General features: G+C 36.5%; 4 protein-coding genes, 3 non-coding genes and 1 pseudogene across 8 annotated transcripts; 4 read left to right on the forward strand and 4 right to left on the reverse strand.

Moving 5' to 3' along the window:
• Nucleotides 1-18,797: 18,797 nt before the first annotated feature.
• On the forward strand, nt 18,798-20,292 carry LOC108199168 (epidermis-specific secreted glycoprotein EP1). The gene has a single exon (XM_017366899.2). The coding sequence runs from the start codon at nt 18,853-18,855 to the stop codon at nt 20,164-20,166; it is 1,314 nt and encodes a 437-aa protein (XP_017222388.1). The 5' UTR covers nt 18,798-18,852; the 3' UTR covers nt 20,167-20,292.
• A 5,760-nt stretch (nt 20,293-26,052) lies between these two features.
• Nucleotides 26,053-27,543, forward strand: LOC108198985 (epidermis-specific secreted glycoprotein EP1). Its single transcript, XM_017366756.2, has one exon. It carries the CDS (start codon nt 26,103-26,105, stop codon nt 27,417-27,419), a length of 1,317 nt encoding a protein of 438 aa, XP_017222245.1. The 5' UTR covers nt 26,053-26,102; the 3' UTR covers nt 27,420-27,543.
• A 4,751-nt stretch (nt 27,544-32,294) lies between these two features.
• LOC108197279 (epidermis-specific secreted glycoprotein EP1) lies at nt 32,295-33,873 on the forward strand. The gene has a single exon (XM_017364855.2). The coding sequence runs from the start codon at nt 32,333-32,335 to the stop codon at nt 33,662-33,664; it is 1,332 nt and encodes a 443-aa protein (XP_017220344.1). The 5' UTR covers nt 32,295-32,332; the 3' UTR covers nt 33,665-33,873.
• A 1,955-nt stretch (nt 33,874-35,828) lies between these two features.
• On the reverse strand, nt 35,829-35,946 carry LOC135149007 (5S ribosomal RNA; annotated as a pseudogene).
• Nucleotides 35,947-36,166: 220 nt separating this feature from the next.
• On the reverse strand, nt 36,167-36,284 carry LOC135148996 (5S ribosomal RNA). The gene has a single exon (XR_010287072.1). It is a non-coding gene; the product is annotated as a 5S ribosomal RNA (ribosomal RNA).
• An 8,504-nt stretch (nt 36,285-44,788) lies between these two features.
• LOC108198653 (myb family transcription factor PHL8) lies at nt 44,789-48,591 on the forward strand. Of its 2 annotated transcripts, none has more exons than XM_017366426.2 (7): nt 44,789-44,984; nt 46,170-46,515; nt 46,794-46,870; nt 46,965-47,001; nt 47,100-47,301; nt 47,409-47,712; nt 48,314-48,591. In XM_017366426.2, exons 2-7 carry the CDS (start codon nt 46,173-46,175, stop codon nt 48,482-48,484), a joined length of 1,134 nt encoding a protein of 377 aa, XP_017221915.1. In that variant the 5' UTR covers nt 44,789-44,984; nt 46,170-46,172; the 3' UTR covers nt 48,485-48,591. The 2 variants fall into 2 exon arrangements, with proteins under 2 accessions (XP_017221915.1, XP_017221916.1); XM_017366427.2 differs by having other exon boundaries at nt 44,791-44,984; nt 47,430-47,712.
• Nucleotides 48,592-57,173: 8,582 nt separating this feature from the next.
• On the reverse strand, nt 57,174-57,280 carry LOC135148567 (small nucleolar RNA R71). The gene has a single exon (XR_010286647.1). It is a non-coding gene; the product is annotated as a small nucleolar RNA R71 (small nucleolar RNA).
• A 9,796-nt stretch (nt 57,281-67,076) lies between these two features.
• On the reverse strand, nt 67,077-67,183 carry LOC135148563 (small nucleolar RNA R71). The gene has a single exon (XR_010286643.1). It is a non-coding gene; the product is annotated as a small nucleolar RNA R71 (small nucleolar RNA).
• Nucleotides 67,184-72,089: the final 4,906 nt, after the last annotated feature.

A 72,089-nucleotide genomic window follows, 5' to 3' on the forward strand; every position in this document is an offset into this window, starting at 1 on the left:
AAGAGTGAAAATTTAACATGGATGACCCCAATCTGGAAATACATCAAGGAGGGTACGCTGCCCGAAGATAAAGCTGAAGCCCGAAAGTTAAAATACAAGGCTGCCAGATATGTGGAATATGATGGGAAGTTGTATAAAAGAGGCTTCAATCAGCCCCTCCTCAAATGCATAGACGGGGAGGAGTGCACTTATGTGATGAGGGAGGTCCACGAAGGCATATGTGGGAACCACTCGGGAGGTAACTCATTGGCCATGAAAATTTTGAGGCAGGGGTACTACTGGCCAACCTTGAGGAGTGACGCTTTCAATTTCGCCAGAACATGTGACAAATGCCAACGATTCGCCAACTTCACCAACAGCCCAGCCACGTCCCTCACCACTATGACAAGTCCTTGGCCTTTCGCTATGTGGGGGATAGACCTGATCGGAGAACTCCCTAAAGCCAAGGGAGGAGTGAAGTATGCAGTGGTGGCCGTAGACTACTTCACCAAATGGGCAGAGGCCGCACCCTTGGCCACCATCACAGCCAAGAAAATAACTGATTTTGTTTTTAACTCTATTGTTTGCAGGTTCGGAGTCCCTTACAAGCTGATCTCGGATAATGGAAAGCAGTTCGACAGCAAAGAGCTAAGAGGCCTATGTGAAAATCTCGGAATCAAGAAAGATTTTGCGGCAGTGTACCATCCCCAAAGCAACGGGCAGACGGAGGCGGTCAACAAAATCATCAAGCATACTCTGAAGACAAAGTTGGAAGATAGCAAAGGGAATTGGCCGGAAGAACTCCCAATGGTCCTATGGTCTTACAACACAACCCCTAGGACAACGACCGGGGAGTCGCCCTTCGTCCTGTCTTATGGGTGCGAGGCCATGGTCCCAATCGAGATTGGAGCAGGGTCGTTCAGGAGAGACTACTTCGACCAACTGGATAATGATGCAAGTCAGAGATTATACTTGGATATTATTGAAGAAATCAGAGCTACATCACAACTACGCCTGGCCGCGTATCAACGCAGGACGGCTAAGTATTACAACAACAAAGTAAAGGCTCACCCCTTCCAGGTTGGGGACCTTGTCCTTAGAAAGGTTGTACTCAACAACAAGAATCCCCAACATGGAGTCTTTGGAGCCAACTGGGAAGGCCCTTACAGAGTCAAGGTCATATTATGGAAGGGTACTTACAGATTAGAAGACCTAGAGGGAAAGCCCGTTCCAAGACCTTGGAACGCGGAGCATCTAAAGAAATATTATCAGTAGCCACAGGCTACGTAGACTAGCAATGACTAAACGTCATCCCCAGTCTAGGGGAGTGGTATATATATGCCCCTCTTTAGGCTAAGGCCCTTGCTAGTCCTTTTATGTCCCCTTGGAGTTAACAGCTCCTTGGGACGGGTGCGGTTTCGTACTCGAGCGCATTAGTTATCAGATTTACTATGGGCCAGAGGCCACGTTGTAATTCAGTTTTCCTTAATAAAGGCTTAAAGCCACTCTTTCCCCGCAAAGATGAGTGTGCAATGTGTTCAATATATGCCTACATAAAAGTCGAAGCAAGGTGTTTTAACACTTGTACGAAAGATGGAAGCCGCGCTCTCCCCTCACATAAACAAGTCAAAACACATCGACAATTTATTAAGGGTAATGACTCATAAACATGAAAAGACAGTGAAGAAGGACGAGGCGCGCCCCCAATGAACGAGGAAGGACGCGCCCGCCCCCATCGTCAAAGGGTACTTGTCTCATTAACAACACGAGTTAACGAAAACGACTCCTGTAGTTCACCACCCCCATCAAAAAGAGTAACTCGGGGAGTAGGGTGATCCTCCTTAAGTTGGGGAGTAGGATGATATCCCCGATGAGAGGACGCGCCCTCCTCGAAGGTGGGCACCCAACCTATCTTGATCTAAATGTTGTGTGGAATCTTTTACTTATCTAATATACAAAAAGATAAGTAGAAAACCTCATACATATAGACAAATCCCCGATAAGGGAGGACGCGCCCTCCGCTTGTGATTCACGCCATGATTGTAAATACAAAGAATGAATTAAAATAACTTACCAGAGGACGCGCCCTCTGGCAAGACGAAGTTCGTTCTTTGCTAAGACCCGAGAATTTGAGATCGAGGCGCGGAGGTATGGCAGGACGCGCCAAAAGGTATCTTAAGCAATAATAAACGTTCACACATTGCAAGCAAAAGACAAAGACGGCAAAATTAAATAAAAAGACTGCATGCATTGATGAAGTCGTTTTGGCGCGCCGGCCAACAAGATGTATAAATTACAACTTGCAGGGTTTTACAGAGGACCCGCTCCTCAAAATATTCAAAACATTCAATGTTTGATACAATGTCAGATTAAATAACAATATGATTCACTGGACGGACGCGTCCTCCCCTTGATGGTCACCTTCTTGGCGCGCCGTCCCCTCAGCTGCCTCCTTGGCCAGGGTGGCCTCCAGTTCGGCCCGTTTGGCCGCCATCAATTCAGGGTGCTCCTCAGGAAACTTAGCCATAAAGTCGGCCGCGGTCTTCCCAAACTTGGGCAACCAATCATAATCAGGCTCCCCAGAGAGGAACGTAGCGACATAGCTACACACCCCCTCGAAGAAGGACGCGCCCTCCACTTTGTCCTTTTCCTCCACCAGACTTTGGTTGGTGGATTCAAGGGTGGAGTTCGCCTTCTTGAGATCGGTGATTTCCTTCTCAAGGCGCGCCTTCTCAGTTGCTAGGCTCTCCTCAGCTGTTTTCTTGGAGCTTTCAGCTGCCTGCAGCGCCTTCTCCTGCTTCTTCGCATCCTTCTTTAGCTGGGAGACCTCCTTCTCCAGATTCGTAAGGCGCGTCTCCTGAGCCACTTTAGCATTTTCTCTGTCCATATTGTGGACCAACATCTCACAGCTGGCCTTAAGGATCCATGCATCCTTGTCAGCCTCGGACTTGACGCGCCATGCCCTTAATTCTTCGTCCGAGGCAATGGACGCGCCTATCTCGCCCAGAGCCCTGGTTGAGAGGCCGGTGGAGGACTTTTTCAACACCCTCTGCCTTTTCGAGACCCTAGAGTCCTCCAGCGTGGGATTGACCTTGTCGCCCTGCTTTTGGGTGTCGAGGGCAGGCGCGCCCCGTTTTGATCCTGAGGGTTGAGAGGACGCGCCCTCACCAGTGTTGAGCTTCGTCCGGTTGAAGAAGGCTGGAACGTTTGTCATGTCTGCATTATAACGATAAAAATGTGTTAGTCGCATATAATTGGTAAAATGATAAGCAAGTTAAAGCAAGTATAAGGAAAGAGTAAGATATGCGTTAGAGGAAAATATGTAAGAATAGGACGCGTCCTCAAAATTATAGACTCCCATATGGGGAGGACGCGCCCTGAAATACCTCTGTCAGATAAATCATCAGGGCTTGGCTCCCTGGGGTGTTCCCTAGAAAATCTATGCTTTCTATCTCTGAGAGGACGACCATCTCTGAACACTTTAAACCCCACTTTGGTGCCTATGTTGGGGGAGAGGAATCCAGCCCTAATGAGGTTTGGGGTGGTGACAAGGAGTGTCATATTCTTCCTCTCATGAGGAAGGTTCAGGATGTGCTGCACCCTCTCTAAAGCTTCATCCTCTAGGGAGGGCATCCCACGCTCGACTAAACAAGATAAGAAATTAAATAAGTAAAGAGATAGCTACAACTGTAAGGACGCGTCCTCTAAGAAGATGTGCTAACCTGGAGACACATTGAATTGTGTCCTAACCCTCTTAACGTCATAAACGTAGAAGAAAGGCTCTTTCCACTTTTTGATGTGAGAGGCGCGCCCTTCGCTAAAGCCTTTGTTGTTGTGTTGTTTTCTGACCACAAGAAAGAAATAACCCATGGAACTTCTTGTCAGACGAAAAAAATAACTCAACTCTTCCATGGAGGGCGCGCCGTATCCCTCATCTTTGTAGAGGATAAATAGTCCGGCCGCCAGTTTATAAGAGTTTGGGGATAACTGGATAGGCGCGACATCGAACCATTCGCAAATGGCCTCAAAGTACTCATGGAGAGGCGCGCCCACCCCTAAACTGACATGTCGGGGAGTCAGGACAAGGCGAGGAATCCTGCAGTTTCCTATATCGAAACGATGAGCCCTCATCTCCTCGAGAGGCACCACGGCCGTCCCTTTTTGCTCATAATAGGCCATTGTCCATTCCAACTCCTCCCAAGAGAGAGTTGAGGATTGGTCTACGCAGCTTAGCTTTCCTTTGTTTTTCTTTATCTCCTCGACCATCTTAGAAGAGAGTTCCATATCCTCATAATCAGACCAACTCACGTCCTCTTCCCATTCCTCTATTTTTGGATGAGAATAGGGTTCAGGGGAAGGTGGAGGAGATGGGGGGATCCTGGGGGCTCTGCTTTGGGACGCGCCCTGGGAGGACTCTTCATCAGCTGTGTCCTCACTGGCTTGGTGGGAGGACGCGCCTTCTTCCCCCTTGTCTGAAAGCTCGTAGTTTAAATCATCCTTGTCGCTAGACGAGGAAGAAGAGGTGCCACGCTCCGAGGATGAAATGATTTGATAATATTTTCCCTTCCCCTTACGGGTAGGGACAGACGCGCCCTTAGGTTCCTCCAGCCAGTTCTCGAACGAAGAGTCGTAGTCAGAAGGGCGACCACAGATGGTTTGTGAGATGGTGACTTCGTTTGTAGGAGCATTGGGGGTGATGGCATGAGGAGTTGAAGAGTGGGAAGACTCCATATCTCGTATAAGATTACGAGTGATTCTTTCTTTGTCCTCCTCAGAAAGGATGTAGGATGGACGAGGTGGTGATGGAGAAAACACCTCTGGAGGAGAAATGGAGATGCCTCGTCTTTCTAAGAAATTTCTGAATGGATGGAAGGGTGGAGACGCGCCCTCGCCTGCCAGCTGAAAGAAAAGAAGAAAGGAATCATGGCGCGCCCTCTCGGTAATAAGATTGAGAAAATGGACCAAAGAGGGGTGCAAGAAAGAAGAAGGGTTTGTGATAAAAGGAAAGACGCGTTGTGTGTTCAGGACGCGCCCTCCAATTAGTTGGAAGGATTCTCGAGAAGGGGAGCCACAGGGGAGTGTTCAGTTTAAGAGACATTAGCCTAAACTACAGGAGGCGCGTCCAAAAAGGGAGGACGCGCCTTGAGCCTAGAAATGCGAATTTACATTCTACAAACACTTTTATATAAAACTAGAGCGGATCAAACGGATCCAAGACGAGAAGATACAAACATATATACATATGCACATTTGAAGAACGCGAAGAACATGGAGGTAGTCGAAAGGACATATGCTTAGATCTACTAATTAACTCGGCGAAATCTGACGAAAATGGATGGAAATCGTACCTTGGTAGATGGGGAAGCAATTGGTTGAGTTGAAATCGCAGATAGTGGCCGGAAAATACGATGTCGTGCTCGGAAAGCTTAAATCGCCGGAGAGAGAATGGCAGTTGCGTGAAATGAAGAAGACGAATGTGAGAAGGGGTATTTATAGGGAAGAAAGGGACAGCTGTCAGTTTGAATTTCAAATTAAATAACGGGTGGAATGTTGGACGAGGAAGGACGCGCCCACTAGGAAGGACGCGTCTTGTCAAAGGAAGAAGTGCCAAAGAACTGGATGAACAGCAAAGCGACAGAAGATGTGAAGATTCCCCTAACATTTTAATGATAGGAGAATCTGGGGAGTACTTGTTGTAGCCATTTTTGTATACCAGGTAAAGGAGAGGACGCGCCCTCCCCAGACATGGTCCGGGAGGTGCGGTCTCTTGTCCAGGAAGAAGAACATGAAGACAAGGAAAGGGAAGGACGCGTCCTCCCGAGAGAGGCGCGTCCCTTGACCTAAAAAGGGACATAATTATGAAATACATGATGAGAGAGAGAGGATGAGTGAGTCTCCGTGACGACCCTTCCGAGGGATATGAAGACCAGTTACCAAGCTCATTTGGTAGTTATCAGGCTCATCTGATAGTTATCGGGCTCATCCGGGCATGATCTACAATCCTCAATCCTGCTATCTGCCGAGTTAACCCTCGTGTGGGGGCTTGAGGTGATCATGGTTCTTGAAGGCCCTCCGGGGTAATCTGAAGGCCGATCATATGTCTGAATCCTGTATTCTGGTGAGTTAGCCCTCATTGGGGGATTGAGACGATCGTGTAATTTGACTCCTTGTCTACTTTGCCTGAAGATGAAGACCTCACCGGGAAGTGAGGACATGTCCCTGCACCTTGAGGGGTTGGTCATGGCTTGCCCAGATAACTTCTCCATAAGAGTCGTGGTAGATGCTATCTCTCGTAGTGGAGATATCGTTGAATCCGTGATCTATTTGGATTAGGAGTCTGAGGTGGTCATACTCAAGACTAATTCTAACAGGAGTAGGACTCTCCAGGATGGGCCTTCGGCCTATCTCCGACCTTATCGCCAAGAGGCCTAGTCCTGATCAAACTAGGACTCCTGGTTCCATAGAACTACGTATGGCTTGATCCCCTATATAAAGGGGTACGTAGGCACATTAGGGGGATATATCGAGAGTTGTGAGAACGAGAGCAGAAATATATTCCCTTGATCTCAGCCACCCTCAAACACTCAAAACCACCGCCCACGGCGGATTTCCGTCATATAATCACCGTGAAACACCTTATTCCAGCAACGAACCTCACGTTTGTTGATTCACCAAATTCCTCTATCAACAGAACATATTCTATATTTTTATAGGGCGAAGAAGTATAATTCAACAATAATATTCTCAGTTAAACATAATAATAATAATAAATTAAATCTAGTTAACTAATTATTATTATTATTATGCATAAACATAATAATTTATCAGGATATAATAAATAATAATAATAATAATAATAATAAATATAATAATAAATTATTATTATTATGTGTAAGCATAATAATATATTAGGATATAATAATAAATATAATAACTAAAATTTAACTAATTATAATTATTAAATATATTACTTTATTATTTTAATATAGGATATGCATTTTTACTTGTATATTACATATAAATTAAATCTAAGTGGATGCAGGAAATGTGATTTACCAACGGGGGAGTGGGTAAGTTACTTCCTGTATAACGTAGGTATTAGAACTTCCTGATGAATTGTATTTCACGTGTATTTGGTAAACCAAACAACAAGACAGGTTATCACTTCCCGTATTTTGAATAGCTGCATAAATTTCTGTCAACCAAACGACCCAAGTTAAAAAAAAGTTCTTACACATGGGCTTGCTTGGTTAAGTAAAAAGAGGGAGTTTCAATCCAATAGATTATAATAATAATAATTCATTTATATTGTTTGTATTATAAATTTATATGCTGAAATTCAAAATAGGAAAATTTTAATCTTTGCAGTAAATATATATAATTAGTTTAAAAATAACTTCAATTATTTAATTATTATATTATTAATTATTGTACCTTATAAAGTATAATTCTTAATAATTTTTTTCGACTTCAATTGTAAGTTGGGTCGGATAAATAATGGACAAAGATAGAGCCTAAACTAGAGAAATTTATGAATTGAACATCACTTTTGCATATAAATAAAATCCTTTTTTTAAAACTTAAAAAACAAAAATAAAATAAAAAATAACTTTTTCCGGTTAAAACACTTACACCTCCTTCCCACCCATTTCTTTATAGCTTTATTTTTGAGTGTCACATCCAATTTTTTAAATTTCAAAATTTATCAAAACTAGTAGATGGTCCCATCGTTCCCCACATTTCTTTTCTTTTCACATTACTTTTATTCAACTGTCTCCCTCTTACACCTTAAAAATCAACGGATGCTATCATTTCACTCATTTTTCTTTTTCTTTTTTATTATTTTATACATATTTTTCAATTTTTATATCCAAATTATATGTAAATAAATGACGGGAACGGATGCAGGATAATTTTTGTGATATAACGCCACAGTCAGAACTCACAAAATGTAATATTTAGGACAAGGCTGGAGAGGAGATGAGTAGCAGACTAGCAGGTGTCCTGTACAAAATGTACTGTGTGACGAAAAAAGCTTTTGATGCGGGAGAACAGAGGCTTTGTAGAATTTTTACTGTTTAAATATTTTTAATATCTTAAAAAATATGAACAGGCTTACAACATTTATCAGTCTGAGTTGACTTGCGAGCAAGTGTGATTTTTTTGACTTGATTTAGCCGTTTGGAATCGAATCTTAGTTGGCCTACACGGTTCCCCATGCTAACTTTAAATAAGTCTGTTAATAACGGCCCAGTAAATCTTTCGTAATACTCTCTCCGTTTCAAATTAGATGTTTAACAAAAATGGATGTTCACAAGTTAATTGCATTAGATGATTAAAATATGTGGAGTGAGATTGATCTAGAAAATATAAGTAAGAAATATGTGGAGTAGAATTGACTTTGGAAATATGATTTTGCATTGAAAGTTGAAGTTTTGAAACAATTTTTTTTTGTAAGTGGACATGTAAATTGAAACGGAGGGAGTAGTGTATATATTTCGGACTCAACTAAATTTTGATTAAATTTATGGACTGTTTTGGATTACTTTTTTTTTCCAGATGAATTTAGATTTCATTTCAAATGCTGGATTTGGTCAAATGATGTGTATATACAAGAATTTAAATTTTATTTGAAATCCAAAATAATAACAAAAAGTTTAGAATTTTAAAATGATATCTAAAATCATAATTTTGAAATGGAAAATTTTAAAAGGCATATATGTTTCCAGACCCAATCTTATATATTTTATGTTCGGAAAGTATATAACCTCTCAGAAACCTCAATAAACATACATACTCCAAATATTTAAAAATATTAATTCTGATAAATGATTGTCTGGATCCCTAATTTAATAACTCTTTATTACAAACAAACAACGAACGGTTAAACGCCTATAAGATGACTTTTTCTTTTTTCTAATAGCTTTAGGCGTCATATATATAAACTTCTGTAAGGAAATTATAGAAATAAGTATAACAACGTCGAAATGTAAAGAAAGTGAGTACAATAATGAATCTGTTTGATAAAAATATATACTCCCTCTGTCCCATTTAATTGTATACGTTTCTTTTCAACTGCTCGACACGCATTTCAATACTCTTATAAAACATAGTTCCGTAACTTATTTTTGAGATTTTCTTTTTCTGAATAAAAATATAACATCCAAACTTTGATTCAAAAAAAGAAAATTTTAAAAATAAATTACACAACTACATTTTACAAGAGCATTAAAGTCCGTGCCGCGTCCCCGTCCCCCAATGTATACTACTCAGGGGGACGGAGGGAGTAAGTAAGATAATGAGTGTACTTGATCTTTACTGTATAGATTCTTATTTTATTAATAAAATATAAATAATAAAAATATTGGAATCAACATAGAAAAATGTACCAAAAAATATCGCGTGAATAATATTCATTAAACACCTTTCATGTATCCGCACCCTACTATAAATACTGAAAATCAACGTTTGCCAATAAAAAAACATTTGAAATTTTTCTATTTTTTTCTTAGAATTCTAAAAAGATTGAATTTCCTACGCGAGGGAAATTCTTCTTTCTTCTTTGAACGCATAAGCGTGTTTACATAAAATTTCTTGAATGCGTTTTAGTCAAAAATGCCCATGCTTACTATTTTAATTTTGTAAGTGCATGTTCAAAAAATGTCTTATATGATACCTAAGTTAAATTTAGGATATTTAATAAAAAAAATTGATAAATGTTCTAGTGATATTTTATATCAATAGAACGATATCTTCGAATCTTATTTTTAAGACATCTTTTCTTATACCATCCTATATTTTGTAATTAATTATCGGTTTCTTTTTGGTGTACTTATGGGCACATGCTAAACGCGAAAATTTTGTGTTTAGATGATTTTGATTGGCCCCTACTTCTTGGCAATGATGGACCCCTGCAAATATACCAACCATACCAATCAAAATGATCTGAATGCAAATGCTAGACAAAATCATTAATTATTTTACACATTCTTTTTTTTTTTCAATCTACTTTATGTTATCCTTTAATAATGAAAGAACATCTTTAATACTAAAATATTAAATATATAATTGAGATAAATATAAATAAATTTAAGTAAAATATTGTTAGACTTGCTCCAAATGCTTGCTTGCTGCCTTTAGTTATACTCGTAGTTCATTTCATAGCTTGAGTTCGTTACAGTTACGTCATGATTTCGATTCCTGCTGGATGCATTTAGAACGTTTAGTCCAACGCTCTCTCGTACTTGTACATGGCCCATGAATTCAGGTCATGTAAACTGCAATTATATTTTTCGCTACATCTTTAAAGATAAATGTGCTTTTCTCGAAGGACAAATCCCTCTCCCAGGCAACTTGAGTTTATATTTGTTCCACATTTTTAGTCACCACCGGCTGATTCTTATGGTTAAGAGAGGAATCTGGTGATAACAAAATTCAGGGAGGGTTGCTAGAGTTTTCTTGCAAGATCGAAGGAGTATTTGTTTTTGCAAGGGTTGTAACTTATCCCGAAACAATGTGCCTACGTACCTTATTTATAGGGATCAAGCCAGAAGTAGTTCTTAGGGAACAAGTAACCTAATTAGAATAGGTTTCTCATTCACTGACTCCAGCAATGGGCCACCGTCTTAGATCAGACGGATAAGGGCTTCTCGAGCCCAGCTTCCTACAAGGAGCATGGTACTAGGTGGGTTGACCAGTTCTAGCCCACGTGGACCTCCTCAGAATCGGCTGTATGGGCTAGCCCTCCGTCCTCTCTTACGGCGAGGCTGAAGGTGGGCCTGGGCCCGTTATAAAATAATAACCAGGCCTGATAATCAGGCGTAATTAGTCCTTTCCGCTTCGGGGGAGGAAGATGGGCTCTGGGCGAGGACCCAATCACAGAGGACGAGGACCTGTCGAGGACCTGGGCTGCTAGATACTAGGCCGCGGGTCCTGACCCAAACCAAAGGACGAGGATGATGTATCAGGCGAAGACTCGGCTGAAGACCGGATCTTCCTGACACTGGCCTTATGTCCTAGGCCAGACTGAGGACGAGGACTCAGCTGGAGGCGTTGACCTTGAAAATGGGCCTTCCTGTTTATAAGACGAGATTTGCGCAGTCATCTTCCGAGTTGATATTTGGGCATAACACTTATAATATCCATTTTATTCATATCAACACTATTACTAGAATAAAAAAAAGGAAGCGAATCTTTTTCATATATCACTTTCTCAAAATTTTAATAATAAATAATACACATATTAAATAAGAGATATATATATAAAATTATATAAATACATCTATATTTAGTTACAAAATATTAGATTCTTTTGTTAATTTTTTTAGAATTACTTGATTTTACTTTTTATTATTAAATATCTTACAAATAATTTAAACGCATAAATATTTATTTTGGATTATTAATATTGCTTCGACACATTTATTTAACAGAAATTAATACTATCACATAGTTAAATCAGTAACTTTGATTGGTATAATAAACGACCTAGGGAGGTTGTTAATCGAATTCGGTAATCTTTATTACACTACAAGAAAAATACCGCAACCACCTAAATGTGATTGTTTTTAGCTAAAAGCGAACATAAGGGTCTCTTTTGATTAAAAGCCACCAAAAATAGGTAAATATGGGGTATCTTATAAGAGAGTCGTTTTTATCACTTTCGGTCACTTTTGTATAAAAACTACCGTTTTTTGGTCGTTTTTATTAAATTTTAGATTAATGATTTCACTTCTATTTTTGATGAAAATTTGAATTTTCCGCCTAAAAGTATTAAATTCTACTAATATTGGTAGAATTTAATAAATGATCATGATTTCTTCTGGTCGCTTTTATATGGCTTATATAAAAAAACATCTGCCTATTTTTTTCTACCTCTTTACTGATCATCATACCAATGAAGGAGATTATTAACAAATATCATAAACTTGCCACAACCTTAAACTTAAAATCATTAATCAAAAACTCCCTCCGTCCCATTGGGTTGTTAACGTTCACTGTTTGCACACTTTTGCAGGCTCTTGTAAAGTATAGTTCTACAATGTCTTTTTAATTTAATTATTTTTCTGAATAAAAGTTTAAATATTAAACTTTTATTCAGAGTTTTTTTAAAAAAAAAAAAATCATGAAACTGTATTTTAAAGAGGTTTTAAAAAGCGTGCCAAAAAGTGATGTTAACAATCCAACGGAACGGAGGGAGTGGAACATTCCATAATTTCCAACACAGAATTCCATTACAAACTACAAAAAGGTAAGATAATTCGATATTACTGTTACATCCATACCACAAAAGAAACTACAAGTCTCATTGATAATTTAGAAGTTAAATATCGTACATAAAAGAAAACAAAAGTAACAGAACACATTAACGCAAACAACCACGAATGATTTTGCACCTACACTGTACAAGGCTTGCACTTCAGACCAATGTCTGCGACCATCACATCTGCATGTTATATGATTATTCGATTAAACAAAATCAACTCAATTACGAATATGTATACCATAAACTATGTATATCTTATATTTCTACCTAAAATAAGGATTATGAGGTTGAAATAAAATATATATGCTGAAAAACTAAATGTGATTTGTTTAATTCTAGCCTTATTCAGCCATACAACCCAAATATGTGTTATTTATAACCAAATTTAAGCTTTTTTAGAAATGTTTACAATCAGTTCAACCTAGTTTGCTTCTTTTATAAGTTGAAACACGTTCCTTTCAGACTTATTTTCTACCACATAAAACAACCACAAAATAAATGGAATGTCAAAAGAAGAAAGATAATAAAATTTCAGATAAAAAAGTAAACATCTAGAGTAAGTGCAAAATTCCCTTAATCAGAGCATCATTGAGAATTTGGATTATATGTTAGATCAAGTGTCCGAACAAATACTTACTTGGAAATGACTCTTTACATCATCGTTAGTAAGATCATCAATATGCATAAACTCTTTAATTTTCTTCGTAGTTGCTACTACATGAGAACAAACAAAAAACAATCAGATTAATAATGTATTTTATAAAAAAAGACATATTTACGTTTACCTTTAGCACATACCTCATTTTATAATCTATTTTCTTAAAGTGGTATAATTGTATGTATGCATATTTTTGTTTATTTTATATTTAAATTTAGTCTAATTTATTTATAAGAGAAATTTAAGAATTAAAAAAAATTATTTTACAAGACTAAATTTTTTTTATTGTAAACAGATTTGTAAATAAATATAAATGTTGTTTTGAGAACACTGGAATAAAGAGCAGTACTACGTTTGTATGTCTGCAACTGCTATTTCTTAATTCAACTGAATGTCAAGTACATGAATATAAACTTACAGATAGAAAATGCATGCTAAAAACTAGGAGTGGGCACATGGGCCAAACTGATTCCTACAAAGACTCCACGACTAGAATTATTTGAATGATTCCTAAACAAAGCAACTACTATTCTGACTACGTCTAAACTGCAGACAATATTTAGGACAAGTTTTAAATTAAATATCCAACAATCACTCCCGTAATTTCAAACTTGTCCATTCAGATTCTTCATTCCCAGAAGCTTCCTCATCCTGTCAAACTTCACTGCAAACAGAGCTTTTGTCAACGAGTCGGCTCTTTGATTTTCACTGCTAATATGCTTGACTACAATCTCCCCACGCTCGACACACTCTCTTATAAAATGGTAACGTATATCGATATGTTTGCTGCGTCCATGAAACGTTGGATTCTTAGCCAAGTCAATTGCCGACTTGTTATCTATGTAAATCACCACCGGATCAACATATTCTTCTGCAATTTTCATCAGCACCTTACGCAACCATATGGCCTGACAAGCTGCAGCCGTGGCTGCCATAAACTCAGCCTCGCATGAAGACAAGGCGACGCACCGCTGTTTTTGAGAAACCCAAGTAACCAAACTGTCATTCAGATAAAATGCCATCCCCCCTGTACTTCTCCTGTCATCAATCTGCCCAGCAAGATCACTATCCGAATACCCAGTTAAAACATTGTTGCTGCTGTCTTTCGAATACACTAGTCCATACTCTAGAGTTCCTTGTATATAACGTAGAATCCTCTTAGCTGCAATCAGATGCATTTCAGTCGGGCGTTCCATGTACCTACTAACGATTCCCACTGAATAAGCTATATCAGGTCGCGTGTGCACGAGATACCTTAGGCCACCCACCAAACTTTTAAACTTTGTAGGATCAACTGGGGTTCCCTTTTCATCCTTCGTAATCTGTAACTTTGGATCCATAGGAAATTTCGTTGGATTACAGCCCAACATACTTGCTTTCTCAAGAACCTTTCGAGCATACCCTGACTGTTTTAACTGTATACAATCTTCACCTTGTTTTACCTCAATCCCCAAATAGTAAGACAGCTTCCCCAAGTCGCTCATATCGAATTTACTGTTCATCTGTTCCTTAAATTCTTTAATCAAATTCAAATTCGTTCCAGTGACAAGCAAATCATCGACATATACCCCAACTATTAGTGATTCCTTGCCCACTCGTTTTGTGTACACAGCATGCTCGTACGGGCATCTCACAAAACCCAAGCTTTCAAGACAAGAATTCAACTTTGAATACCAGGCTCGAGGGGCCTGTCTCAAACCGTATAGAGCTTTAAACAATCTATACACCAAATTTTCTTGCCCTTCCTTTACAAACCCTTCCGGTTGCATCACGTACACCTCCTCCTTTATGTCACCATTTAAAAATGCTGTCTTTACATCTAAATGATGAACCTCCCAAGAGTTCTTTGCAGCTAGTGCCAACAACAAACGCACTGTTTCAAGCCTAGTAACCGGGGCGAAAATCTCATCAAAATCTACCCCTTTTTCTTGAACATACCCTTTCGCCACTAGACGCGCTTTGTACTTCACAATGTTTCCGTTAGCATCTCTTTTGATCTTGTAAATCCATTTTAATCCAATCACCTTATGCCCAGTTGGTAGCTGTGTGAGTTTCCAGGTGCCATTTCTTTCAATCGACTCCATCTCTGATTTCATGGCTTGCTTCCAAGCTCGATCCTTTACAACATGCTTGAAGGAACTCGGCTCATCAATTCCCATAAGGAGCAACTCATCCTCCAATTCTATTTCTTCTGTGGCATTGTAAACATCAGTGAGTGACCTGAAGTGTTTAGGAGTAGCACTATCATCATACCTTTCTGCATCAGAATTAAATCCACTCGAGGACGACATGGGCGATCTGGGTGTGGTCATTCCACTGTCATTGACATCACTCTGTTGAGCGTATGATTGTTCCGGATTGTCAGTCTCAGTCCAGGGAGTATCCATCACCACAAACGAATCCAACTGTTGAGTCTCAACTTCCTTCTCAGCATCCCAAGACCAACATTTTGTTTCTTCAAATTGAACGTCTCTACTCACATATATTCTGCCACTGTTGGGGTCATACAACCGATACCCTTTAGTCCCAGCCTCCTTACCAAGATTAATTACTTTAACACTTCTGTCATCAAGTTTCTTCATCTGATTTCCTGGAGTCCTCATGTGAGCCAAACACCCAAAGACACGGATGTGGCCAATGTCAGGCTTCGACCCAGTCCAGGCCTCGAAAGGGGTCTGACCTGTTAAAGCACGAGTAGGTAATCTGTTCAGGACATAAATTGAGTGACGAACTGCCTCAGCCCACAAACCAGGTGGTAACTTCATTTGTTTCAAGTAACTTCTGGCCATCTCCACAACAGTGCGATTCCTCCGTTCCACCACGCCATTTTGTTGAGGCGTGTACGGAGTTGTAAAATGTCTAGTAATGCCAAATTGTTCACAGTATGACTTAAAATCATTAGACATAAATTCTCCTCCTCTGTCTGTCCTAAAAACTCCTATCTTTTCTTCACGACCATTTTCAATCATGACATGAAATTTCTTAAACACATCCAAGGCCTCATCTTTACTTTTAAGAATGTATACCCACATAACTCTACTAAAATCATCAACTAATAAGAAAAAATAGCGATTACCAGCAGAAGTCGTTGGAGAGATCGGCCCACACAAATCACCATGAATTAGTTCCAATTTTCGACTTGCACTGTACTGAGCTCGGGTTGGTATGGACTTTCTTGTTTGTTTGGCCATCAAACACCCACTGCACACCCCTTTTGGCTGATTGAATTTTGGAAAACCAGTCACCATATTATTCCTCGACATCAGACTCATTGCTTGAAAATTTACATGTCCCAACCTCGAATGCCACAACCATGAATTTTCTTCCGACTTTGACAATAAGCACACTTGCTTGCACGTCTTTAGGATGATCCTGTACAGTCTATTTGATGACCGCTTCACTTTCATGAGTAACTTTCCCCGATCATCATGAACCCACAAAAATTCCCCATTAATCGTAACTTGATTTCCTTCTTCAGAGATTTGGCCAAGGCTTATTATATTGTTACACAGTGTTGGTATATAATACACATCTTTAAGCATCCTTTCTTCCCCGTTTTTGCACTTAAATATAATTGAGCCCTTTCCTTCGATTTTGACGGTAGAGCCATCTCCAAAACGCACCTGCCCGGTCACTTGTTCATCAAGAGTACTGAACTTCAACTTTTGTCCAGTCATATGATTGCTTGCACCATTGTCTAAGTACCATAAATCTGAATCACTGTCTTTCTCGTTAATAACATTCACGAGTCTGGGAACAACATTTCCTTCATTTACCTTTAATTGGAATCCTTCATTACTGTCATGCTTTGCCATTAGTAATGCTGGTTCTTCATCATCTATCTGCGATATATTGACCTCCTGCCTTTGCTCCTTTCCTCGACGTGGCTTTCTACACTCCGCAGCAAAGTGCCTGTATCCACCACAACTGAAACATTTTACTCGGCTCTTGTCCCTCACCAAACGACCTTTGAACCCAGTTGAGTTGTCAGATCCTCGACTTGATTTCTTTAGCCATTCCTCTCTAGTTAAAAGAAGCTTTCCTTCTTCACTTTCTCTCTTTTTCCATTCTTCTTCAGTCAGCATCAATTGCTCTCCTGTTCCTGACACAGATCCCTTCTGTTTCTCATCATTCATTGGCCCCCTTATTCTCTCCTCATGTGCCTTAAGAGAGCCGATCACTTCTTCTACAGACATAGTGTTAAGATTACCAAACTGTTCCAAAGCTGACGCTATTTGGAGAAATTTTGGAGGAGCAGCCCGCAAAATTTTCTTTACAACATAAGATTCTGCAATCTCCTCCCCAAGTGCTCGGATGTTAGACACGATTCCATTCACCTTCATGTAGAAGTCATCCAGTTGATCAGTATCCCTCATACACAATGCCTCGAACTCTGCCTTCAGTGTTTGGACCTTTGCTGTCTTCACTTTCTCTGCCCCCTGAGACATGGTTTTAATCGCCTCCCAAGCCTCTTTAGCCGTCTTCTTCTCAGCCAACGACAACAATACATCCTCGGGTATTCCCTGATAAATCATTGCCAATGCAATTTTATCCGTTTTACCCTCAACTGCAGCTTTCGGATCACTGGGCTCAACTGCATCCCAAACTCCATGGGCTTGCATATACACTCTCATTTTCATTGACCAAGCCGTATAGTTTCCCTTTGCCAACAACGGGTAACTCAGGCCTATCGACCCTCCTTTCAGCTTGTTCACGTCCATTGTCGCCTTTGACATAAACCACCACACGCACCGTAGCTCTGATACCAGAATATTGTAAACAGATTTGTAAATAAATATAAATGTTGTTTTGAGAACACTGGAATAAAGAGCAGTACTACGTTTGTATGTCTGCAACTGCTATTTCTTAATTCAACTGAATGTCAAGTACATGAATATAAACTTACAGATAGAAAATGCATGCTAAAAACTAGGAGTGGGCACATGGGCCAAACTGATTCCTACAAAGACTCCACGACTAGAATTATTTGAATGATTCCTAAACAAATCAACTACTATTCTGACTACGTCTAAACTGCAGACAATATTTAGGACAAGTTTTAAATTAAATATCCAACAATTTTTAGGGGTGGACAAATATATTAGTTTAGGGAGGGCAAAATTTTATATTTACATAAATATATAGATAAAATACAAATTTTTTAAAAATTATATAGTACATATTTTAACATTATGACAACCCTAGGGGGCATGGTAGCTTCGTCCTCTATGATATTTTCATGTTCTTTGTGCCTTTGCAACTTCTCCGTTTAAGTCTAACATATATACATGGTGCATATATCTATAGATATGTTAATTAGCTACTGAGAAATACTGAGGAGGTGCAGCTTTCAACTGCAACTTCAAATCTTAACATGATTTTAATTGTCTTCTACGATATCTAAGTTTCGACTATTTCTGCATCTCAGTAAACTACAAGAAATTCTGTACAAGGATATAGTCGTATAGTTAAATTTAAGTCATCATATTGTGAACAAGTGGTATATATACAAGTCTAGTATATTAATATACAAAATGATTCAGTGAAACCACTAGTAACCTTCACCATTTTTACAAGCTAAAGACCGTGTTAAACAATAACGAGTTGTGAGTGTCAAGTTACAAATCAATTGCAACTTCGTTTTTAATAATTTTAAGTCAGTCCGATGCCAACGGCGCTGCGGTCTTAAACTCAACCTTCACACACCGAATGCAAAAAACCACTTCAGAAGACATCATATATACATATATTACCGGCAAATTTACGTGCTGTATTAGAAAAGTCGTAAATTATTTTTTTCGAAGTCAAAAATTGTGTATTGATCAAAAACCAGGAAACATTGTACAAGAATTACGGCAACCACACTGCCACGCTATTATAAATCCTGAAGTCTCTGTACACTTTATTGCCAATCTCAAAATCAAACAAAATAAACAGCTTCTAGTACACAATGCATTCTTCTTATTCACTTCCTGTTTTTCTTACCATCTTCCTCGCTACAATATTAACAGGCCAAGCTGTTGTGCCATTGGACAAAAGATTCAGCTATGTTAACAGTGGGCCGCTAGGCGAGTTCAGCGTTGAATTCGGTGACTACCGTCCTTCAAACATTGCCACCTTTCCGTTCATGCTTTGTTTTCAAAACGCCACTCCTGACGCCTTCACTTTAAGTCTCCGAATGGGCAACCGTCACGACGAGTCGAAGATGCTTTGGGTCTGGACCGCCAATCGGGGAAAGCCGGTTCATGAGAATGCCACACTTGCATTCGGTGCTGATGGGAACCTTGTTTTGACGGACGCTGATGGCTCAATTGCGTGGCAAACAGGTTCGGCAAATAAGGGTGTGGTAGGTTGGGAGTTACTTGACATTGGTAATCTTGTCTTGTATGATGCAAAGGGTGCCTATATTTGGCAAAGTTTCGATCATCCAAGTGATACACTTTTGATAGGCCAAGGACTCCATCTTAATGGAGCCACAAAGTTGGTTAGTAGATTGTCCTATACGGAGGATGCTGATGGTCCTTACACCCTCGTAATGGAGCAAAGGCATTTGGCCATGTATTACAAGAGCCAAAACGCAGCAAATCCATTACTATACTACAAGTATGACGAATTTGGAGATGGCAAGGGCGTTTTAGCAGATGCAGTCTTTGATGTCAACGGTGACGCTTTCTACACAAACGAACTCTTTCTTTTATACGACATGAAAAATTCCCCCGCCTCTGGAACTAGATTATTGGCTAGGCCAAAGTACAATTCTACTTATTCGATGCTTCGTCTTGATATAGACGGAAATTTCAGAATATACACCTACTACCCGATTGTTGATTGGGGTGCATGGGAAGTTACATATAAAGTTCTAAATAGCGAAGATGATGTGGAGAGTACTAGCGAATGCAGATTGCCAAAAAGGTGTGGAGCTTTAGGGGTCTGCGAAGACAATCAGTGTGTGGCTTGTCCAACAGCTGCGGGTCTGCTCGGGTGGAGCAAGAGTTGTGCGCCTCCAGTGTTACCACCGTGCAAAGGATCAAGAGCAAATGTGGACTACTACAAAGTGGTGGGTGTGGAACATTTCTTGAATGGATATACGGAAGGAGGGCGTATGAAAATCGGTGACTGCAGAGAAAAATGCAACAAAGATTGCAAATGCTCAGGCTTTTTCTACAGGGAAGAGTCTTCAAAATGCCTGTTGGTTCCGGAACTTGGTACTTTGATCAAGGTGTCCAATCCTTCTCATGTTGGTTATATCAAGATGTCTAAATAGTTCTTGTACACATTTTTATACCAGTGTCCTTGCGTGTAAATAAATAAATTGGATGAGTGGATTAAGGCGTGAATTGTAATATGTGGTTAATTTAGTAATACATTTCTATAATTTTTCATTCTAAAATGATATTGTACTGCTCATCAGCAGGTTGATTTAGTAATATATTTTCATAATTTCTCATCTTAAATATTAATGCATTTAACATGGCTTGAGTTAAAATTAAAGGACCCAATATATTATCTTATATACTGTAAACTTTTTTCTTTTTCCAGTTTGTATCATTTATGTAATAAATTTATAAGCTAAGACTTGTGCAACTACAAGAAAAGCAGCTTATTTCGACCACCCGAATCCGGTCGAAAATAGCTATTTTTGATCATAAACGGTCGAAACTAATTAACTATTTTCGAACGCAAAAAACCGGCCACATATAACCTAGTCGAAATTAGGATCCCGGTCGAAAATAACTATTTTCGACCGCGTTTCGACATTCGACCAAATACGGTCGAACAAATCCTGACGACAATTTGACTTTGAAAATTTTGAAAATTTGGAATCCCGCTCAAATTTTGAAATTACGGTCGAATTTATAATTTCGACCGCTGTTTAAAACTCCTGCCAATTTCTTGCCGGAATTTTGTGGTCGAAATTAATTGATCATTTAATTTTTCCGGTCGAATTTATTTTGCAATTATAAAAATAATTCAATTTGTGCATACCTAGTTTGTGCATACCTCTGCCTACCTGTACAAATCCAAGAATTGAAATATCCAACAAACAATTATTTTAAACCAAATTCTACATCTAAACCCCTTAGACATAAAATAAAGACTTAAGAGGCACACTGCCTTTGCAATCTAAATACAAGTTATATGTTACTTGTTATTGACAATATATATATAAGTGATATTTCCATCACTGGCATCAACCAAAACATAAGTTAAATATTCGTCAAATTCCAGGAAACTACCTCATTCACAGCTGCCTATACTAAGATAAAAGGTATTATAAATAAGCATTAACATCAAACTCCCCTTCGTCTTCGAACCCAGTAACCTCTAGCATTGAAATCTCCTTCCCCTTCTCTACTGGCTCTAGCTGACTAGGTTCCTACTCCTTCCCCACCGGCTCTAGCTGACTAGACTGTTAAAAGAACATAAATTAGTTAAAACATAGAATACATGTTAAAACTGATTAGTTAAAGAAAATAAGCCAATAGTAGTTAAAACACAAAATAGATATAAGCCGAGCAGCTAACTAATCTCGCAGCAAAATACAAAATACATATAAGTCAAGTAGCTATCTAATCTCACGGCAAATATATAACCACTGCTCAAATAGACAAATACAAAATGTAATTAACTAATCGAGCTCTAGTTCTAGTTATATTATCATCATAATGTTAATTTAATAATATTAAACTAGATTCATCTCACAGACACACACATTGTTTCACACAATCAATGCATAAGCAGAGTAGTTAAATAGCTGCTTTTCTTCTGGTCTACACCTTTTGTATTGACTAAACGAAGAGTTTAAGAACATCTGATAATGCCCATCATTTCTTCAAAAGAGGATCTAAAACATAAACAATAACATGTATTTTGATTAATATACATTAATTTAACTTGTTTGTTTGATTAATTAATCAATTTATTAGAAAAAGCTTATTTAAACAAATCTAAATCAACCTAGCCTATTCTCAACTGTACATGGCCCATTTGGTTTAACTTTTAGTGTTTATTGCTTATTAGTAAAAAGTTATATATAGGTGAAAGGTATACAACTAATTAACTAGATGCCACTGCTAATCCACACTGACTGAGTAAAATCATCATATACTAATCCTGGGACTGGCTCAAATAGACAAATAAAAAATGTAATTAACTAATCCAACTCTAGTCCTAGTTATATTATCTTCATAATGTGAATTTAACAATATTAAACTAGATTCATCTCACAAACAAACACACACACACTGTTTCACACCTTCAATGCGTAAGAAGAGTAGTTAATCTCATATTTATTATGTAAGATGAGGAACGAACAGCAGGTGAACAAGTTGGACAATAGAGCAAGAAACTTAATCTTATATTTATTATATTTACTAATGTACTCAAGTTCACTTGATGAAATGATATATGTTGTACATATATTAAAAGATATAGTTAATTAATAAAAATGTCAATGCACAAGCATGAAGAATTATTTACATATTGAAAAGAAGTACTAGTGCAGAAAGAAAGACAAGGATATGGAAAGCTAGGTTTATTGTCGCTAAGCTGGGGCACATACCTCCATAATGATTTGTAATATTTTATTATTAATTTCGACCACATGTTTTCGACCGGATCTATTTTCGACCGAAAACGGTCGAAAATAGGTTTCGGTCGAGAAAAGCGGTCGAAATAAGTCGCTTTTTCAAGATGATTTTGAATTCATCAATAATTAATTGAATAGAAAATTAGTTAATTCATCAATAATTAATTGAATAGTAAATTAGTTAATTAGGAACGTAATAAGATGATTTTCAAGAATCATTATCACTTATATAACCTAACTCGTGAAGATTGTAAGTTAACAGGCCTGATATTCACAATATACACACGCTTGTTTGCTTTGAAACTGGAAGGAAAAACTGATATGATATAATTGCTATTTCTCTTACTGATAACACATTACATGCAAAGAAACTTTAATAGTAACCTATAATAGAACTAACTCCTACAAATTAACACTCACATAGAACTGCTCCATACCTCCTAACTGCACCATGAGTCTCCTAAAATACCTGAACGTGGCAACATGCGTCTTTTTCAAAACAAAACAATAACAAAATATAACTTTAAAATAAACAAGTTTAGATTAATTTTTCAATGAAGATAAAACTTGACCTCCCAGAAAATCTAAACTTAATCAAAGACTTACTCTGGGTAGCACTGTAAATACACCTTATCACTCATCCCAAAATTACGTCTTATTGATTCTCAACATAAGTTTGAGATACATAGAAATCTCGCATAAAGGCACGATCTTAGCCTAATTGACAAAAATAGTTCTAAATGAATTAATTGCTCCCTAATTCTTCTGCTATTAAAATTAGCACTGTTTGTGAGAATTCGATCAAAATCATGATTGATACACGGAGTCCAAATCATTTTGAAGATTTGAACTTACCCTCCATTCAAAAGAAAAATGAAGAGAAGCAATACTTCGAAGATCATAGCCTTTGCCCCAAGCTTTTCAAATTGGATATATGACCGGACATCATACTTTTCCACTTACCACCTCGGTAATACCCTATACCTATCATTGTTTTTGATAGCACAGTCATTGTGCATAAATTCTTTAAAAGTGAAATATAAAAACAAATATCATTTTTGTTTAAATATATGTTATTATTTTTAAATATGTTTGAGTGTAATTTCTGATGCATTTTAATATAGACACTATAATTTAAGAGTATCGCCAAAAAATTAAAAATATGAATCATAACAAATAGGGAAAATAGATTTTTTTGCCACTCAACTTATAGCGTTTTTAGAAACTTACCACCCAACTAATTTATTTTTTCTTTTAGTCACTAATGTTAGGTTTGGTTTTATTTTTACCCACCAACTTAGGTTCGGATTTGATTACTAGCATTATGATAATTTTTTGTAGCATCATTTATACATAGTGATAGTATGTAATATTTTGATGATGTGTCGTATGTTTATATCTTTATATATAACAATAATTATATAAAATGAGCCGATAAAAATTAAAATCGGGAAAAATCGTAATTAGATTCTAAATATTCAATAAATCATGAATATGAAATTAATTACTTCAAACAATTCACCTCCTCTCATAAGATAAAGTGTAATTGAGTGATATGACACATCATCTTTCGCTATTAAAGTTTCAATCGACTAGCTCAGTCTAAGATCTCTTTTAAATTTATCTTCAAAAATTTTAATAACTTTCTTTTATTACAATTTTCAAGATAAATAAATAGAGAGGAAAACTTAATTTTATATTATTATTATTCCCTCCATCCCTCTCATTACTTTACAGTTTTTTCTGCTGCTTAGCACGTATTTAAGACTCTTATAAAACATAGTTCCATAACTTATTTTTGTGACGTTTGAATTTTCATTCGGAAGAAAAAATAAAGTTATATTTGAAACAACATCTTTTAAAGGCCATAAAATGCGTGTAAAATTCTTATCATCCAAGGTAAACGACCTTGGAGACATAAAAAGTACTATATATAAATATACAAACATATATCAAATCATCAAAATATTACAGACTACCACTATATTTTAATAATGCTACACATAATATGTCATGCTAATAATTAAATCCGAACCTAACTTCAATGATAAAAAAAGCTGAATCCTAGTGAGTAAAATAAAAAAAATTATAGTTGAGTGGTAGGTTTCTAAAGACGCAAAGTTTAGTGACAAAAAACATTATCATAATACTAGTAATCAGATCCGAACCTAAGTTGGTGGCTAAAAAAAAACCAAACCTAACATTAGTGACTAAAAGAAAAAATAAATTAGTTGGGTGAGAAGTTTCTAAAAACGCTATAAGTTGAGTGGCGAAAAAATCTATTTTCCCTAACAAATATGATAATTAAATAAAAATAAAGAGTATTACATAAAATTCAAATATTATTAATTGAAAAGTGCTAAAATATAAGAGTATCCAATTGAGAGCCTATAGCGATATACTCCATGATTTTTGAAAAGCACCGAAACATTGAATAATACGAGAACACTGTTCTCATGGATGTCCCCACCTATAATTATTTTCTTTTCTAAAGATTCATCCCATAAAGATACAAGTATTCCTCCACTTCCATCATATAGCTTAAATCTAGCTCGACATTTCATAGGTAAGGTTTCGATTGGATAATCCTGTAAATTTCCAACAAACCCCTTCACAAAACGTACACGATGTTTAATTTGTTTCCCCGCAGGTTCAAGTTTACCAATTTCGGATATCCACTCACAATTTTTACTTTCATGATCCTAAGGTCTTGCATCACTCATTGGTGTATTATAAATTCTTGCCTTCAATTCTGCTTCTTCACTAGATAGTTGAGAACTTTTATATCAGTGACTTGAAATCACTGATGTCGTATTTATGATTTTTGATAAGGTTGTTGGAAAATTCATTGACGTTGTTGATGCTGTTGGTACGTTGCTGGTTGAGGTAAATTAAATGTACCATTAGTATTCTCATGTCACTAAAGGTGTGAGGGACAGTACTGTGATTTTAGCTTTTAGACAAAACTGAGTACTTGCCGTCACTATTCAGTGACTTGAAATCAAAGTAGTTATTTAATATATTCTTAATTCTTAATTAACTGTCCGGTACTGGTGTACTTCATTTAATGCACATTATCAGTAACTTCAAGTCACGGAATGTGTGCACATACTGTGATTTCATGTGTAATTAGACTATCCAACTGTGTACGTGGTACCGGCCTCATCTATAATAGTATCATTATATAAATAAAGTATTCGTTGGTTAATGCAGGAAAGATAATTCACCATTATGTTGAAGTAAAACCAACGACCTATGTAAGTGGTTAATTGAATTCGATAATCTTTATTAAGCGTGTCTTTCATTTTTAATAATTTTAAGTCTGTCCGATGCCAACGGCGCTGCGGTCTTAAAAACTCAACCTTCACACACCGAATGAAAAAAACCATCTCAGAAGAACATCACATATACATATATTACCGGCAAATATATGTGCTGTATTAGGAAAGACGTACACTGATTTTTTCGAAGTCAAAATTTGTGTATTCAAAAACCAGGAAACATTGTACAAGAATTACGGCAACCACACTGCCACGCTATTATAAATCCTGAACTCTCTTTATACACTTTATTGCCATCATCAAAACAAAATAAACAGCTTCTAGTTCACAATGTATTCTTCTTATTCACCATCTGTTTTTCTAATTACCATCTTCCTCGCTACAATATTAACAGGCCAAGCTGTTGTGCCATTGGACAAAAGATTCAGCTATGTTAACAGTGGGCCGCTAGGCGAGTACAGTGTTGAATACGGTGACTACCGTCCTTTAGAGATTTCCACCTTCCCATTCATGCTTTGTTTTCAAAACGCCACTCCTGATGCCTTTTCTTTAAGTCTCCGAATGGGCAGCCGTCGCTCTGAGTCGATCATGCTTTGGGTTTGGACTGCCAATCGGGGCAAGCCGGTTCGTGAGAATGCGACACTTGCATTCGGTGCTGATGGAAACCTAGTTTTGGCGGATTCGGATGGCTCAATTGCGTGGCAAACAGGTTCGGCAAATAAGGGTGTGGTAGGTTTGGAGTTACTTGAAATTGGTAATCTTGTCCTGTATGATGCAAAGGGTGCTTATATATGGCAAAGTTTCGATCATCCAAGCGATACACTTTTGATAGGCCAAGGACTCCATCTTAATGGAGCCACAAAGTTGGTTAGTAGATTGTCCTATACGGAGGATGCTGATGGTCCTTACACCCTTGTAATGGAACAAAGGCATTTGGCCATGTATTACAAAAGCAAAAACGCGGCAAATCCCCTACTATATTACAAGGACGACGTATTTGGAGATGGTAAGGGCGTTTTGGCAAATGCAGTCTTTGGTGTCAATAGCGATGCTTACTACACAAACGACCTCTTTCTTGCATTTGACATGAAAAATTCCCTGACCTCGGGAACTAGATTATTGGCCAGACCTAAGTACAATGCTACTTATTCGATGCTTCGTCTTGATATAGATGGAAATCTGAGAATACACACCTACTACCCGAATGTTGATTGGGGTGCATGGGAAGTTACATACGAAGTTCTAAATAGGGAAGATGGTGTGGAAAGGACTAGCGAATGCAGATTGCCCAAAAGGTGTGGAGCTTTAGGCGTCTGCGAAGACAATCAGTGTGTGGCTTGTCCAACAGCTGCGGGTCTGCTCGGGTGGAGCAAGAGTTGTGCGCCTCCAGTGTTACCACCGTGCAAAGGATCAAGAGCAAATGTGGACTACTACAAAGTGGTGGGTGTGGAACATTTCTTGAATGGATATACGGAAGGAGGGCGTATGAAAATCGGTGACTGCAGAGACAAATGCAGCAAAGATTGCAAATGCTCAGGCTTTTTCTACAGGGAAGAGTCTTCAAAATGCCTGTTGGCTCCGGAACTTGGTACTTTGATCAAGGTGTCCAATCCTGCTCATGTTGGTTATATCAAGATGTCTAAATAGTTTCTGTACACATTTTTATACCAGTGTCCCTGCGTGTAAATTAATAAAATGGAAGTGGATCAAGGCGTGAATTGTAATATGTGGTTGATTTAGTAATATATTTCTATAATTTTTCATTCTAAAATGATATTGTACTATGCTCAGCTGGTTGATTTAGTAATATATTTTCATAATTTCTGATCTTAAAAATTACTGCATCTAACATGACTTAGAGTTAAAATTAAAGGACCCAGTATATTTTCTTATATACTGGGCTTGTTTATGTAAACTTTTTTCTTTTCCCTGTTTGTATCATTTATGTAATAAATTTATTAGCGCTAAGACTTGTGTTTTGGAATTTAAATAGTTGAAAATTTTGTATTTTTGCGTTGACTTAACATGATTGTTTGAAATTTAATTTCATAAAAAGTATTAATCATTTTAGAGATAATTTGTAATATTTTATTATTATTTATCAATTTTTGTTTCATAATTTAAAAAGTTCTAGTAAATTTATATATGTAAACTGACAAAATTTAAAGTTATTTTCCCCTTTGACATGGGATAAAAAAACACTCTGGATAATAAAATTAATAGGGTAATTTAATAAGATATAGATTGGTCCGAATATAAGCCTGGTTGATTATTTAGGTCCGTCAAGTCATAATTAATTATTAAATTCGTCGATAATTAATTGACTGGTAAAATAACTAATTAGGAATCTAACAGGATGATTTTCAAGATTCATCATAGCTTATAGAAACTCTGTATGTGAAAATAAAACTTGATCTCCAAGAAAATCTAAACCTAATCAAAAGCTAGTTCACCTTATCACTCATCCCAAAACTATGTCTTATCTTGTCAACATATATAAGTTTGAGATACATTGAAATGGAAAATGCTTGGGGCATAAAAAACGTGTACATAATGACATGTGGCGGATTTTAATTGGATGACCCCCTGCATTTACACCAACCACCCCAATTAAAACCCACCACATCACTTGCCACATCATTATGTACAAATTTTCTATACCTAATGGATGAGAGGAGTTCTAAATGCATTAATTGCATCCTCTATAACATTTGGTAATTTATGAGAAGTCGATCAAAATCATGGTCGATACATGGAGTTCAAATCATTTGAAGATCTGAACTTATCCTCCACTCAAGAGAAATTAAGGAAGAGAAACATTCCTTCAAAGATCAGGGCCTCTGCCCCCAAGCTTTTCAAATTGATCTATGGACGGACATCATACTTTTCCACATACCACCTGGGAAATACCCTGTTCCTATCAGTGTTTTTGATAGCACAGTCACTATGCATAAATTCTCTAAAAATGAAAAATAAGAACTACATACCCTTTTTTGTATTAATATATATATATATATATATATATATATATATATATATATATATATATATATATATATATATATATATATGTTATTAATTTAAATATGCTGAGGGTAATTTCTGATGTATTCTAATATAGAGCATACTCCAAAAATTGAAAATATGGATCATAACAAATATGATGATTAAATAAAAGATAAAGAATATTATAATATGAAATATAATATTAAAAAAGAAAAATATATGTGCCAACATATGTGGTCAAGTGACCGAGCAGTTTACACACACAAAACAGTTATAATAGGATTGCATGAAGATGCGACATGTTGTCTAATTAAAGAGAATGAGAAAAGCACCTGTTACAATAAGATTGCATGAGGATGCGATATGTTGTCTAATTAAAAAAAATGAGAATGATTATGAAGTCCGGGGATAAATTCCGAGATTTACGTAGATGTGCTTAATAAAACCGGGTTGAGACGTAGTGTAATCAGTATACGATCACTCTTAAATTGTGTAGAGCCTGTTGAGATCTGTTTAGAGTCTTGATGAGTTTTTAATGAATCCAATATATATTGAACGGCTCGAGGATGAATAATATTATATAAGGAGTGAGAGATGTTAAGTGGTGGATGATGTAATATAATAATCATTTTTTATAATTTGTATTTTATTTTGTGTTTTAGTGACTTGTATTTAAATAATTACATGTATCTGTTATTGATAACCAGTTTTCAGTCTGATATGATCCTAAATTAAAATATTATAGATAGAATATGCCATCGGTGATTCCACAAGTCACTTTCTTCCATGTGTTCGGTGGCATCTGATTTTAGCCTAAAATGTGTTTTAATTTTTAGATTAAAATTAAAATACTTTCGTACAGTTTCGAAAGAGACACGATTTTAACAAACCTCCTGATCGACGGTGCCAGCGATAATTTTTCTATGGCTCTCCTTTGCCCAACTAGTTGACAAGCTGCCAGCATATATAAAACAATAATAAAATAGCTGATGGCTTTCTTTTAGGCGGAAAATTGGTTGTCACCAACTTGATATCTCCATTATTTGTCAACTTGCGCACTAGTGATGTCCATGTTATACACCTGCAATTACATCCGGTCAAATACAGGAACACTAGAATAGTTGAATAGAATAGTCTTCCTCCTGGTCCACTTATCAACTTCATATATTTTGCGTAGAGAAGTATAATCTTTCTCTATTATCCTAACCTATTTATCTACTCCTATAATATAATTAGAACTCCAATAAAAATGTCAAAAAAGTGTTAAAGTGCCATATGTCAAGATGTGACATGACATTCTTTAGGGGTGAGCAAAAAAAACCGAAAAACCAAAACCGAGCCGAAAAACCGAAAAACCGAACCGAAAAAAACCGTAACCGACAAAAACCGAAAAAAACCGTAACCGAACCGAACCGACATAACGGTTTGGTTACGGTTACGGTTTTACCCCTAAAACCGAACCGAAAAACCGAACCGCTTATATAATATATAATAAAAATATAATATTTATTATATATTATTATATATTATTATATATAACATATTATATATATGTGTGTGATACAATTTATTATTTATATAGTTTAATAAGAGAAATTGATATTATAAGTATATAAATATTTTTCTAAAATTAAAAATAGTATTAAATTGGGAAAATAGATTTTTTTGCCACTCAACTTATAGTGTTTTTAGAAACTTGCCACCCAACTAATTTTTTTTTCATTTTAGTCACTTATGTTAGGTTTGGATCTTTTTTTAGCCACCAACTTAGGTTTGGATTTGATTACTAGCATTATGATAATCTTTGTAGCATCATTTATACACAGTGATAGTATGTAATATTTTGATAATGTGTCGCATGTTTATATCATTATATATAACAATAATAATATAAAATGAGCCGATGAAAAATTAAAATCAGGAAAAATCGTAATTAAAATTCTAAAAATTCAATAAATTATGAATATGAATTATGAAATCAATGACTTCAAACAATTCACCCTCCTTGATAAGATAAAGTGTAATTGATTGATATGATGCATCATCTTTCGCTATTTAAGTTTCAATCGACTAGCTCAGTCTAAAATCTCTCTCAAATTTATCTTCATAAATTTTAATAACTTTATCTTATTACAATTTTCAAGATAAATAAATAGAGAAGTTAACTTAATTTTCGATGATTGCCCTCCATAATGCATCATTTTATTATTATTACTCCCTCCGTCTCTCTCATCAGTTTACAATTTTTTCTACTGCTTAGCACGTATTTTAAGACTCTTATATAATATAGTTTCATAACTTATTTTTGTGATTTTTTCGTGTGTAGAATTTCAAGCGCTGAATTTTTATTCGAAAGACAAAAGTAAAATTATTTATGAAAGTAGTCTTTTAAAAGCCATAAAATGCGTGTAAAATTCTTATCGCCCAAGGTAAACGATGTTGGAGACATAAAAGTACTATATATAAAGATACAGACATATACTAAATCATCAAAATATTATTACAGACTACCACTGTATTTTAATAATGCTAGACAGAATTAATGTAATGCTAATAATCAAATCCAAACCTAACTTTAGTGACAAAAAAAATGAACCTAACAGTAGTGAGTAAAATAAAAAAAATTATAGTTGAGTAGTTAATTTCTAAAGAAGCAATAAGTTTAGTGACAAATAAAATTATCATAATGCTAGTAATCAAATCCGAACCTAAGTTGGTGGCTAAAAAAAGATCCAAACCTAACATTAGTATTTCTAATCATATAAAAACCGGAAAAAACCGAAACCGACCAACGGTTAACCGAACCGAAAAAAACCGTTTCATACGGTTCGGTTACGGTTTCTACCTAAAAACCGAACCGAACCGAAATACACGGTTCGGTAACGGTTTTAGATAGAAACCGAACCGAACCGACCCGTGCACACCCCTAACATTCTTATTAGCTCTTTATTGGAGTGAAAGGAGTAGTGGAAGGAGTGCCAATCAAAATTGCCAACTTTTGGCACTCCGCTAAAATAGAAACAAGTGTATAAATCATGCTAAAGTCATTTGTTTTCCTTTCTCGTTATAATTATACTTCTACAAATATGTGGCAACTTTGGATGCCAAACATTGGAACAAATTTTAATGTAAAAGTTGTCGAAAAAAAATAAAATAAAATAGTAATATTTTTGATGATTTGTCATTTTAACCAACTATAGTTAGCAGCCCATTGGAGATGCTCTTGCGACTTTCTTAAGTGACTTAATCTTATCTACTTCAATACCCTGATTTGCAAGACCAAATCTTTACAAGTATGCCAACAATTTTACGTAACCTTTATTAGATAACATTTTTAAGTACTTAAATATTGATAATAGTTGACTAGTAAAGTCCTTTAAACAAATTATACAATGACATTAATTACAGTTACTTTAATATATCAACGCGTTACTCTTTAGCCATCGGATTTGAATGCCCCTCCTAGCCCTCCCTTATCTTAACTACTAAACTTCCTATAAATAGAACAGATTGCCATATTCTTTTAACAACATAACTTCACTAGAACACAAACAATGACTTCATCAATACTTTCCTTTCCTATTCTCATTTCAGTTATCTTTGTGATTTCAATATCCTCAGCACAAGCAGTTGTGCCTGCTAATGCGACGTTTAAGTACACCAACGAAGGTGAACTAGGCGAGTACATTGTCGAATACGATGCCAGCTACCGCACTTTGCCGATTGCGAGATTCCCATTCCAATTCTGTTTTTACAACACCACCCCTACCGCCTTCATCCTCGGACTCCGCATGGGGAACCGTCGTTCCGAATCAACCATGCGGTGGGTTTGGGACGCCAATCGCGCCAAGCCGGTCCGAGAGAAGGCCACATTGACATTCGGCACTGATGGAAACCTCGTCCTAGCCGATGTCGATGGCACCGTGGCGTGGGAAACTGGCACCGCAAACAAAGACGTCGTAAGATTGGAGCTGCTTACGAATGGTAATTTGGTGTTGATTGACTCGAAGGGGAAATTTGTTTGGCAAAGCTTTGATCACCCTACTGACACTCTCTTGGTGGGACAATCTCTCGTATCGAGCGGGGCGAATAAAATCGTGAGCAGACTATCCGATGTCGAGGCCTCGAACGGGCCGTACTCGTACGTGATGGAGAAGAGTCAGCTGTCTTTGTACTACAAGCCTGCGAATGTCAAAACTCCCATACTCTATGACCAAACTGTGTTCGGCACTGGCAAAGACACATTGACGAAAATCCAGTTTACAATCGACCCGTTCACGAATATAGAGAGCGACACCGTTTGGGCTAATGAGTTCCACCTCGAGTCCTTCATGAACAACTCGACCGAATCCAGTGGCTCGGCTGTATTGTCGAGAGCAAAGTACAACACTACTTACTCAATGCTCCGTGTTGATAGCGATGGTAATTTGAGAGTTTATACGTACGAAGAGCACGTTGATTACGGTGCATGGGAGGTCACGTACGTGCTCTTCGACAGAGACCAAGGGCGAGAGAGCGAGTGTAAATTGCCGCAAAGATGCGGAGCTCTTGGAGTATGCAGTGATGATCAATGCGTGGCTTGCCCGACAGCCAATGGTCTGGCAGGATGGAGCAAGAGTTGTGCACCACCGGTTTTGCCTGCGTGCGGCAAGGGGGCTATCGACTACTACAAAGTTGCGGGTGTTGAGCATTTTACGAATGGTGTTACGAGTGGAACTCCACGAAGCACACTGGCGGATTGCCGGAAGAAATGTGACTCGGATTGCAAGTGTGTGGGATTTTTCTACAGGGAAGAATCGTCGACGTGCTTGTTGGCTTCTGTTCTAGGCGCTTTGAACCAAGTGGCTAATGCATCTCACGTTGCTTATATTAAGATGTCCAAGTAGAGGATTGACCAAAATCGTTTTCTGTTCTGTCCGTAATAATGTTTCAGTTTCAGACGCAGTCTTGCTCTAGTCTTATTTCCAGAGCTGGGACCTTTCTATTTTATACTCATGTATCATGGATGCACCAAATAAATCTTCCTGGAAGAAGTTTGTTTAAGTTCAATAAGTCACTTGTACATTATTAATTTATTATTGCTTTTTATGTGCGATATTCTTAAACTTTCCAGTTAAGTGAATGCAGTTTAAATCGGCAGTGTCATGGCGATGGAAATATATTTGTGTCTATATTATATTTAAGTGATGCTATTTTGACAGTGTCATGGCGGTGAAAATATATTTGTGTCTATATTATATATGCGTAAAGCTACTCTCACACAAAGAACTAAATAGATAAAAACAAGTTACAGAATGATGTATAAGATTTGGTAGGCTCTATATTAGTTTTGTACCCATGCTTGGCTTACTTGGCTTAAAAGAATAACTTATATTTAGGGATGATAAGTTATTTGTAAGTTAAAAATAATTTAATTTATGTATAATCGAATTTTTTTCATATATGTTAGGTATTAAAAATATTAATATAAATATTGTAATTTCTTTTAAAATGATCTCATCTGTAAATTTAAATGTTTAATATAAATCATTCTAAAATTATAGATATTTGTCAAACCTCCTGGTGATTGTTATGAGATTTGAACCCATGACCTTATCATTACTAATATACGTTCATTCAAACTATTTTAACTACACAAACATTTAGTTTAATTTTAAATTTCATCAACCACGCTCATTAAGGCTATTTTATTTAAGTTTTCTTCAATATCTTATTTATTCAGGATCAATTTATTATTTCAACTAAGTCTTATATATTATTTACATGATAGATTAATATCTATAAATTAATTATTTGCGTAAGTGAAAATCAATTTAAATAATCAGGCTCAAACCATGATTCAGATTTATATAAATAGATATAATCAATGTTCGAATAAAAATGAAAGAATTCAAATCTCTCACATATACAGAGTAGTTCAAATCTCATATATATATATATATATATATATATATATATATATATATATATATATATATATATATATATATATATATATATATATATAGTTCAACGAGGAATTCTCTTATTCGGGTAACTGGGTAACTTTACATCTCAGCCATCCAATATGCATGCACTAACTGTATACCTATAAACCTAAAACACCTGGCCAGGTGCCTACTTATTCTCAAACACATACCCACATATATTTTTCTATTTATTATTATTAACTTTCTTTATCTTTCAATTATACTTATTTACAGAACATAAGTTTATAAATAAATAGTTTTATTTATAATCATAATTTTAATCATTAGTTTAAAAATATTATTTATATGTGTAAATATAACTTTAATTAATTTACAAGGACACATATTATATTTTATTTACAGAACATAAGTTTATAAATAAATAGTTTTATTTATAATCATAATATCGTGTTCTGTAATTAATTTACAGAACATTAGTTTAAAAATATTATTTATATGTGTAAATATGGCTGTAATTAATTTACAGGACACATATTATATTTTATTTACAAAACATAAGTTCATATATAAATTTACAGAACATATAAATATTTTTTATAAATTTACAGAATATAGAAATATTAATTATCTTTAAAAATATTTTTGTGTTTAGAGTATAGTTATTTACAGAACACATACAATAACTGTTAGTACAGAACTAAAGTAACTCCCAGCAAATAGTGCAACCTCTACCCCAAGTGTTTTTGAAAAAACTTCCTAGGTTACCATTTTGACAAGTTCCTAACTGAGAAGCCCCCTATATATATATATATATATATATATATATATATATACTGTATTAGTCTCACCCAAACACGCTTAACTTCGGAGTTCTAATGGGATCCGGTGTATTACTGCTGGTATGATCGCACCCGTCAGAGAAGCGCAAATAAATTGTATATACAGACTTCACAATGTGTTATTTTGTTTAATAAATATAAAAATAAAGAAATAAAAGAATAAAAAACATAATAAATAATAATGAAGACATTTTAAAGGAAAGTTCGGAGAAGAATTTTGTAGTATACCATAATCGAAGAAAAGTTGGTTTCAAAAAATGGATGGGAAAAAAATCGAAAAAGGGGTGCAACACGAGGACTTCCCAGGGGTTATCCATCCTAGTACTATTCTCGGCCAAGCACGCTTAACTTGGGAGTTCTGATGGGATCCGATGAATAATTGATGGTATGATCACACCCGTTAGAGAAACGGAAATAAATTGTATATACAGACTTGAGAATGTGTTATTTTGTTTAATAGATATAAAAATAATAGCAAAAATAAAGAAATAAAAGAATAATAAACTTAATAAATAATAATGAAGACATTTTAAAGGAAAGTTCGGAAAAGAATTTTGCAGTATACCACAACCAAAGAAAAGTTGCTTTAAAATAAATGAATGGGAAAAAAATCGAAAAATGGGTGCAACACGAGGACTTCCGTGGGGTCACCCATCCTCGAACTACTCTCGCCCAAGCAGCCTTAACTTCAGAGTTCTGATGGGATCCGGTGCATTAATGCTGGTATGATCGCACCCGTCAAAGAAACGCAAATAAATTGTATATACAGACTTTAGAATGTGTTATTTTGTTTAATAAATACAATAATAATAATAATAATAATAATAATAATAATAATAATAAAGAAATAAAAGAATAAAAAACTTAATAAATAATAATGAAGACATTTTAAAGAAAAATTCGGAAAAGAATTTTGTAGTATACCATAATAGAAGAAAAGTTGGTTTAAAAATATGGATGGGAAAAAATCGAAAAAGGGGTGCAACACGAGGACTTCTCAAGGGGTGATGGGATCCGGTGCATTAGTGCTGGTATGATCGCACCCAGCGCAAATAAATTGTATATACAGACTTCAGAATGTGTTATTTTGTTTAATTAATATAAAAATAATAGTAAAAATAAAGAAATAAAAGAATAAAAAATTTAATAAATAATAATGAAGACATTTTAAAGGAAAGTTCGGAAATTTTTTTTGTAGTATACCATAATCGAAGAAAAGTTTGTTTAAAAAAAATAGATGGAAAAAAATCGAAAAAGGGATGCAATACGAGGACTTCCGAGGGGGTGATGGGATATGGTGCATTAGTGTTGGTATGATCGCACCCGTCAGAGAAGCGCAAATAAATTATATATACAGACTTCAGAATGTGTTATTTTGTTTAATAAATATAAAAATAATAGTAAAAATAAAGAAATAAAAGAATAAAAAACTTAATAAATAATAATGAAGACACTTTAACGGAAAGTTCGGAAAAGAATTTTGTAGTATACCATAATTGAAGAAAAGTTGGTTTAAAAAGTAGATGGGCAAAAAATGGAAAAAAGAGTGCAACACGTGGACTTCCTAGGCGGTCATCCATCCTAATACTAGTTATGGAGTAGTTGTGGATAGAGGTCACTTAGAGAAATTTTAAATCAACAATGTGAGTAATATTAGCTCCTTCTTGTATATAAAAAAAATATTGTTGTTATGAGATTTGAACCCTTTGATTGACATTTACAGTGCTTCGAGCACAGAGATATGGTTGACATTCAAGTTTTATCACTATTTCAAGCTCTTGGAGCTGGAAAAAATTATTTACTATTCAAGATAATAGTCTCACGGGCAACTCCCAGTAATATGGCGGCCCTAGCTAATGTAGGAAAAAAATTATTCACCAAGTTAGTAGCCAGAGTGAATATTGTACAGAATCATTTGAGCCAGTAGTGGGAGAAGGTACCAACTCTCGTGCTTTAACTCGCTTTGCAAAGCTACTTTCTGATGAAAGAACTCAAAGAAGGGTCTGACTAGCGAAGTAGACAATCGAATGCATGTTGTTTGCTTCAGAGAAAATTGCAGCAAATTTTGCTGAGTTGTTCCTATTATTTACTTCTATAGGGAATATGAGCTGAATCATTTCTACTTCAGCATGTGATGGATAAAAGTAATGCATCCTGCGTTTGTTTTAAGTGGCACAACTTTTCAATGGCCATCGGCCAGTTTAAATATTAGATACTCCGAGAAAGCAACAATAAGAGGGTAAAATATCTAATCGAATCAGCCAAACAATCAACTTCCCTGAATGTTTTCGCCAAATTATGCACCAGTTGAAGGCCTGTAGATCGAAGATTATGCTGCCTTTATTAATGTTATAAATTTTTTTACCAATTATAACGAGCACCGTATCGTGATAGGTTTGTTATAATCTGCTAGCTTTTAGATCAAAGTTGTACTGGTAAGCGGTTGCCCAGACATAACCTGGGTATCTGAATTTTAAAAAATTATCTCAGAAAAAAGAACAATATATATTCTCCGATATAAACTACCAAAATACAAATTAATGCAATTAAATAAAATGAGAGGAGTTTTGGAGCCGGGTATGGACCCGAGATTCGGGGACGGAGCCACGTACACTGGGGCAGTTGGGGTACTTGCCCCCAATAGCTTCTCTAGTGTTTAGTATTTTCTACTATACATATTTTCTTAACTATAGCGCCTTGCCCCAGTGGTTGAAGCATGAGTATGATATAGAGTTGGTTTAGGTTTGATTCATCCCTAATGGTTCAGATTTTCACTACTACACTGTCCATTCTTATTATACTACTGCACTTTTGTTTTTGAGTTTGTGATCCTAGGTTTTTTTCCCCAGTCTTGTGTTAGTCTAACAGCAGCAGTAGTAATGGTTCAAATCTTTCCTCACTACACTGTCTATTGGAGCAAGTCCAAGAGTGTCCTAGTTCAAACTCTAAATATAATATAAAATATCATGTCCTAGTAGTTTAGGACATATTCTACTAACTTCAACTCCAACAATGTGCTTATTCTCATAAGATGTTTAATATTTTATTATTAAAGACTCTCTTTCATCACTAAAGCATAATAGTATAAAAGTAGAGAGAGAAAGTGAGTGTTGATTAGAATTTATAATAAAATATGAGATAGGGCAAAGAGAGATGTGCCTCAAAAATAAGGCTTGAGGAGGTTGTCCTAGTGATATAAGGCATGACTAGGACATTGTTCGATCTACTTTTTTCTTCAAATACCCTAAATAATAACTTAGGACATGATATAAGGCATCTCTTGTACTTGCTCTTACTGTACTAGGCCGCAAGCTCAAAAGTTCAATATAATACTCAAGCTCAAAATTTCAGTTGACTAAATCGATAGTGATTATTATGTGTAGTGACAATTGTTTATAGTTTTTATACGATGTTTTCGCAACATATACAAATATAACTCTGTTTGAGGATGCTTTATTGCTTTGAACCTCCAACTGCCTTCTGGGCCTATTAGATTTTTTACGAGTAACTTTCTTTTATAGGGCTTCTTGTTAGGAGCTACGAAGGTGATTTATAATGACTATCTTAATTTGCTTCCATTCCGGGTATATATGAAATCAAAAATTTCCATACAGAAGTTATAATCCTAGCCTATTTTTCTTTTGAGTTTGCTTATTTTACTAAAAAGATGAAAGGTATCCTTGCAAATTAAATTTTAAATTGTGATTTACTCGCTGTGATTTCTGTTATATTAAATTTTAACTTTTAATCATCAATACTTTTTGAGTTGCTTATTTTACTAACAAATGTTTGGATCATCAATTATGTACACATCATGATGAACTCTGCCGAGGGTTTTAACTGGGCTTGTAAGAGTACTTGTTATGCGTACCTGAACATGATTTAGGCTTTTAGATATATATAAACCCGCTAAATATCATATCGATGAACCCTGCAGGAGGGCTCAATGATTCGAACAGTGAAGTTAATTATATATTTAAACAATGCATAGACATAAAAAGTACATATATATAACATGAATATTATATGGTGTCAAGTGATTAAAGATTGAATGCTAAAATGAAGCAGTCGAACCACTGATAAGAATTTAATTTCTATCAAACAGATAAAATCAGGTGTATCAAAATAATGTCCATCAAAAAGACAAAATATAACTTAATTATCTCCTTCACCATATTTCATAATATAGTTCTAAAATAATATTATTCTCATATCGAAATTGTTGTAAAATAATTTTGTTGACGAAAGCATGAGATGACCTGTTTTTTCTAAACACAGCTTTTCAACTAAAAACTACTGTTCAGAAAAGTTACTTTAAGATTTACCAAACAATATTTCACCTATTTTTCAGCAAAAAACCTGCTGTTGCTGTCTGCAACAGCAACCCTAAACAGTACCGAAATTCCGTGTACAGTTACATGGCGGCCCTGTTGAAGAAAGCGAGGAGTAATAGACAAAGTAAACACTATCATTTTTCATAAACCAAATCTATTTCATCGTGTTTGTAATTCGTTATCGATGATAGCCTGATAACCGTAATTATACCCAGCAAAAATGTTCGTCTTCGATATAAAACAAAACTTAATTTGGAAGGCCGGAGTCCATTTTCTCCATTTTATTAAGTGGTCCAGGATACATCATACATGCATAAAAAATACCACTATTTTCCAAATCATGAATAGACTGAGGAATCACTTCAAATTCTATATAGAGCTAAATGACATCAACAACGTACCTATCTTTACATTGCACTATGTATAATTTATTACGACAGAGTGGAGAATATTATTCATGCAAATATATAAAACAAGTACTACAAACCTAACCTTTTTTTTGTTCGTCTCTCGCGTGCATGGGAAGGTTGACATTCTTCTAATTTTAAGCTTCTAAGTATCTTTCAAAGAGTAATTACTTTGTTTCTTCTATCTAGAACTTTCATGGATAAAGACATTTAACCTAAATTATGTACGTACCCTGATTATAATAAGTGCATGGGAATTAATTTAAATGCTGTGTTGATTAATTAAAGTACACTTTGGGAGGTCTCGTTGGACTTATGTGAATAAGTGGGGTTATGTTTTTAATAATTGCAAACATCCTCACTAAATTTCCTGACTATTTCGCCATCAATTTGGGCAATAAATTATGCGAAGTCTTTGAAGTCGCATTTTAAAATTTCACTGAATTTATTCGAGTTTCTTGGCCGCTGCGATGGAATACTGGAATATCATGCCGGTCAAGGTGTTCCGGCCATAAAAGCATTATTACGGCAGGTGCAGGCTTTTTAAGAATGTTCAATTTGTGAACTAATTAATCTGCATGCAATCGATGTGATTTTTTTTTTGTCAGGTCAATCGATCGATGTGATTTTAGTTATTCTAAATGTTGGATATTAGCGTAAAATTGGAACTTTTATTTTGAGAAACTAAACTAAAAATCTAAAGAACAAAAATATATTTTATCTGGGCTTATTTTCACATTTGGAATTCGATACTTGATCTGCTTTTAAAAATAGACAAAGGATTTGATTGGCAATAAGTCTTCTGCTCTTACACATGTACAAATATATATATACTCTAATAAAAATTACTCAAATAATAAAGACTGCGATATCTAAAAGAATGGGATTGCATAGTTCAGAGATGGATTAAGTGATGGGTCTACACAGGCTTGGCAGAGATCTCATAAGGCCGTTGTGGGCCTAGTGATATCGGGATAGTATAGTTTGGACTTTTTCACTATTTAGAGAGTCTCTAATATGTATTGAGTGGAGGTAACGGGTCTATACAGGAGGGTGATGTCATAGAAAAGTGGTGATGTCATAGAAAAGTGGTTTCGGTTGTTTGTATATAATTTTTTCATAATGTGTGTTCCCGGGATATTATATATGTGTGTGTGTTTATATATATATATATATATATATATAATTTTAAAATCAGTATTTGATCATTATATTAATAATTTATTCTATTTCATGTTTGGATTCATGGAAAAGGAAAAAGATTTCTCATTCCTAGCCGGAGAGTTATGTGGCCATGAAAGGAGGTATTAAGTGGAACGGAATTTACTGGGTGGTAGAATCACGAAAACGCTTGTTTCTTCCCTATTTGGAACTTAGCTCCCTAGAACAATAAGCTACTAGTGAAACACGGAAGAATTGAAATATTACATCAAAACACTCTGTATGGATGGTATGAACGGCCTAAACAAGAATTCTTGAACAGTTAACAACCAGTTCATATATTCACGACCAAGAAAATAAGTACTAGATTTTCTTTCAAATAGGCCCTTAAGGCGAAGGAAGACTGGAATGCCAACAAGCATTTTAGTGATTTGCTGCCGAACTTATTCATATCAATACCGATTCCGATCCGAGCTCTCTTATTGAATTGCCCACTTAATGAGCATCCTCAATATTATGCCTTGAAGAGGATTCGAGCCTCCACGCTCTTTAGCACGAGATTTTGAGTCTCGTGTGTCCACCATTTCACAACCAAGGCATCTTAAAAGTGAATCGTGTTCCATGAATATGATATTTATTTATTGTGATTTATTGAGACAGGAGATCCAATACTTGAAGTATAATTGACTTTATTTCTATCATATATGTTGGAATCAGTCATACTTTTAAAAAATCATTTTTAACTCATTTATATCTGATCTTTTTTATTTTTTTTGCCTTGGCTAGGCGGGATAGCCGAGCCACTACTATTTCGTTATGACCCTGTCCCGGCAAAACCAATAAAAAATATATTCAACGAGCAAAAAGGAGTGAGAGATTCGAACCCTCAATAGTTCTTTGTTTAAGACTATGCCGAGTTTGAAGACTGGAACTATCAACCACTCAGCCATCTATCCGAAAGATGTTTTTATTTGTTTTTATTTTATTCGATCCTCTGAATAGAACATGGCTATATGAGTGGATATAACACTATTTATCTTTAAAAAGAGAGTGAATCCCCCGGTTAATATATCTATCCTATATAGAAAGTATGAATAGGAAGTATGATCCGCATGCACATTTGTTTGTGAAATTTTTTTCCGCTATCCCCCTACTTCCCTGCTTCGTGTACGAATTAAATGGTATTTATCAATTTATTATTTATTAATAAAAAAGGTTGTAAAGTCATAGAAAATAAATATGTTATTATCCCTCTATGATGATGTATTTTACTAAAATTTCTTTAGAAATAAATTGGTATAGTTCATTTGTTGATACATATATATAGGCCAGTGATCAAATGTATTCCTTTTAGGTTTTAGTGTTTTGTGTTACATAAATTAGTGAAAATTTCCAGATACTGTTCAGAATCTCCAGATCTGTTCCAGAAACTGCTCAAAATCTCCAGGTCTATTTCCGTTGCCGATTCAGCTGATGGTGGCGGTGGTAGAGATACTGGTGGTGAAGGTGGAGAAGGAGGTGGTGGACATGGAAGGAGTTTTTGGCTTTGTTCGGCAGTTTTTGACAAAGATACAGAATGGAAATTGTAGTAAAGTTGGGACAGATCTTACTGAAAGTGAGAATGACCGACGTGAGCCAATAGATATGGAGGTAAAGGTGGAGGTGGAGGGGCTGTGGAGGTGGGTCGGATTTGGTGGTGATATAAATAATGGAGGTGGACATGAAGGTGGTGGTTATGGAGAGGGCGGACGGCGTGGAGGTGGAGATTGTGATGATGGAGGTGACGACGAAGGCGGAGCTGAAAGAGGTGGAGGGAACGACGGAGGTGTGTACTGGTTGGTGAAGGTGGAGGTGGAGATGGGGTTGTAATAGAAATTAGTGAAATGTACTGTAGCATTTAGTGATATTTCAGCTTGGTTTTTAATTTGTAGAATAAAAGGAGTTTGTAATAGAATAAGACGTTATATATACATACAGTGAAGAATTTTATGCATTATCAATGTAGTATAACATAAAATTTGAAAATGCAGTCAAATATAAAAAAAAACCAAATTGTCCAAAATAATGTTTGATTCTTAAAATAAAATATTAATACTCCCTCCGTCCCATTTTATGTGACCCTTATTCCTTTTTGGGACGTCCCAAAAATAAATGAATCTATCATACTTACTATTTTTGAACACTACTTTTCAGTTTTACACCCACTACCTCTCTATTTTATACTCTCTTTTTATTAAATGAACACTATTACACCCACTACTTTCCTCCACTATCTCAAATCTATTATTAAATATTGATAGGTCCCACCACTTTACCCACTTTTCAACTAAACTTACTACTTTTTTCTTAATCTCCGTGAAAGTCAAACCAGCTCACTGTTTTTGGGACGGAGGGAGTATAATTTACAATCTAATTTTTTCAAAGAAATTGTTTGGTAACTTTTATTGTAGACTTATTATGGACATAATATATTCCATTCTACATATTTTCTTTAATTTTCAAATACTTAATATCTCTAAAAACATATATAAATAAAAACTAGCTATAATGTAAATTTTAATTTTCAAATATTATCACGAATATGTTTCATTATGGATATTAATTGAGTTTCTTCTTCAAATTAATTTTATATAAAAAATAGATGGAGCATGTAAAATGTCGAGGAAGTGTTATTTTGCGGATTAAGTAGTTTTGTTATATTACCGGTTAATATTGCTAATAGATTGGTAAAACAATTGAGTTTTCTACAGAGATGCAAGTAATAATATGACGTTTGGGTGATCATTAAACACATCCGCAGAAAGTCAGAAATGATTGAGCAAGAATTTTGTTCATTCAATTATTGCAAAGACTATCTAATCTTGACATGCATAATTTTCGTGGGCGGCAGTTGGACAACAACTTGTGTTGCTCAGAAAATTCTACGGAGTCTTCATCCTCAAATTATATTACGATATGAACAACTATATTTTATTTATAATTCTTCATGTTGTAGCTGACACGAAACATTTGTAAAGTTACTTGAAAGACTCTCGCTCTATTCCCCCTATTAATTGTTTGACTCATCTTTATGTGCTTCTGCAATATTAGAAAATCTAAAAACAATAGAAGCTAACAGAACATAAAAAGGTCTTGGTTTAGGTATCACGACTTGATTTGAGGGTTCTCCAAAGTAATAGAAATGGTCCCATGCAGACGTTTCTTGGAATAGAATTTTGTCCAAATGTTAAGATATTCACATGCGAGGCGAAAACTTACACGGACAACTGTCAAGAAAAGCTTAGCCTGTAATTATCAAATAGGATAAAAAGAGAAAAAAGGCTTTTTGTGAGAGGTCACATGATACTCTCCCCGGTTGATGATTAAAACCATTTTATATACACGCAAATATTATATATAAAAATTACCCGCAAGTGGAGCTCCGACCAAGTTATAAGCTCTGGTCATTCAATAATCCCAAAAGCTTATAACTAATGTCATCCTTCTTTTATGTGCATAATAAATCAAAGCCTTCCAAACAACTAGGGAGCAAAAGGTACCATCTCTTTGATTCTCCCTCTTTGTGCTGTGTGTTTTGTGTTAGAGAAATATATGATTGAAACAAGAGGATTGAAAAATATTACAGAAATGTGTTTTTAACTCTTTTGATGTATGTATATGGAGAGTGGAAGTGTCATGAAACACAATCTACCAGTTTGGCAGTTCCTTTGGAAGTTTGTTGTTTCCAGTACTTGATTGTGCTTGTGATTACAAAATGATGAAAAAGTTATTTTGTGTCCAGATCCTAGTGCTTTATAGTGAAAAGATCTGATATATGATTAGAATTAGCTTTTATATTATATGATCTTTGCACTTTTTCTTCTTTTAATCTCTAACCTACTAGGTTTCCATTCTTTGTTCTATATCTCGTCTTCTTGTCTGGAATTTCATGTTTTTTCTGGTCTCATATAATGATAATCAACTTGGAAAATAATCAGTTTCCAGCTTCTATATGTAACAACATACTTACTTCGTAGGTTCTTGGAACATTCAAATCATTGATTTTTCGTACATCTGAAAAACGTTCGTCTATGGTTATTTGTAAATTATTCAATCATTGTTTTTTATCTTGAAAATAAGGGCAATGATTTTCTTCACCTACCACCATTATGTTGCTGTATTTTTTACTATCTTCTATCATGCTGTCTTTGTAGTTATATACTCCTAATTCCTGTTTGTGCCAGACACAGATTGTAAATATTCTTGAAATGAGCTATATATGATATCATCTATGATCATGTTTCATACTTGTTTCTTGCATGCAGATTTTTGTTAACACAATGATTAATTTTGACTAAACTTGTAAATAAAAATAAAACCCACTGAGGATTAATTGTAGCTATAACGACTAACAAGTCCTTGTTGTTAAGACCATAAGTAAACACGTCTATCATTAAGCTCTAAAATATTTTTTATGATGCAAATTAGAATTTCATTTGAAATTATAGATTTGATGGAGTCACATGTTTGGATAGAAAAAAACTGGATTTGGATTTTATTTTAAATCAATGACATTCAAATAACAGTATAAAATTGATAATTTGAAATGCCACCTCAATTCGAAATCAAAATTTTAAAATAAAATCCATATTCCCAAACACAATCTTAGCTAGATTATTCATGTTTCAATCTAATTAACTGTGCCATGATTTCAACTACTGTTTGAATTGAAAATTCTCAGAGAATGAGTGAAGCAGATATCCAGTCCGATAGCAGTAAGTTTGATGGCCGTGAAGAACAGTTGGACAACAAGACATCATCCGAGTCTTCGAATAACAATTCCTCTTTCGACTTAAATGAAGTAGCCAACAGTGAAGGCGATGAATGTGAGAATGATGTTCCTGATCCGAGAGGTGAATATAGTGATGGACATGTAGGGGGATCAGAAAATCATGAATGCAGAAACGAAAGTGGAAAGAAAGGCTCGGTTCGACGATATGTTCGATCTAAATTGCCTAGGCTTCGGTGGACACCTGAACTTCATCGTTCTTTTGTGCATGCTATAGAGCGGCTTGGTGGACAAGAAAGTAAGTTTGAAGCTGAGTCATTTGAGAGCTTGTTCATATATCTTAGAAACTGTACTTATAAACGAACTTGTATTTGTGGCCATATACATTAGAAATTATTCTGATAAAAGAAAACTTGTAACTAAAAAACCCTTTTATCTTGCTTGCATTTAAATCCTCCTACTTAATTAGACATAATCAGACACAAATTCAAGACTTGTGTTCAAAATTATAAAACGTGCACTCAAAATATTCTGGTTTGCTATCGTTGTTAATCGAATAGTATTTGTCTTGTGCAGGGGCAACTCCAAAATTAGTTCTCCAAATAATGAATGTTAGAGGACTTAACATTGCACATGTAAAAAGTCATTTGCAGGTGAGACTAGCTACATATTACGTGCATGGTTTTTTTTTAAGTTAAACTTACATTTACTTTCGTCTAATTCCTTTATTCTTGATGTCTACATCAGATGTTTAGGAGTAAGAAGCTTGACGACTTTGGACAAGGTAAATAGCTTTGCAGTAGCACAGTAATTAGTGTTTGTGTATATGTTACTATAGAGTGTGTACAAGTAATTGATCTATTGCTTATGTCTGGTCTCTAGTTCTAAGTGCACAAACAAGTAAAACAATGGGAGGAAGATATTATGTTCCAAATGCTTACGGCCAAAGGTTGAATCCACTTCATCACTTCATAATCAAAAACAGCGACATTGATACAAGAAAATCCGACATTCATAGACGTCTTCAGAGTCTCATGAAGAATCACTCCCAATCTGCAAGTAATACCATAACTCAATCTTTAAGGTAACTACCTATAACATATATGTTGGATATACCGTACATATCAAAACTTACATAGCATTTTATATCCATAATTAATGGACTTAGCAAGCTAACCGTTGTTCTTACAGAAATCAGTTATATTCTAATAGGAACCATGCCGGATTAACCTCAAAGTACCCAACAAACGTAAGTCTTGAATCAGATGTCAAGCGATTGAGCAGGTCATTCATGTGCCAATCATTTCAAGAAAAACAATATACATTATCCAGATATATTGAAAACAACAGCAACAAATGGACATCAGGTAATTTTACCGATGATCATAAAAGAGTTGAAGCCCCTGTGATAGCGACCGCTCATTCACCTCACAGGAACTGTGGTTTACAATATCCAAGCTTTAATACGCAGAGGGTGTTTGAGACTCGATTGGAGGTAATCTTGCACCCTGATTGGTTACTTTTTGTATGACTTAATTACAATATTGCATAAAGAGTCGTGCTATATACCCCAGATTTTGTTCCAAAATGATGTGGCAGACATATGACTAATTTTAATTGAGTGATTGATGTCACACTGGAGGTCCCATTTTTATTAGTGTGAGTTGAACCAATCATACGTTGCCAACTAGATTTGGCAAAAAATCTGGGAACTCATTAGTGTGAGTTGAACCAATCATACGTTGCCAACTAGATTTGGCAAAAAAATCTGGGAACTCTTTCTGGGGTACCTAGCATTTTCCTTGTACAAATGGTCATAACTTCAGTTTACTTGACTACAAATTAGCAAATTAGGGTTGACATATAAATAATTAAAGCTAAGTTAGGGTTATCAATATTCATGTATTTGTACCATTCGTAATTATAATTAAGTGGGCACATGATAATGCCTAGCACACAGATATTGCTCCAAATATGTTATATGTGGTGCTGCACAGTTCGGCATATATCCTACCAATTACATTCTGCTTGTGTATATCTATGAAGTACATAATATATATGTGAACTGATAATTTTTTTCCTTGAAATGGTAACAGAATCATGAGACACTGAAGCCGACAGAGTCGTTGCCTGATTTACAGCTCAAACTAAGCCAGAACGTAGGGATCGAAGATCAGAAGATTCATCTAAACAAAATTCCAGAAATCAACACTGCGCTCTCTCTTTCTTTGTCCCCTTATTCCTCAAGGCAAACTAAAACAGCCTAGCACTATGCTTAACGTATAATAGAGTTAAATATGCAGTGCATATATATTTTAAACTTTCTGAGAGATTAATTACTTGATCTTCTTACGATTCTACTTCATATTAATTATCCCTCTGTTTTCGAGTTTATTAACCATACAAGATTAAAGAGTAAAGAGGGACGGAGAGAGTAACATACAACTGTGGCCCTTCTCCTTGGGCCCCTTGGATTCATGACCGAGATAAACATACAACACTGTTACCCTTCTCCTTGGGCCCCTTGGATTCATGACCTCCTTTTCACCACTTTTGAAGGTTCTTTCAATCATACTCTTTCACTTTTATTCACTTGAATGTGTATATACATGCTTATCTTGAGTTCTATGATTTATACAAGTTCGTATATGCAGTGGAGTAACCAGGACTAAAATTTAGGGAGGTCTCAAATAGTTTGTAATGGTTCACGAGTCGTTCGGGTAGAAGGTATAGGATCGGGTACATAAAACGCTCGTTCATGTGAATCGGGTACGATTACCGGCGAATCCGGTTCGCGGTTCGATATCTTGATCCATTTTAGTGATTTTTTAGTAAATCATATATAGTCTACTTATGACTTTCATAATTTTCATGCATGATTCATATATATAATTTCTTTCATCTATATCATCATTACGATTTTAAAAATAATTTCAATCAAGATAGTGTCAAGTTATCTTCTTTTCTTATATCGCTTAAGTTAAAGGTGATCGTCAAAATAAACGAACTCGAACCTGATCCCGGGTGATACAGGTCAAAGAGGAATCGTGTTCTGGAACATTTCAAATTGATATTTTTTTATCTAGAGTGCAGGAACATTTCTTAAGAATATACAAGCGGCTAGAAGAGGATACATGCACATTATTAATATATCAAAAGAGTAATGTAATTATGTGCAAAGTTTTTTGAAAACAAGTATCTCATCATCACAATTTACAAAAAGAAATGTCTGATTCTTGAGAAATCCAGAAACCCCAATTAACAATCTCTTTATACAAAATCACAGGAAATACAAAAAGATTAAAGAATAACAATTTATCCAAAAATCAATCAAAATATCATACCTTAAAATTCGGAAAGCAAGTCCCTCTCTACGATATTTATAATTTGCATTATTTTTCTGAGTTCAGAGGGCTCTAGCATCTCCTAGCCCACTCTGGTTCCGCCACTGCGTATATGTTAGAAATGTACATAAGCTTCACTCAATATAATTTAAATTATCAGTATAATTACAAACACACACTTTATATATTAAATCATTTTACCCGGTTTTTTATTCAATCTGTCATTATATTTCCTTGTTTTATGGAAGTTGTTTCCTGACTGTAATTGTAATATTTGAATTCGGCTAATACATCCAAAAATGATTTAAATTCTAATACTCTCCGTCAAACCAGACTTTTTATCCCTAACTTCTCTTTCCTTTCGTGAAATAAATACTACCATATTAGTTTCACGAAAATATTTGCAAGGCCATATAAAAATTTTGAATCTTTTCTTGTCGCCTTCAAAATTTTTACCAATGATTGGTGGCCTTCATTTTTCTGGCCTCACTCAAGTAGTTTGTTTCACATTCACGTCTACCTCGATAACTACCTTTTCCACATGCAAAGCCATGCTTTTGCTTGAATTGAAATGGCGGACACCTTACTTTCTAGTATTTTTTCTGATTGTCTATTATTATCGTATCGATTCATTAGTTTCTTGTGGACTTGAAAAGAATCTACAAGCTCATCAATTGAAACTATAGACAAGTACTCATTTGATGTATCGGCGGATGTAATGGCATAATCAAATTTTCTTAGTAACAAACTAATAAATATTTGTTTTACCCAATCATTATCGAGTCTTTCGTCAATTTTTTTCATTAAATTTGTTATTGTTTTCAAATGATTTCTTCGATATTTTTACAAATTTTCAATTTGATATTTTCAAACACGTCATGTAGTAATTGAGACCACACACCTTTTCACTTTCTCGACACCTTGCAATGTCTTTCGTAAAATCTCCCACGCAATTTTTCCAGTTTTGACTTCCAAGATTTTTTTAAAGGTTATTCATCGACGTCTTTGAAAATCCACTATAAAAAAAATTGGTTAAAAGCGACTAAGTAAAAGCGACCATGAATAAAAATTACCGATATAGGTCACTTTTAATATAAGTTCAAACTTTTATTTACTAACTAATAAAAGCGACCGTTAATGGTGATTTTTAACAACGGTTGCTTTAAAGTGGTAGATTTTGTATGGGGTAGCTTTTATTTGGTCGCTTTTAAATACAAAAGCGACGAACAATTTTCTGCGGTACCTTTTCTTTTTTCTAGGTAAAGGCAGGAAAATTCCCGCCGAGTGGGGTGAAAAATGTTTAGCGATCGGGTTTTGTGGAATACAAAGCGACCGGTTTCGGTGGAATATAAAAGCGACCATCTTTAGTGCGATCATTTTTGTTATAAATATTTCTTATCACCTCCCATGGGTTTGTATCCACTTATTTTTCCCTCTTCTCTCCCACATATTCCACCATTTTCTCTCCTTCCTTCAAGCTCACACATCTACTAATTTCCAGCAAGTAAGTATCATTTCTCATAATTTATTATTTATTTCTTGTATAATTGAAAATTACATAATTATGTAAAAATGACATGTTAAATATTAGTTGCTATCTAAGTTATTATTTATTTCTTGCATAATTGCAAATTACATAATTATGTTAAATTGACATGTTGAATATTTGTTGCTATCTACTAATTTCAAAGCAAGTAAGAGTATCATTTCTCATAATTAATTTTACTAATTTATCCTTTATTTCTTGTATAATTGTAAATTTAATGATTATGTTAAAATGACATGCTAAATATCAGTTGCTAACTTTAATTTTTAGAAGAGAATTTTTATAGATAAAATATATTTAAAATATTAACAACAATCATTTTGAATTACATTTTATTGAAAATAAGTAGCAATAATAATATAAATATGATAATTATTGTTTATTTATTGTATATTTGGTGATTTTATTTAAATGTGTTTGTGTACATTAATAATTGATAATTTATTAGAATTTTTGGACACCATGTAGGTGATTTCCGAATGTAGTTGGATAAATCGTCGGTTTGATGCGAATAAAAGAATAACGAATGAATATAAAAGTGGTATTGAAAATTTCATCAAACTTGCTAGTGCACGAACGAACGGATGATTTAAAGGGAGGATAAGATGTCCATGTAACGAATGTGAAAATTATTATCTCTAAGTTTCCCTATAATGTGACATTGGATTTGTACCGGCACTGTATTATGCAGGGATATACATGCAATATGGTACTATCAACGGGAGAGTGATAGATCTCGGGTTGACACAGGAACAAGTTCTAGGAATGTTGGTAGCATCGATGATGATTTTTATTATGCACGTGAAATGCTTGGAGATTATACGGAGGCAACAAGACAATTTGAGAATGATGCTAGACAGTGCTTCTCAACCAATTTATCCGGATAATACAAGATTTAAAACATTATCATTTGTGAGCAAGCTACTACAATATAAACATAAACATGGTTGTAGTAATATGGGTTTTGACGAGTTGCTTGAACTCATTGGATCCGTGTTGCGGAATGATCACAAGTTGCCCATGAAATACTACGATGTGAAGATATTAGTAACTGGGTTGAACATGGGATACCAAAAGATTGATGCTTGTGTAAAGGGTTAATTATACAATTGGGTACTCATTTTACACCAATATATCATCCGGGACATTCTCGAATTTTCGGTCTCATTTGAAACACCCGTTTTCAGAAATTGTATCAGTCTTTAAAATAAAATGTTAAATTCGAAAAAAAAATCGACAGTTTGAGAAGTGTTCCTCATGGGGCTTTAACATAGCAGGCAGTAGAGATTATGTAGGTACGATTAATTGAATTTCCGCGCCCTCATGGGGCTTTATGATGAAAGTAGCGTTAATGTGGACAAAAAATGACTTTCCAGCACACCAAGGGCAAGTTGGCATATCCAGTATGTATTGAAGAAGTAAAAACAAAGAAACTCGAGTATGAAGGTAAATCTACATTCTATGGGATAGCTCGTTATTTTCTAGAAGAAGATGATCCATTTAGAAGGAGCACTAAATTTGGAAGATCTGATAAACATTCAACCACAACTCGATATTCATGATTGATAGCAAAACACTTTGTGAGCAAATAAAATTTCCTCTTCGAAGAAAAACAACTAGGCAGAAGACAATAGGATATGGCGTGACACATAATTGGACACACATGTCTCCGTCGTATGAGCTTCCATATTGGGAGACTTTGAGACTTCGCACAACATAGATGTCATGCATACTGAGAAAAATGTCTTTGACAACATATTCTACACAATGCTTGATGATAAAAAGAAGTCCAAAGACACCTTGAAATCAAGATATGATTGCAAAGAACTAGAAATACATCGTAACTTGTGGATTCAAGATGATGGCACAAAGCCAGCTGCGCCTTATGTGTTTCATAACTAGAGATCAAGTTCATAAGCTATCTATTTACAAATTAGAAGTTAACAGGTGCAATATAATTAATCTTATACTAAAATTTTAAAGATCATTTTTTTGGAAAAAAATTGATTTAAAAGATTGTGATATATCTTGTTAAGTTCAAAATGAAGCAGTTAATTTGATAGAACTTCAGTTACAGATTAATATATTATATATTTACATATGAAGGGGATTTATACGTTTATTAAAATTTCAACAGAATGATGATTTAAAATATGTATTACTTGGATCATATGTGAATTTTAGAAGTGTATACAATCTCAAGATTGCTCATGGTACATTATCAATTTAAAATTACTTGGCATAAAATGATAATGTACCATAAGCACCTTCAAATTGCTAAAATTTGATTTTTCCACATGTTATCAAACTATAGTTCTTATAATCTCCAGATTGCTCATGGCACATCATAATCTATTATCACTTATAAAATTGGAACACATATAATTTATGATGTGTCATGAGCACCTAACCATTATTTGAACAACATTTTTCCTTTTTCACTAAAGAAAATTGAGGTAAAAGACCTCAATATTAAAACTGTGAATGCCTTATGCATACAACCCTCTATATATAAGGTTCATAGAGAACCGTTTCATATCAATAACTTTTAGTAACGTATCACTAAGATTTTAGGACGGTTTCATATGTGTAACCCTCTCAATTGATTATCTTTAATAATGTATTAAATAGAAAAGATATTTGGTAACTTATGAATCACAAAAGTCATCACTATGTCGTGTATACAGTTGTCTTATATATAAAAACAAAATGAGGACAGCTAATAGTTAGTTGTTTAAGTTATTATGTAATCATAAATAACATATATTATATAAATTGATAAATATATACACTATTTATTGAGAACCCTTTCATACCTGTAATCTCTGACAGTTTTTCCTTAGTAACAGACACCCCTATGAAATATAAGTACTGTGCACGGTCTTTTATTAAAAAACATGAATAAATACAACAAAGAATTAGTTGTTTAGGAAGTTATATATTCTAAAATAGTATATATTATTATAAATTGAGAAAGATCTTGTATTTATATTATTTTTATAATTTTATAACAAATTTTCACTCTTCCCAATATTTTTCAATAGAATTGTTTTTTAGCACAATGTTAAGATCAAATTATAAAGCTTAATAATTTAAAGTGTGAGAGGAATAAAATTATATTATGAGCACGTAAATTTAACTATATATTTTTATTTTTAATTTTACGGCTATAAAACTAATATGTGTTTTTTATTAGCAGTGGTCATATTATTGTTATTTAATAATAAGATATATTGTAAGAGAAGGTTGAATATAATTAAAATTATTTTTTAATACAATTTCTTTCAAAAATTTGGGGATGTTTTGTTTGTCCAACTGAGAGATTTTATATATTGAGAAACTCCAAGTGTTGAAACACAACTGCATACAAAATGAGAAGTGAGTTTACTTTAACAATATGTTTCCGAAGAGCTCTGAGCAAGTCTTTTCCTTCTCATATGGATAGATACCTAAAAATGAATGACAATATATGGGTATATATATCCAAGTATACAATCCTTGCTGAATAACAAATAAACTAAATTTCCATATCTTGTCAGGATAACACTCATACTCATTCTTTAGCTTGTACATCTCTGTAAGTATTATTTCTTGTGATCGATTGTATTTTTGAATACTCTATTTTTGTGTAGTACAAGTTGCAAGTTTGGAGCTCTTCAATGTGACACTAAGTCAAATTGAGTGCTTAGATTCCAAAATAGACTTTACATTTTCTTATCAACCCAGGTGAATCTTTTCATATTAACTAAACTATAGTTGTCAACTAATAACCTCTAACTAAGCGGTTGATACGTCATTGCAGTAGTTGTTGATACTTTTTTTGCTACCCATTGATAGTTTTCATACTTATAAGTTGATAGCTTATTCTTCTCTAACCGTAGATGGGTCTTGATAAAAGTTGACGAACCATTATTCATCATCCCTTGAAAATTTTAATACCGGTCTTTCTAATGTGTGCCCAAGGGCACACAATAACACTAAATTCTATAAAAATGCCTATTTTGATTGGTGGAGTTGATGTAAATGCAGGGGGACCATTATCATTTATTGTTCATCCACCTATAAAAAGGAGCTATTTTTATTGGAGTTAGGGACTATTGTGTGCCCTTGGGCACACTGATAAGTGGATTTTATATCCACTTGGAAGCCTTCGTTTTGACTTAAATAGATAATCTGACCTCAAGATTTTGATGTTTTTGATATGTTTTAGTGTGATGTTGTGTAGGTTTCTTTGGAGGAGGACGAAGAGGAGATTCATAGCTTTCATTGAAAAAAAATGGCGAAGCAATCGGATGCGCGAGTCAAAAGTTATGGACAAAGAAGTGGGCTGCTGAATTGGGGCACCCGCCCCAAATCTGGTGCACCTACCCCACTGGCGCACCTGCCCCAAATCTGGCGCACCCGCACCAAACCGTCAGCGAATTTAGGCCCGTTTTGCCCGTTTCTGATCCGTTTGAAGGCCTGATCGCTGGGGAAGTTAAAGAAAGGCTTGGGGGACTAAAAACATAACCTAGAATCATTCCAAGGAGCACGTGATGGCTGCGGAGAAGATGAAGTTCGAATTTCATAGCTTTTATTTTTGTAATTCTTCGAAGTACGCGTAACTTTGGATGCTCGTTTCGGATTTGTTTCTTAACTCTTATTCTAGTACTTTGACTTTGTTTTTCCTATTCAGTACCATGTTTACATTCGAACCCATGATGATGAGAAGTTCGATTATGAACTAATCATTGTCATGGGATTTTAGCGGATTTATCGATGAATTTCAGTAGTTAATTTGTCTTGTTCATATGTGATGGTTTGATTCCCTCGTATTGGTTGTGTTTATTCATCTTTTATGCGTAGCTAACATCTAAGATTGCTTGTTAATCTTTATTGAAGCGACAGTGAATATATTGATTAGAACTTGCCATGCGAGCATAGGTTTCGTGTTCGATAACATGACTTGTGATGTGATTTTACCCATCTTGCATCGCCCTGTGTAATCTTGATAGATAACTTGCTCTTCAACCGTTATGTTTTCAAATTCTATAGACATATAGGGTCTAAGCATAATTGGTGTCTGTTTACCTTCTATCTTAATTGTGGATGTGTAGCCGTATGGTGCACGTATAACGACAGTTAGCGTGTATCAGTCTCGTGTTATCTGATTAGTTATCAACTATTACAGACGAATAAGGTAGAACTCTGAATGAAGTTGTTAATGAAGCTAGAATCCCATGTTTTATTCTCATTAGTAAATCGTTATTCTCTTAGTTGATAATTCTTAGTTTCATAATTCGAATCGAATTAGTTAAGTAGAAAACCAAAACCCAATTTGATACTTGTCGAAGCATTGAATAATAATCATACATTGGTGCATAAGTGCATATTTCTGAATACACCAGTCTCTGTGGGAACGAACTTGAATTATATTCTATATTACTTGTGACCACGTACGCTTGCGTGATTTTGTGCGAATAAGTTTTTGGCGCCGCTGCCGGGGACTCGGTGTTTTACTTTAGTTTATGTGCTTGTCATTAGTGGTCGTTAAAGTTCAGTGACTTGGATTCTTTCTCACTTTAGTTCGTTGTTTGTGTTTCAGGTACTTGAGTGACGTGTATGCGAACACGTTCTTAGGCTCGTAAGGAAGTATTGGTTAAGGAAGAAACGATATTTAATACTACAATGGGTGATCAACCACCAGTTGCGAATGATACTAAGGCTCTCAAGGCTTTCTCTGAGCCTAAAATCAATGACATTCAGTCGAGCATTGTCAGGCCAGCAATTCAGGCCACCACTTTCGAGATCAAACCGAGCACTATTCAAATGGTGCAGAACTCAGTGCAGTTTGGGGGTTTTCCGACTGACGATCCTAATACGCATATTCGGGACTTCATTGAAATCTGCGATACTTTCAAGTTCAATGGTGTTACTGACGATGCCATCAGATTGAGGTTGTTCCCATTCTCTCTGAGGGATAAAGCTAAAGGATGGTTGCATTCTCTTCCTGCAGGATCTATTACGACATGGGAGGATCTGGCTCAGAAATTTCTTACTAAGTTCTTCCCTATGGCCAAAACAGCTGCAATCAGGAATGCTATCACTCAATTCTCTCAGCTGTCTGGCGAAACCTTATGTGAAGCTTGGGAACGCTACAAGGAGATGCTTCGAAAGTGCCCACATCATGGGATGCCTGATTGGATGGTGATAAATTGCTTTTATAATGGCTTGGGTCCTCAATCGAGGCCAATGCTCGATGCAGCATCAGGTGGAGCTCTATGGGCTAAGAGCTAGGATGAGGCTTATGAGTTGATCGAGATGATGGCCGCGAATGAATATCAGAATCCTACTCAGCGTCTTCATCAGGGTAAAGTAGCAGGGATTCTGGATGTTGATGCTACTTCAGCCATAGCTGCTCAGCTTAAGGCTCTTACTATGAAGGTGGATTCTTTGGCAAATCTAGGAAATCAGCAGCCACCTTCAGTCTGCGAGCTCTGTGCTGGAGCACATTCTTCGGATCAGTGTGCTATATCGAGCGAATCCGCTCAGTTTGTGAGTAACTTTCAGAGGTCGCAACAGCCAGCTCCGGCCACTTATCATCCAAATAATCGGAATCATCCGAATTTCAGCTGGAGCAATAATCAGAACTACATGCCACAACAGCAGCAACAGTTTCAGCAGCAAGGATCTCGACCTTTTAACCCTTCTGGTTTTCAACAACAGTTTGCACCGAGGCAGCAATTCCATCCACCTGGATTCCAGCAGCAAAATCATGGGGTGGCTGGACAGTCTTCCAATGAAAGATCAGAATTGGAAGAATTAAGACTAATGGTTAAAAGCTAATCGGTGTCAATCAAGACTTTGGAGAATCAGATTGGGCAAATTGCTAATGCGTTGATTAATAGACCACAAGGAACTCTTCCTAGTGATACTGAGGCCAATCCAGGCAAGAAGAAAGTGAAGGAACAGGTACAGGCTGTCACCTTGAGGTCTGGAAAGGTTACGAAGGATAAAGAATCAGCAACAGAGCGAAACAAGGAAGAGAGTGTTCAACAGGTTGAAATACCCGTGCTCTCATCTGAGTCTGATAGTGGAAAAACTGTTGTTGAAGCTGACAAGAATAAAATCAACGAGGAAGCAAGCAAGGATTCAGCCGAAAAGTCGAGCCCGAAAACTGATACTGGGGTCAAGCAAGTATATCCATCTCCACCTTTTCCGAAGAGACTTCAAAAGCATAAGCTCGACAAACAATTCGCGAAATTTCTAGAGGTTTTCAAGAAACTACAAATCAACATACCTTTTGCGGAAGCTCTAGAACAAATGCCGAGTTATGCTAAATTCATGAAAGGTATTCTATCTCGAAAACTCAAACTTGAGGATTTGGAAACTGTGGCTTTGACCGAGGAGTGTAGTGCGGTGTTGCAACAGAAATTGCCCCCGAAGCTGAAAGATCCGGGAAGTTTCACAATCCCTTGTACTATTGGGAAATTGTCATTCGACAAGTGTTTATGTGATTTGGGAGCTAGCATCAATCTGATGCCCCTGTCTGTGTTCATGCAACTTGGTCTTCCAGAGCTGAAACCTACTAATATGTATCGTTCGATTACATATCCATGGGGGATAGTTGAAGATGTGTTGGTCAAGGTGGATAAGCTAATCTTCCCTGCTGATTTTGTCATTCTCGACTTTGAGGAAGATAAGAAGATTCCCATCATCTTGGGAAGACCATTCCTTGCGACAGGGCGGACTTTGATTGATGTTCAGAAGGGTGAACTCACAATGAGAGTGCAAGATCAGATGGTCACTTTCAACGTGTTCAATGCCATAAAACTTCCATCTGATGAGGAGGAATGCTTTAAAGTGGACATGCTCGAAGCTGCAGCTCATTCGGAAATTGACAATAGGCTGAAAACTGACACCTTGGAAAGGGTTCTATCAGGTGACTCAGAATTTGGAGATGAGGAGGAAGAAGAACACCTTCAATACTTGAATGCCTCTCCTTGGAGAAGAAGGATGGAACCTCCAATTGAATCTCTCGGGTTATCGGAATTGAAGGATTCTCATGAAAAACTGAAACCCTCTATTGTTGAAGCTCCTAAGCTTGAGCTTAAGCAACTTCCCGAACACCTAAGGTATGCCTTTCTTGGCGAAGCTTCTACATTACCTGTAATTATTGCATCTAACCTTTCAGGTATCGAGGAAGAAAAGCTTTTGAGAGGGAGTTCAAATCAGCCATTGGATGGACCATTGCAGATATCAAGGGAATCAGCCCTTCTTATTGTCAACATAAAATTCTGATCGAGGAGGGTAGTAAACCCACTGTTGAACATCAAAGAAGACTCAATCCCATCATGAAAGAAGTGGTGAAGAAAGAGATTCTTAAGTGGCTTGATGCCGGCATTATTTATCCAATCTCGGATAGTTCTTCGGTGAGCCCTGTTCAATGTGTGCCTAAGAAAGGAGGCATGACTGTGATAGCTAATGAGAAGAATGAGCTCATTCCGACGCGAACAGTCACAGGTTGGAGAATATGCATGGATTATCGAAAGCTCAATAAAGCCACCAGACAAGATCACTTTCCGTTGCCTTTCATTGATCAGATGCTTGATAGGTTGGCCGGTCACGAGTACTATTGTCTTCTTGATGGGTATTCAGGGTACAATTAGATTTGTATTGCACCAGAGGATCAGGAGAAAACCACTTTCACTTGCCTTTTTGGCACATTTGCTTTCCGTCGTCTTTCTTTTGGACTTTGTGGTGCACCAGCCACTTTTCAGAGATGCATGATGGCTATTTTCTCCGAGATGATTGGTACCAATGTTGAGGTGTTCATGTATGACTTTTCTGTGTTCGGTACTTCTTATGATGAATGCTTGAGCAACTTGACGATGGTGCTAAAAAGATGTGTGGAAACTAATCTCGTTCTTAATTGGGAAAAATGTCACTTCATGGTTCAAGAAGGCATAATCCTTGGGCATAAAGTTTCGAACAAGGGTCTTGAGGTGGATAAAGCTAAGGTGGAGACAATTGAAAATCTTCCTCCACCAATCTCAGTAAAAGGGATTCGGAGTTTTCTTGGTCACGCGGGCTTCTATCGATGGTTCATCAAGTATTTCTCTAAAATCACCAAACCCTTGTGCAACTTGTTAGAGAAGGATGTGTTCTTCAAATTTGATGGAGAGTGCTTGGCTGCGTTCGAAACTCTCAAGAAGAAATTAACCAAAGCACCTGTTATTACTGCACCTGATTGGAATGAGCCTTTCGAGATGATGTGTGATGCTAGTGACTATGCGGTGGGAGCTGTGCTTGGTCAGAGAAAGAATAACATCTTTCATGTGATTTACTATGCTAGTAAGACTCTCAATGGTGCTCAGCTGAATTACACTACCACGGAGAAGGAACTACTGGCTATTGTTTATGGATTCGAGAAATTCAGGTCTTATTTGCTTGGGACGAAGGTGTTGGTTTACACCGATCATGCTGCCATTCGGTATCTAGTATCAAAGAAAGAGTTGAAGCCTCGATTGATTCGATGGGTTCTTTTGCTTCAGGAATTCGAGTTGGAGATCAAAGATAGGAAAGGTACTGAAAACCAGGTGGCTGATCATCTCTCTCGGTTGGAAGATCAAGCGCGAGCATCCAAGGACACCACTTTGATTAACGAGTCTTTTCCTGAGGAACAACTATTTGGGGTTCAAGAAGAAGAGCCATGGTTCGCTGATATAGTTAACTATTTGGTGAGTAATGTCACTCCTCTCGATTTGCCTTATGCTCAAAGGAAAAAGTTTCTTCATGAGGCGAAGTGGTATCGTTGGGATGAGCCATTCTTGTTTCGACAAGGTTCAGATCAGATTATCCGAAGGTGCATTCCATACAGTGAGATTGAAGGAATCTTGCAAGCTTACAACGACACTACTTATGGAGGACACTATGGAGGACAGAAGACAGCTGCTCGTATTTTGCAGGCGGGTTTCTTTTGGCCTACACTCTTTAAGGATGCTCATCAGTTTGTGTTGAAATGCGATCGTTGTCAAAGGGTTGGTAATATCTCTCGTAGGGATGAAATGCCCCTCAATGTATTTCTTGAGGTTGAAATCTTCGATGTGTGGGGTATAGACTTCATGGGACCATTTATCTCGTCTTGCAATAATCTCTACATTCTTCTCGCTGTGGATTATGTGTCTAAATGGGTTGAAGTCAAGGCATTACCAACCAACACCGCTGCGGTAGTCATCAGTTTCCTTCAGAAGAACATAATCACTCGCTTTGGTACTCCTCGCGTTATAATCAGTGATGAGGGATCACACTTTTGCAATCGCAAGTTCACAACACTAATGGAACGGTGGTATTAATCATAGAGTTGCCACTACTTATCATCCTCAAACAAATGGGCAAGCTGTGGAATCTAATCGTGAAATCAAGCGAATCTTAGAGAAAGTGGCGAGTCCTTCGAGGAAAGATTGGGCGTTGAAGCTTGATGAGGCCGTCTGGGCCTATAGAACGGCTTATAAGACTCCATTGGGGATGTCACCTTTTCAGTTGGTCTATGGAAAAGCATGTCATTTGCCCGCGGAGTTAGAGCATAAAGCATATTGGGCTTTGAAGAAATTGAACTTTGATATGACAGCTACTGGTGAGAAGAGAATGCTTCAAATTAATGAACTCGACAAGTTTAGGCTTCAGGCGTATGACAACAATAAACTCTACAAGGAAAAAGTCAAGAGATGGCATGATAGTAAGTTGGTGCAAAAGGAGTTTTTCAGTGGCCAACAAGTGTTACTTTATAATTCTCGCCTAAGACTATTTCCGGGAAAGTTGAAATCTAGATGGTCGGGTCCTTTCACAATAAAGACGGTGTTTCCACATGGAGCAATTGAAATATATGAAACAACACCGGAGGAATCATTTAAAGTGAATGGACAAAGATTGAAGCCATATTTCGGAGGACCAGTGAATCGCGAGTCGGTAAGCACCATCCTCACTATTATTTAATTCTTGGGACTGCACGTCAAGCTAATGACGTTAAACAAGCGCTTCGTGGGAGGCAACCCACGTGTTTTCGTGTTTTGCTTCAGTAAAAAAAAATTGAGTTAGAAAATTTTTTTAGGGTTAAATCCACTGGCCGAATGGGGCAGGTACGCCAAACGCGGGGCACCCGCGCCAGACGACCAGTGGCTCGCCAGGAGTGCAACAGACGTGCTGTGGGTTTCGCGCACCCGCGCCACGCGCAGCACACCCGCGCGAGCGGCGCGCCTGCGCTGTGGCCGGGGCACGTGCACCGGACCTGCAGTGCGGCTGTATGTATATAAAAAAAAAATTCTTTTCGTTTTTTGCTTAAATCCCAGCCTTGTTTTATTTCTTCCCAGCCCCCATACACTTCAAAATCATAGAAGTAAGCCCCAATCTCTACCCAAATCAAATACAAAACACAAACCCATCTCATCTTCTTCCAAATCCACATCTATACATACATATACTTACAACCCCATACACACCCACAAGCACAATCTCATCTATTCCTTCAAACACACTTGTTCCTAATCCAATTCAAATACTACAGCCATATACATTAACCTATATACACAATCCTACACCACTTCCTCTCTTTTCACTAAATCTTCCAAAAATCTCTACACCCACTACACACCTTCAATCCCATGGCACCCAAAAGAGCGAGGAGAGCCGAAAGTAGTAGTGTGTGAGCCGCATCCACGGATTCATCGAGTTTGGGGGTTGAAGTTGCTAAGTTCACAACTCCGGAGGCTCGAGAGGAGTTTACTCGTCTTATGGGTAAGCCAATTGCCAAGGAGAGGGGGTTCTTGCCTTCACCGGGAGATGGTGAGTTGGTGCGGATGATTCGGAATAGGGGGTGGGAGTCGTTTTGTGAGGCACTGGCACCGGTGCCGATGAGTATTGTGCGGGAGTTTTATGCTAATGCCCGAGCGGATCAAAATGGGTATTCAGTTGTTAGGGGGTTGACTGTGGATTACACCTTGGAAACAATCCAAGCACTTATTGGGGGTACTGAGATGGAGTCCACTCAGGATGATTTGGTGCGAAAGGACAAGAGGAATATTGATTTAGATCAAATTGTATATGAGTTGTGCATTCCGGGTACTAAGTGGAAGCGCAACCCGTCCACTAACGTGAGAGTCTCTTTCCCTGCAGCAACTATGAACAGGTATGCTTGAGCTTGGAACCTGTTTATTTGCCATAGTATTATGCCATCAGGACACCATCATGATGTCACTGTCGATCGGGCTATATTGTTGTTTGGGATTCTGAGTGGGGAGTATGTGGATATTGCATACGTCATCCATCAGAACATTATGAGATTTTTGAGGAGTCGCATTGGAGTGGCCATACCTCACGCGACGATAGTGACTAAGTTATGTACTGCAGTGGGTGTTCGTTGGTCAGCTGATGAGCAGTTGCAGATGCCGGGTGCTGCTATTGATCATGCTATTATAGAGCGGCTACCTGAGTGGCAGGGTGGTTACGCCAGTCTTCGAGGATTGGGTTATAGAGATGCCAGTGGCAGACGGATGAGGGCACCACCTCCAGTTTCACCAGTTCGAGAGATCGCGGGGCCTTCTGAGCCCGTGGAGAGCTCTGGTACGGGGCGCCGTGGTTTCAGTGATTCACAGTATAGGCGGCTCGCGAGGCGTATGGATACTATGCATGATATGCATAGTCGTTTTGCTAGGGATTTGACACAGGCGTTAGGGACTGCTTTTCGTGCTACGGGCGTAGACGTAGAGTGGCCTGTGTTCGGTGCTGACATGAATTATCCTCCAGCTGACTCTTCACCCGATGAGGGTGAGGAGAGTGATCGTTCTGACTCCTTATAGGTACATTCGATCCTTTTTATCACCTTCAATGAGGATATTGAAGATTTTAAGTTTGGGGGTGGTAATCTAAGGACTAGTATATAGTGTGTTCATATAGGTTGCATGTTGCATATAGTTTAGCATAATATCTCATATTGTTTGCATATTAGTTCGTTTTTGTTTTTTTTATATATATGCTTGTGTTTAGGATGTGTTAGTAGTTTCACATAGTTGCATTTGCATGAATCGTGAAGTTGTTTCCAAGTTGATTTCCTATGATGAGGAGTTTATGTGCATAGTCTTGGCGAGTAATTTCGATCATATGTGATGCCTTGTAATTGGAAACTACTTGTGTGGAAATTGTAATTACACTTATGCTCTAGAGATAAGACTTAGACTAACTTATTTCTTGAGTCCATGCGTTGAGTCGGGCGTAGAGTGTGGATTATTCCCTTTTTGAACTTAGAGTTTGTAAATCTTAAGTTTGGGGGAGTTAAAGGATGAATATGCCTTTCTAAAAAAAAGAGAATAAAAATTATCAAGTACTCCTTTGAGATCAATGGGTAGAAGGCAATGCCATGTGAAAGGGACGATCCATGTACTTGTGCTGGTATTAAGTGCATGTACTTGTGCTGGTATTAAGTGCATATGTATTAGAATAAGCAAATTCTTAGTGACCTTTCACAACCTTTGATTACTGGAGAATTACTTGATTTAAAAATAAAAAAATAAAAAAAATAGAATAAGCGAAGTTGAATGGAGGTCGTGACTCATATACACTGAGAAGCGTCCCAACCTTAGACTTAGCAAGAAAAAGAAAAAAAAAGTAGAAAAGTAGGACAGGCATAGAATTCCTTTGGTGACCCTAAATTGTAGTTGACTCTTTTGTAAAGAATTATTTAAGCCTAATTCTGATTAACGGATCATAGTGAGGACTCTGTTGAAGTGTGATAGTCTTTGTTTTGTTTCACTAGAGAGCATGCTATCACACACGATGCACTTCACACTTGTAGTGGAAGAGAACATGGCGAATGTGTGAAAGAGATGAATGCCGAGAATGTTGCATATTCTGAGGATGCTATGTTAACAAGGATTACACTTCATGATTCGAGTAGATGTAGGCATTTAGTTGCATTCATGCATTTCATTAGTAGGATTTGTGCGTGTGTCCATGCTTGAGGACAAGCATCGGTTTAAGTTTGGGGGTGTGATAAGTGGATTTTATATCCACTTGGAAGCCTTCGTTTTGACTTAAATGGATGATCTGACCTCAAGCTTTTGATGTTTTTGATATGTTTTAGTGTGATGTTGTGTAGGTTTCTTTGGAGGAGGACGAAGAGGAGATTCATAGCTTTCATTGAAAAAAATGGCGAAGCAATCGGATGCGCGAGTCAAAAGTTATGGACAAAGAAGTGGGCTGCTGAATTGGGGCACCCGCCCCAAATCTGGCGCACCTACCCCACTGGCGCACCTGCCCCAAATCTGGCGCACCCGCACCAAACCGTCAGCGAATTTAGGCCCGTTTTTCCCGTTTCTGATCCGTTTGAAGGCTCGATCGCTGGGGAAGTTAAAGAAAGGCTTGGGGGACTAAAAACATAACCTAGAATCATTCCAAGGAGTACGTGACGGCTGCGGAGAAGATTAAGATCGAATTTTATAGCTTTTACTTTTGTAATTCTTCGAAGTAGGCGTAACTTTGGATGCTCGTTTCGGATTTGTTTCTTAACTCTTATTCTAGTACTTTGACTTTGTTTTTCCTATTCAGTACCAGGTTTACATTCGAACCCATGATGATGAGAAGTTCGATTATGAACTAATCATTGTCATAGGATTTTAGCGGATTTATCGATGAATTTCAGTAGTTAATTTGTCTTGTTCATATGTGATGGTTTGATTCCCTCGTATTGGTTGTGCTTATTCATCTTTTATGCGTAGCTAACATCTAAGATTGCTTGTTAATCTTTATTGAAGCGACAGTGAATATATTGATTAGAACTTGCCATGCGAGCATAGGTTTCGTGTTTGATAACATGACTTGTGATGTGATTTTACCCATCTTGCATCGCCCTGTGTAATCTTGATAGATAACTTGCTCTTCAACCGTTATGTTTTCGAATTCTATAGACATATAGGGTCTAAGCATAATTGGTGTCTGTTTACCTTCTATCTTAATTGTGGATGTGTAGCAGTATGGTGCACGTATAACGACAGTTAGCGTGTATCAGTCTCGTGTTATCTGATTAGTTATCAACCATTACAGACGAATAAGGTAGAACTCTGAATGAAGTTGTTAATGAAGCTAGAATCCCATGTTTTATTCTCATTAGTAAATCGTTATTCTCTTAGTTGATAATTCTTAGTTTCATAATTCGAATCGAATTAGTTAAGTAGAAAACCAAAACCCAATTTGATACTTGTCGAAGCATTGAATAATAATCATACATTGGTGCATAAGTGCATATTTCTGAATACACCAGTCTCTGTGGGAACGAACTTGAATTATATTCTATATTACTTGTGACCACGTACGCTTGCGTGATTTTGTGCGAACAAGTTTTTGGCGCCGCTGCCGGGGACTCAGTGTTTTACTTTAGTTTATGTGCTTGTCATTAGTGGTCGTTAAAGTTCAGTGACTTGGATTCTTTTCTCACTTTAGTTCATTGTGTGTGTTTCAGGTACTTGAGGGACGTGTATGCGAACACGTTCTCAGGCTCGTAAGGAAGCATTAATTAAGGAAGAAACGATAGTGAGTAGTATAATGGTTGATCGACCACCAGTTGTGAATGATACTAAGGCTCTTAAGGCTTTCTCTGAGTCTAAAATCAATGACATTCAGTCGAGCATTGTCAGGCCAGCAATTCAGGCCACCACTTTCGAGATCAAACCGAGCACTATTCAGATGGTGCAGAACTCAGTACAGTTTAGGGGTTCTCCGACTGAGGATCCTAATACGCATATTTGGGACTTCATTGAGATCTGCGATACTTTCAAGTTCAATGGTGTTACTGACGATGCCATCAGATTGAGGTTGTTCCCATTCTCTCTGAGGGATAAAGCTAAAGGATGGTTGCATTCTCTTCCTGCAAGATCTATTACGACATGGGAGGATCTGGCTCAGAAATTTCTTACTAAATTCTTCCCTATGGCTAAAACAACTGCAATCAGGAATGCTATCACTCAATTCTCTCAGTTGTTTGGTGAAACTTTATGTGAAGCTTGGGAACGCTACAAGGAGATGCTTCGAAAGTGCCCACATCATGGAATGCCTGATTGGATGGTGATTAATTGCTTTTATAATGGTTTGGGTCCTCAATCGAGGCCAATGCTCGATGCAGCATCAGGTGGAGCTCTATGAGCTAAGAGCTATGATGAGGCTTATGAGTTGATCGAGATGATGGCCGCGAATGAATATCAGAATCCTACTCAGCGTCTTCATCAGGGTAAGGTAGCAGGGATTCTGGATGTTGATGCTACCTCAGCCATAGCTGCTCAGCTTAAGGCTCTTACTATGAAGGTGGATTCTTTGGCAAATCTAGGAAATCAACAGCCACCTTCAGTCTGCGAGCTCTGTGCTGGAGCACATTCTTCGGATCAGTGTGCTATATCGAGCGAATCCGCTCAGTTTGTGAGCAACTTTCAGAGGTCGCAACAACCAACTCCGGCCACTTATCATCCCAATAATCGGAATCATCCGAATTTCAGCTGGAGCAATAATCAGAACTACATGCGACAACAACAGCAACAGTTTCAGCAGCAAGGATCTAGACCTTTTAACCCTTCTGGTTTTCAACAACAATTTGCGCCGAGGCAGCAATTTCATCCACTTGGATTCCAGCAACAAAATAATGGGGTGGCTGGACAGTCTTCCAATGAAAGATCAGAATTGGAAGAACTAAGACTAATGGTTAAAAGCCAATCGGTGTCAATCAAGACTTTGGAGAATCAGATCGATCAAATTGCTAATGCGTTGATTAATAGACCACAAGAAACTCTTCCTAGTGATACTGAGGCCAATCCGGGCAAGAAGGAAGTGAAGGAACAGGTACAGGCTGTCACCTTGAGGTCCGGAAAGGTTACGAAGGATAAAGAATCAACAATAGAGCGAAACAAGGAAGAGAGTGATCAACAGGTTGAAACACCCGTGCTCTCATCTGAGTCTGATAGTGGAAAAACTGTTGTTGAAGCTGACAAGAAAATAATTAACGAGGAAGCAAGCAAGGATTCAGCCGAAAAGTCTAGCCCGAAAACTGATACTGGGTTCAAGCAAGTATATCCACCTCCACCTTTTCCGAAGAGACTTCAAAAGCATAAGCTCGACAAACAATTCGCAAAATTTCTAGAGGTCTTCAAGAAATTACAAATCAACATACCTTTTGCGGAGGCTCTAGAACAAATGCCGAGTTATGCTAAATTCATGAAAGGTATTCTATCTCGAAAACTCAAACTTGAGGAATTAGAAACCGTGGCTTTGACCGAGGAGTGTAGTGCTGTGTTGCAGAAGAAATTGCCCCCGAAGCTGAAAGATCCGGGAAGCTTCACAATCCCGTGTACTATTGGGCAATTGTCATTCGACAAGTGTTTATGTGACATGGGAGCTAGCATCAATCTGATGCCCTTGTCTATTTTCTTGCAACTTGGTCTTCCGGAGCTGAAACCTACTGATATGTCTTTGCAACTGGCTGATCGTTCGATTACATACCCAAGGGGGATAGTTGAAGATGTGTTGGTAAAGGTAGATAAGCTAATCTTCCCTGCTGATTTTGTCATTCTAGACTTTGAGGAGGATAAGAAGATTCCCATTATCTTGGGAAGGCCTTTCTTAGCTACAGGCCAAACTTTGATCGATGTGCAAAAAGGAGAGCTTACAATGAGAGTTCAAGATCAAAGTGTCACTTTTAAGGTGTTCAACGCAATGAAATTTCCAACCGACGAAGAAGAATGCTTTAAGGTGGAGCCACTAGAAGCTGTTGAAAATTCTGAGATGGAGCAAAAGCTAAGGCCAGGTACCTTAGAGAGAGTCTTATCACGGGATTCTGATTTCGAAGATGAAGGAGGAGGAGAGCTTAAAAATTTTAAGGAGCATCTTAAACCATCTATTGAGGAAGCTCCCAATCTCGAACTCAAACTACCACCGGATCTCTTAAGTGATGTGCAGTTTAGAAGGTTGTCACGGCGCATAGATGACATGCATGACATTCACCGCTGTTTTGCAAAGGATTTGACTAAGGCTCTTGCGAGTGCTTTTCGAGCCATTGGTGTTGAGGTTGATTGGTCAGTGTTTGGAGATGGCATGGTATATTCACTGCCTGATCCTCCACCCGAGGAGGGTGATCCTTCCGACTTCTAGGTACATTCGATCCTTTTTATCACCTTCAATGAGGACATTGAAGATTTTAAGTTTGGGGGTGGTAATCTAAGGACTAGTATATAGTGTGTGTTCATATAGTTTGCATGATGCATATAGTTAGCATATTATATCATATAGTTTGCATATTTTTTTTATTGTATATTTATATGCTTAGTATGTGTTAGTAGTTTCATGTAGTTGCATTTGCATGAATCTTGAAGTTGTTTTCCAAGTTGATTTCCTTTGATGAGGAGTTTATGTGCATAATTTCTTGGCTAGTAGTCTTTATCATATGTGATGCCTTGTGACTTGGAAAATACTTGTGTGGAAATTGTAATTACACTTATGCTCTAGAGATAAAACTTAGACTAACTTATTTCTTGAGTCCTTGCATTGAGTCGGGCGTAGAGTTTGGAGTATTCCCTTTTTGAACTTAGAGTGTGTAAAGCTTAAGTTTGGGGGAGTTAAGGGATGAATATGACTTTCTAAAAAAAAGGAAAAAAAAAGAGAATAATAATTATCAAGTACTCCTTTGAGATCAATGGGTAGAATGCAATGCCATGTGAAAGGGACGATCCATGTACTTGTGTTGGTATTAACTGCAAATGTATTAGAATAAGCAAATTCTTGGTGACCTTTCACAACCTTTGATTACTGGAGAATTACTTGATTAAAAAAAAAGAAAAAAAAATAGATTAGCGAAGTCGAATGGCGGTCGTGACTCACTTACACTGAGAAGCGTCCCAACCTTAGGCTTAGCAAGAAAAAGAAAAAAAGAGAGTAGAAAAGTAGGAGAGGCATAAAATTCCTTTGGTGATCCTAAATTGTAGTTGACTTTGTAGTAAAGAAGTGTTTAAACCGGATTCTTATTAACGGCTCATAGTGAGGACTCTGTTGAAGTTTGATGGTCTTTTTTTGTTTCACTAGAGAGCATACTAGCACACACGATGCACTTCACACTTGTAGTGGAAGAGAACATGGCTAATATGTGAAAGAGATGAATGCCGAGAATGTTGCATATTCTGAGGATGCTATGTTAACAAGGATTACACTTCATGATTCGCTTAGATGTAGGCATTTAGTTGCATTCATGCATTGCTTTATTAGTATTTGTGTGTGTGTCTATGCTTGAGGACAAGCATCGGTTTAAGTTTGGGGGTGTGATAAGTGGATTTTATATCCACTTGGAAGCCTTCGTTTCGGCTTAAATCGATGATCTGATCTCAAGCTTTTGATGTTTTTGATATGTTTTAGTGTGATGTTGTGTAGGTTTCTTGGGAGGAGGACGAAGAGGAGAATCATAGCTTTAATTGGAAAAAAACGGCGAAGCAATCGGATGCGCGAGTCAAAAGTTATGGGCAAGGAAGCGGGCTGCTGAATTGGGGCACCCGCCCCAAATCTGGCGCACCTGCCCCAAATCTGGCGCACCCGCGCCAAACCGTCAGCGAATTTAGGCCCGTTTTGCCCGTTTCTGATCCGTTTGAAGGCCTGATCGCTGGGGAAGTTAAAGAATGGCTTGGGGGACTAAAAACACAACCGAGAATCATTCCAAGGAGCACGTGACGGCTACGGAGAAGATCAAGATCGAATTTCATAGCTTTTACTTTTGTAATTCTTCGAAGTAGGCGTAACTTTGGATGCTCGTTTCGGATTTGTTTCTTAACTCTTATTCTCGTACTTTGAGTTTGTTTTTCCTATTCAGTACCATGTTTACTCTTATTCCCATGATGATGAGAAGTTCGATTATGAAGTAATCATTATCGTGGGATTCTAGCGGATTTATATATGGATTTCAGTAGTTAATTTGCCTTAATTATTTGTGTGATGAATGTTTGATTTCTTCGTATTGGTTGTGCTTATTCTTCTTGGATGCGTAGCTAACATCTAAGTTGTGGGTTAATCTTTATTGAAGCGACAGTGGATATATTGATTTAGAACTTGCCATGCGAACATATGATTATGTATTCGATATACATGATTAGTGGTGTGATTTTAACCATCTTGCACCGCCCTATGTACTCTTGATAGATAACTTGTTCTTCAACCGTTATGTTTTCAAATTCTATAGACATATAGGGTCTAAGCATAATTGGTGTTTGTTTACCTTCTATCTTAATTGTGGATGTGTAGCAGTATGGTGCACGTATAACGACAGTTAGCGTGTATCAGTTGCGTGTTATCTGATTAGTTATCAACCATCACATATCGATAAGGCATAACTCTGAAGGAAGTATATGATGAAGTTAGAATCCCATGTTTTATTCTCATTCGTAATTCGATTTTAATTTTCTTAGTTATAATTCGACTTAATTAGTTAATTTAGATAAAACCAACCAAATTGTTATTGTCCAAGCATTGAATAATAATCATACATTGGTGCATAAGTGCATATTTCTGAATACACCAGTCTCTGTGGGAATGAACTGAATTGAATTTCTATACTACTTGTGACCACGTACGCTTGCGTGATTTTGTGCGAACAAGTTTTACACCTGTTGGAATAATCTTAAATTTAGTTATTAATTATTTTTTTGATTTAGTTAAGTTTTTATGTTACATTTGAATAAGTCAGATAGTGGATGAGTAGTAGTAGGAAAGTATCAGTAGTTGCTTTATTTTAGGATTTTAGTTTCCTAGTTTAGTGCCACGACCTGTGTGCACAGTTTCTATATATTCGTGTACATTGCTTTCAGTTTAATTAAGATGTAGTGCAGTACCCAGTATTCTATTTTTCTTTTCTGTGCACATTATATACACATAACTAGTCTGAGTTTCAACATTTGGTATCAGAGTGAGGTTAGGTTTCAAGGCTTAACCGCCTTC

Source organism: Daucus carota, chromosome 8 (genome assembly GCF_001625215.2).
Source record: "Daucus carota subsp. sativus chromosome 8, DH1 v3.0, whole genome shotgun sequence".
In the NCBI taxonomy this organism is placed as follows: domain Eukaryota; kingdom Viridiplantae; phylum Streptophyta; class Magnoliopsida; order Apiales; family Apiaceae; genus Daucus; species Daucus carota.

Bases quoted from the DNA above. Each gene is read 5' to 3' on its own strand.
- LOC108198985 (XM_017366756.2), top strand. From the start codon at position 26,103: ATGTATTCTTCTTATTCACCATCTGTTTTTCTAATTACCATCTTCCTC.
- LOC108197279 (XM_017364855.2), top strand. From the start codon at position 32,333: ATGACTTCATCAATACTTTCCTTTCCTATTCTCATTTCAGTTATCTTT.
- LOC108199168 (XM_017366899.2), top strand. From the start codon at position 18,853: ATGCATTCTTCTTATTCACTTCCTGTTTTTCTTACCATCTTCCTCGCT.
- LOC108198653 (XM_017366426.2), top strand. From the start codon at position 46,173: ATGAGTGAAGCAGATATCCAGTCCGATAGCAGTAAGTTTGATGGCCGT. The intron at 47,302-47,408 runs GTAACTACCTAT...TTGTTCTTACAG, and splicing joins ACCATAACTCAATCTTTAAG to AAATCAGTTATATTCTAATA. The intron at 47,713-48,313 runs GTAATCTTGCAC...AAATGGTAACAG, and splicing joins TGTTTGAGACTCGATTGGAG to AATCATGAGACACTGAAGCC.